This window comes from Syngnathus acus, chromosome 1, assembly GCF_901709675.1.
Source record: "Syngnathus acus chromosome 1, fSynAcu1.2, whole genome shotgun sequence".
Classification (NCBI taxonomy): Eukaryota; Metazoa; Chordata; class Actinopteri; order Syngnathiformes; family Syngnathidae; genus Syngnathus; species Syngnathus acus.
The window spans coordinates 17300275-17372363 of NC_051087.1; the positions used below are offsets into that span (position 1 = coordinate 17300275).

The following is a 72089-nucleotide window of genomic DNA, read 5'->3' on the forward strand; positions in this document are numbered from 1 at the left end:
ATATTTTAAATTGTATTATTTCATATATTCATTTAAATTTAAAATATATTGTATTTTTTAGTTACAGTCAATAAATAATGTGAACATGTATCATAACCTGAAAATCCAAGTGAACGTGTTGTGAAATATTATATTTGTTCTGCCCTTTGTAATAAGTTTAAGTAGAAACACATGTTTACATGTAGTGCTTTACCTCCCTCTAATGGTTGCAGTGGGAAGTTGTTTTTGAGAGCAAACAGGACGGCAGCAAGCAATGTCGACTCGTGTGCAGGTGTTAAGAACTGATGTTTAAACCTTTTATGTTGTGCCTTGGACAAGATTTGTCCGTGAGTATTATTCGAATTTTGAAAGACTATTTTATTTTGGTTATATGTGATGTTTAATGCAAACCTATTCACTGTAAATGTGATGTAGCTTGTATGTGTTTAGCTAACGCACAATTTTACTTGTATTTTCTCCTAGTTTTACGACGGTCTTAAGAGGGCAATGGTTTGAGGCCATTCTACAAATAAATCAGCTAAAAGAAACCAAGTTTGATTATTTGGAGCGTCGTTAACTCGCTGTCTAGCTGGTGAAAAACTAGATGCTTCAGAGTGAGGACAGCACAATATTTAATTTAAATTTAAAATTAGTTACAGTCAATAAATAATGTGAACATGTATCATAACATGAAAATCTAAGTGAAAGTGTTGTGAAAGAGGATGCTTGTGCACCGGGATTTTTTTTTTACAAATTGTTTTCAAAACAATACTTTTTCCAACGTCTTGAAATTGAGTCTGTTGCGCTTTTTGGACACAATTTCTCCAGCCGTTGAAAACACCCGCTCACACGGCACAGATGAGGCTGGAGTGCAGAGAAATTGCAACGCAAGCCGGAAGAGGTTTGGGTAATAGGTCTTTTGATTGTCCCAGTATGTGACTTGGGGCTGCTCCATAATTCTTGATAACTTCAAGGATGAACCGCAAAAGATCAGATATTGTTTTGGCAGATTCATCCCGTTAACAATGCGCTTCCTTTAACAGAGGTTTGGCGCGCTTCCTTGACAGGCGATACTGCTGTTGTTTCGGTCACGTGACTTTCTTGAAGCGATACGCGCACCGACACGAGGCTTCGCTCTATGAGCTCCACACATGCGCCGACGCATCGGTGTTGTTCGACCCATCACTAGCTAAGACCCTCTGCACTGATTAACCAGTTGCTGAGGTGACCACCAAACCTGTCCACTCTCACCCCCACCCTGTTTTCTCTCAATAAATATTCCCTTGCAAGAGGCCTAAGTGAGACTTCTTTCAAGTGCCTCTCTACCAGACAGGGTGCTGATGGCTTATCTGCTTGTAAGCGTAAAATGGCCAAACTGTCTCAAGTGTGGTTCTTGCAAAGAAGTTAGAGCGAGCAACACTCTAACATACCACTTGTGTTTTGTGTTGGGCAAAAGTCACAGTAAAATATGAAATGTGTTGAGAAACCATTCGAAAACACAAAGCATCAATCTGTTGTAGGAAACAAATGAAAATAGGCAGTCATTATAACCTTTCAACAAATACAAGTATCAGGCTGGTGGTTGGACCAAAGGTGACGGCGGCTCAAGTAAGTGGACAGCTGAGGAGACTCCGCCCCAGAAAGGCTGCAGGTCCAGACGGGCTCATTCGTCATCTGCTGAAGGCCTGCACTTTGGAGCTGGGTGACCCACCCACAGCTTATCTTCAATGTGAGACTGGAAAAGGGTGTGGTGCCTCAGCTGTGGAAGACGTTGTGCATGAAATTTCCAAAGATTTCCAAAGAAATCACGACCTGTGGAGCTGAATGACTTCAGGGATGAGAACGGCAAATGAAAAAAAACACTGAAAAGTAGCCGGGGTCTGGGGGCCGAATGGGGAGGGCACAGGCCCCCCCAATGGGGGCCGCAGAGGGCCAGAGGCCACAGGCCCCCATTGGGGGCCGCAGGGGGCCAGGGGCCACAGGCCCCTATTGGGGGCCACATGACCCACAGGCCCCCCAATGGCCGCAGGGGGGCAGGGGCAACGCCCCAGAGGCGGCTCAGGGGCAAAACCCCCTGGAAACTCCTGGATTTTGGCAGTATAGCAACCCCAAAACCATTAATTTCATCACTCAATTTCAAGTTTTGTTAAAAACATATTCCTGCTTGGTGGGCTACCAAGGTGAATATAATACATCAAAATGGCACAATCAATTCTGGAGTTTTTCCTTTTGATGAAAACAGTTAATTTTTTGCAACATCTATCTATCTATCTATCTATCTATCTATCTATCTATCTATCTATCTATCTATCTATCTATCTATCTATCTATCTATCTATCTATCTATCTATCTATCTATCTATCTATCTATCTTTGAAGATTTATTCTTTAACGATATCATGACAATAGCCTAACATTAGCTTACATGTAACATGTTATATAATATATAATACATCAAAATGGCACAATCAATTCTGGAGTTTTTCCTTTTGATGAAAACAGTAAATTTTTTGCAACATCTATCTATCTATCTATCTATCTATCTATCTATCTATCTATCTATCTATCTATCTATCTATCTATCTATCTATCTATCTATCTATCTATCTATCTATCTATCTATCTATCTATCTTTGAAGATTTATTCTTTAACGATATGACAATAGCCTAACATTAGCTTACATGTAACATCATGTTACCCACATGCTTGTAAAAGTAAAAACGTACCTTTGTGTTTTTTTGTTTTGATGTGCTCCTTAATGTTCGAAGCGCCGCGACCTCCATAGCTTATCACATCTTGACAAAGAATGCACAAAACCTTCCCCGGGACATCTAATTTACGGATATGTTCCTTCAGGCAGGTGGTTACGGACTCTGTTCCGAGTTGTAAGATGACGCTGCTATCAAGCCATGCCCATCTGAACCAGTTCCTGATCCCGTTCGATTTGTCTATTTCCCTGGCACGATCCTTGTCTTTTTTCTCTAAAACCTTCGCCATGCTGGCTAAAACTTTTGCTAATTAGGCAAATGAGTAGGCGAATGATGTGACGAAAGTAGCGCCAAAATGCTGCCGAAAATAAGGCGGCTGTTGTCGCAATACTGCTGCCAGCCACTCCCCCCATATAAAAATAAAATTTCTCAACGGATCTACACGATTCACAAAAATGATACTCCCGCTGGGAAAAAACACGGAAATCCGTGGATCCGCGGGAGATTCTCATCCCTGATGACTTCAGACCAGTCACGCTGACTTCACACGTGATTGCTGCTTCATCACCTCAGGCTTCAGGATGGGCATGCTCTTGACCCTCTACAATTTGCGTAGAGCCTGTATCCAGTGCCTGAAGCAATCAAAGGAGTCTGTGTGGAGGTGGTGCAGACCTGTAAATCTCTTGGAGTGTCTTGACTGGTCTGCTCACGTCGATGCTTTGTGCAAAAAAGGACAATGCTGACTGTACTTCCTCAGGCGGTTGGCATCCTTCAACATCTGCAATGTGATGCTGCGGGTGTTTTATCAATCTGTTGTGGCGAGCACCTTCTTCTTTGCAGTGGCATGCTGGGGGCACAGCATAAAGAGGGATGCCTCTCACTGGTGAGGAAGGCAGGTTATGTTCTGGGTGCAGAGCTGCCTGATCTGACGTCTGTGGCAGATGTGTAGGCCAGGCTGCTGTCCATCAAGAACAAGGGGTGTCCAAACCTTTTGCAAGGAGGGCCAGATATGATAAAGTGAAGGGGCCCGGGGGCCAATAGTTTTTTCGGACATTTTTTAACGACAAAAATTTAATGCAAATACACACTGTTATAATGCAATTTTCATTGTCACAATTATCTTTATTTTTCAAATGACAAGATAACCACCACAAGATAGCCAATATAAAGCACTCAGGGAGATGTGAACAACTCTAAAAACACAAATTCTGCCTTTCATTCATATCTGAAGAGTCAGATAACATTGAACAAATTGTATGAAATATCTTAAATTTACTTGTGTTTAAAATTATTTTTGCTTCACGAACATTCTAAACAGGAGTTATAAGTAATGCAAAGTTGTCTGTTATTATTAAAACTAAAACAAGTGAATTTTGCTTTTGTCATTTACAATATCTTTCAGAAAGCAATAGTTTGTGTCAGGTCTACAGGTTCATAAAATCAACAGTATTAACATGGCCACTTCGTAGCTTGCTTTAGTAATATTTACTTTTGACTCACAGCCCCATGTGAAGAATCGCTGTTGTGATGCCAGTTCAGCTTGGAGCTGTTTCACTTTATCAGCATGGTCACTCCCTGTTAGCTTGTCGTATGTGTTAGCATGTTTAGTCTAGTCGTGTCTTTTTAGGTTGAAATCCTTAAACAAGGCAACCGTCTCTTTACAAATTAGACAAACACAATTGCCTTGATTTTCAATGAAGAAGTATTGTAATTCCCATCTCTCTTGAAAGCGACGGCCCTCAATGTCAACGTTCCTCGTTTTTTTGCAGTCGGCATGGCAGAAATGAGTGGAGAGGGGTTCGTGGTACGGATGCAGACTGATATTATTAAAGTTGTACTGCCACCTTTTGGTAAAAGGCGGGATTATAGTTTCAAGTTTCATGATATTGTTATTCATTTTAACAGTGCATGCGGGCCATAAATACATTATAAGACCGAAGCTGCGGGCCGTATAAAATCTGACCAGGGGCCGGATTTGGCCTCGTCCACCCACTGTACAGCACCATAACCGAGTGAAGGATTAGCTTTCAGGACAGGCTGTTGACACCATCTTGCTTCACGAAAAAGCTGAGGGGATCATTTCTCCCCCATGCCATGAACTCGACGCAGGGAGTAGGGGTGTGTTTATGGTCATGATATTTGGTTGTCAAATAAATAATGTTTGTTTTTCTTCATTTATATATTGACACTTTCATCTGCTGCTTATTGTTTATTTGGTCACATCTACTGCACATCTATTCTACCCTCCTGTGTCGTGACCAATGTTCCCTCTAAGCTGCGCGCGTGCGCAATCGCGCACTGCCCGCACGTTCTCAGCGCACAAGAAATCTATCCAGTGCATAAACAGATGGCGTAATGCTGACCTCGACTCAGGACGTCGTGAGTCGGTGGGGAGAATACTTCGAAGACCTCCATTCCACCTACACGCCTTCCATTGTGGAAGCAGGGCCTGGAGACTCTGGGGTCGAAGTCACTGAGGTCGTTAAAAAACTCGGGGTGGATGAGATCCGCCCGGAGTTCTTAAAGGCTCTGGATGTTGTGGGGCTGTCATGGCTGACACGCCTCTACAACATTGCGTGGACATCGGGGACGGTGCCTCTGGATTGGCAGACTGGGGTGGTTGTTCCCCTCTTTAAGCAGGGGGACTGGATGGTGTGTTCCAATTACACTCCTCAGCCTCCCTGGTAAGGTCTATTCAAGGGTGCTGGAGAGGAGGGTCCGTCGGGAGGAGCAGTGTGGCTTTTGTCCTGGCCGTGGAACAGTGGACCATCTCTACACCCTCGGCAGGATCCTCGAGGGGGCATGGGAGCTCGCTCAACCAGTCCACATGTGATTTCCTTATCATTCAAACAAGTGTTTATTAGCCAGGGAAGCACATAGGCGCGTGCCCTTCCAACAGCTACACCACTTCCTCATAGCTTATTTAGTCACTTTTCAACCATCTTCCGATTGCTTCAAGCAAAAGTTTGAAAAGCTTGAGAAAATGTTAACTTTATGGTATGACGCCAAATGTATTCGAGAATCCATATGTCGTAAAGCAGGGGTCTCCAAACTACGGCCCGCGGGCCAACTGCGGCCCGCGGTCCAGTTTTTATTCGGATCGAGGACAGTAATGCCATGGTCAGTACACCATTTACTGTTGGCTTTGGCACTGTGGGCAGGTGCCACATCATGCTGGAAAATGAAATCATCATCTCCATAGAAATTTACAGCAGACGGAAGCATGTAGTGCTCTAAAATCTCTTGGTACACATCTGCATTTACTCTGGACTTGATGAAACACAGTGGACCAACACCAGCAGCTGACATGGCTCCCCAAATCATCACTGACTGTGGTAACTTTACACTGGATTTCAAGCAACTTGGATTTTGCTTCTCTGCAGCCTTTCTCCAGACTCTGGCGCCTTGACTTCTAAATGAAATACAAAACTCGCTTTTGTCTGAAAAGAGGACTTTGGACCACTCTGCAACTGTCCAGTGCTTCTTTTCCATAGCCCAAGTCAGACGCTTCTTCTGTTGTCTTGAGTTCAGAAGTGGCTTGACCATGGGAATACGGCTATTGTAGGCCATTTCCCGGACACGTTTGTGAACAGTGGCCTGGACTCCAGCTTCAGTCCACTATCTTTGAAGCTCCCCAAAATTCTGGAAGCGACTCTTCTTTACAATGCTGTTAAGGCTGTGGTCATCTCTCTTGGTTGTGCAGCGTTTCCTGCCACATTTCCCCCTTCCAACAGACTTTTTGTGGATGTACTTTGAAACTGCACTCTGTGAACAGCTTGCTCTTTGAGAAATTTCTTTTTGTGTCTTACCCTCCTGATGGAGGGTGTCGATGATGGTCCTCTGGACAGCAGTCAGATCAGCAGCCTTCCCCATGCTTGTGATTGAGTTTACTGAACTAAGCTGAGTGATTTTCAAGGCTCAGGAAACCCTTGTGTTAGGGTTGATAGATTGGTTTGATCCTATGCTTATGTTGGAATGTAACCTGTAATAATTAACTAAACGTATCCTGTCTTAACAAAGTAGTAGAACAAAGTGCTAAGATCCTTTGAACTGTTTGACCAGCTGCAGAGGAAGCAATCAAAGTTGTTGTGTTTACACAACATCGTAAAATACCCCCTGCTATGATTTGACCAGAGGCCAGGGGTTTCACCCCAATCCTGTCCACTCTTACCCCCACCCTGTTTCTTTCAATAAAAATGCTCTTGCAAGAGGCCTGAGTCAGACCTCATTCGATCATCGCTGTATGCACAGCGACGAATGACTGTCCACTTTCAAGTGCTTAAAAGGGCATACTGTCTCCCGTGTGGTTCTTCCAAAATAAGTTAGAGTGAGCACCACTCTAACATTTTGGTGCCGTGACCCGGATCCCTCACATTCCCACTGCTGATCGACGGAAGACGATGTGCTGCATTGTCGACAAGCCAGTGTCCATTAGGAGGACCTGGAAAAGAAAGACCCGGGAAGAAAATTATTCGCTGGGTCAGCATCTTAGGTCTGCCTTCGTCTAACAACAGTGGATTGACGGGATCCGGCAGTGCAACGAACCAGGGGACAAGTACTGACCATGGCATTACTGTCCTCGATCCGAATAAAAACTGGACCGCGGGCCGCAGTTGGTTCTGGACTTGATGACTGCAGCACAAGGTGGTGTGTGCCACATTATTGGGACTTCCTGTTGCACTAGCATCGACGACGCCATGAACTCACTGAAGAATTTACAGCAGGCCATGTCGGGGGACAAGATCCCACATCAATGAGATTTCTTTTTTTCTTTTCATGTGTATTCTCCGGGGCCTGGTGGCAACTGCTGTTGAAACTTGTGACTCCTATGCTTGTTGTGCTGGTATTGTTGTGCTCATTTACGACCTGTGTTATCTCATGTTTGAAGTCAGCTGTATCAAGATCTGTGTCTTCTACCATAGCTGAAGTGCGAATACAACATCTCGGGCATGTCGAATGTGATGATTTTAATGCGCTGCGGACAGAAGATTGCGATAATGCTGATTAGCTGATCGTTTTTCACAGAAACTTGATGATTTGACCGTCGAAAATGCCTCACAAGTGATGAATACAATGATGTTTCTGTGTTTTTATTTTTCAATCTTCATTATATTTTCTTGCTTATGTTTGTTAATCGGGGTGACATAATCATATGATAAACAGGAGGGATATGTTAGGGTTGATAGATTGGTTTGATCCTATGCTTATGTTGGAATTGTCAATCGTGCACTTATCTGATGTAAGTGACCGGCTCTCCGTTTAAAGGGTACAATTCTGTACTTTAGCCCCTCTGCAGTCACGCAGTCTGTAGGGGACACGAGAATTGATTTAAGCCTGTACGGAAAGAAGATTCGTTCCGAGTCTAAACGCTGTTCAGGTAACTAATCTATTGTTAGATTAATTCCGTCATTTCCGGACGCCAGTCCCGCTGAAATCAAAGAAACCCGAGGGTTGAGTAACTACTTTGTCGAGACCCAGGATCTCCTCGATCGCAGCCATTTCAGCGGCTCTCCTTTCCTATTAAGATTGTTGCTTTTGTTATCCGCTCGGAATAGTTTAGCTGTCTTTGTTAAGACCGCAGGAATTCGTTTATTTTCACTAGCGTACAATCACACTAGCTGAGCTTAAGTTAACGGTTTCGAACCAGATTCTGACACTCCCTGATATCAAGGATTAAAGCTGTCTTCATTTAAAAAAGAACTGAACAGTTTAAAGTATGACTATGATAGAGAAACAAAAGAGATTTAAGGCATAAAAGATCAAAATAATCATTAATGGAAATTAAATGATTTTAAAGTAGAAATATAATGAATAAGCAAGAAAGAGAATTACAAGTTTCAATTGTTCGAACAACTAACAATAATTTCCACTCCATTCTCAATAGAGCAAAAATTATTCAGTCTCGAAGTTCTCTCGATTGAAAACTCAAAAATATAGTAAAACAAGGTAAGAGGCTCGAGGTCTAAAATGCTGTTTGGTGGAAAAGTCGAGTGATCAGTTCTCCTTGTTCCAAAATCCGAATTCTGTTTAAAAGAACAGGCTGGCCTAAAGAATGGAGATGACGACGCCCTAAAAATGGCTCCTCTCGTCTGCACCGAGGTTTTCATCTCCTATCCTGTCTTTGAGCTTAAAATTTGACTAAGTCCAATTTGAGGATAGTATAAATTCATCTTAACGGACCTAGGGTTAATGTCATAAAGAATGAAATCTATCTTTGTCTAATCGGCGTTCTCGACCCACGGCAGTAGCCACAGGGCCGCAACCCCTGTGGGGAGTCCGCTCCCTCGTGCTCGTCGGAACCAACGACTTTCGCCATGCTAGCCCCGTGGTGACCATCTGCACGTGGTCATCTGCATCTGCACCCGACTGGGTGCCCAGGACGCTGCTCACACGTTTGCCTGCTTTGTGATGTTTTCACCGATTCACGACCACGGTCCATTGGGCGCCGTTGAGGCTATTTTGTGTGTTTTGGGGTGTTCTCTTGTATTGAGGGGTGCTGGTTGGCCGCTGTTACTTTTTTTCCTTTGTCTTTTAGCTTTGATTTGCTTTGATGGCTTTTATCTTGAGCACTTTCTGGCTTTCTTTGTGGCGCCGTTGTGTGGCAGCCTTATGAGAGCCTATTGAGTTGCGCTCATGCCATCTGTGTGTCTTTTGTATACCCACTCTGTGGTATGGATACTGCTGGGGCCTGAATTTCCCCACCCCTGGGGATCAATAAATATTCAATCAATCAATCAATCAATCAATCAATCAATCAATACCCCTAATGGGGAAAGGCCACCGGCCGAGAGACAGCGATGCTCTTTGTCTGAACAAACCTTTTATACCAGTCCAGTTCGTGAATACTCTGCCTGCTTGGTCACGTACCAGTTTTTTTCCATGATGTCATACATTGGCCTCAGATGACCCAAATGCTTCCAAAATAGACTGCACCTGCATCTCGGCCGGTCTCAACCGGATTCATCCAGATGAGGTGACCATGTTCTCACGGAAGTAACAATTTTCTCAGGGATGCTTCATCCTGTTTCCCACTGCCAAAACTTGTCAACTGTCCATCAACGTGACATTTGCAAATGTTTTTTCTCTGACTTGTGTTCCGTCAAACAGCATTCTGTGTATGCCTCAACTGGAAAAACGTGACCGAGGTCACGCTCCTGTGTGGGATCTCAGTCTTCCGCCACTTAGTATCACCATTAACCCTTTTCGCCTCCTTGTCTTCGCTCACATTTATACATTCATGTGTAAATGGAACATCAATATTACATACATGTTTGATACTGATCAAACATCGTGACAAGAATAACACATACTTTCACAATAGTCAATTTAACACATAATCATAACTATGATCGTGGATTCTCTTAAAGTTAAAGTTAAAGTTAAAAGTTAAAGTCCCAATGATCGTCACACACACACCTGGGTGTGGTGAAATTTGTCCTCTGCATTTAACCCATCCCCGTGTGATTTTAATCCATCCCCTGGGGGAGAGGGGAGCAGTGAGCAGCAGCGGTGCCGCACTCGGGAATCAGTTGGTGATCTAACCCCCCAATTCCAACCCTTAATGCTGAGTGCCAAGCAGGGAGGCAATGGGTCCCATTTTTTATAGTCTTTGGTATGACCCGGCCGGGGTTTTGAACCCACAACCTTCCAGTCTCAGGGCGGACACTCTACCACTAGGCCACTGAGCTTAGTTAGCAGGTTAAAACACTCAAGCATCTTCAAAATGTATTTTGACAAGCTGGTGACCTCTAGGTCAAGCTCAAGCGTGGGATTGCAGTCTTCCACCCATGGTATCACTGTCAGCCCCTTGTCCTTACTCAACTCTTAATACATTCATGTGTAAATGAAACATCAGTGCTATGATGCTGCTCAAGTTGCTACTAACTATACAGTATTGCAAAGCAGAATAAAATAAAGTATATTGCAGCTTACTCTAACTGTGATTAACATCTCTCATTCTCATTAGCTAACGATGAGCATGGGCTTCCCTAGTTAGCAAATTAAAATATTCAAGCAGTTTCAAAGTATATTATAGCAAAACAAAATAATATAACATAATCCAAAATTGTGTGTTGCTGTGCCTCAGAACAAGTCTTCACCTAATCGATGACTTTTTAAACTATTAATTTACTATGTTAGGTCATTCTGACTTTGGCACCATCTTCTGGTGAAATTTGGAACGGGAATGGAGGTTTACTGGTTCAACCAACAAAATCCCCTTAGTCAATTTAACAATAGTTAATTTTGAAGAACTAACTTTTAAGTAACCCCTACTCAGGCCCCCTTCTTCAGGTCTTCCATGTCAATCTTTGAAATTTCCATCCATCCATCCATCCATCCATCCATCCATCCATCCATCTTCTTCCGCTTATCCGGGGTCGGGTCGCGGGGGCAGCAGCTTCAGGAGGGACTCCCAGACTTCCCTCTCCCCAGCCACTTCATCTAGCTCATCCCGGGGGATCCCAAGGCGTTCCCAGGCCAGCCGAGAGACATAGTCTCTCCAGCGCGTCCTGGGTCGTCCCCGGGGTCTCCTACCGGTGGGACATGCCCGGAACACCTCCCCAGGGAGGCGTCCAGGAGGCATCCTGATGAGATGCCCGAGCCACCTCATCTGGCTCCTCTCAACGTGGAGGAGTAGCGACTCTACTCCGAGTCTCTCCCGGATGACCGAACTTCTCACCCTATCTCTAAGGGAGAGCCCGGACATCCTGCGGAGAAAACTCATTTCGGCCGCTTGTATCCGGGATCTCGTTCTTTCGGTCACGACCCATAGCTCGTGACCATAGGTGAGGGTAGGAGCGTAAATCGACCGGTAAATTGAGAGCTTTGCCTTTTGGCTCAGCTCTCTCTTTACCACGACGGACCGGTACAGAGTCCGCATTACTGCCGAAGCTGCACCGATCCGCTTGTCGATCTCGCGCTCCATCCTCCCCTCACTCGTGAACAAGACCCCAAGATACTTAAACTCCTCCACTTGGGGCAGGATCTCATCCCCGATCCGGAGAGGGCATCCCACCCTTTTCCGATCGAGGACCATGGACTCGGATTTGGAGGTGCTGACCCTCATCCCGACCGCTTCACACTCGGCTGCGAACCGCTCCAGTGAGAGCTGGAGATCACGGCCTGAAGAAGCCAACAGCACAACGTCGTCTGCAAAAAGCAGAGACGCGATGCTGAGGTCCCCAAACCGGACACCCTCAACGCCTCGGCTGCACCTAGAAATTCTGTCCATAAAAATTATGAACAGAATCGGTGACAAAGGGCAGCCTTGGCGGAGTCCAACCCTCACCGGGAACGAATCCGACTTACTGCCGGAAATGCGGACCAAACTCTGGCAACGGTGATACAGGGACCGAACCGCCCTTATCAGTTGGCTCGGTACCCCGTACTCCCGAAGCACCCCCCACAGAACCTCCCGAGGGACACGGTCGAACACCTTCTCCAAGTCCACAAAACACATGTGGACTGGTTGGGCGAACTCCCATGCACCCTCGAGGATCCTGTTGAGGGTGAAGAGCTGGTCCACTGTTCCACGGCCAGGACGAAAGCCACACTGTTCCTCCTGAATCCGAGGTTCGACCTCCCGACGGACCCTCCTCTCCAGCACCCCTGAATAGACCTTACCAGGGAGGCTGAGGAGTGTAATTCCCCTGTAATTGGAACACACCCTCCGGTCCCCCTTCTTAAAGAGGGGAACCACCACCCCAGTCTGCCAATCCAGAGGCACTGTCCCCGATGTCCACGCGATGCTGTAGAGACGTGTCAGCCATGACAGCCCCACAACATCCAGAGCCCTTAAGAAATCCGGGCGGATCTCATCCACCCCCGGGGCCTTGCCACCGAGGAGTTTTTTAACTATCTCAGTGACTTCAACCCCAGAGATTGGAGAGTCCGCCTCAGAGTCCCCAGGCCCTGCTTCCACAATGGAAGGCGTGTCGGTGGAATTGAGGAGGTCTTCGAAGTATTCTCCCCACCGACACACGACGTCCCGAGTCGAGGTCAGCAGCACGCCATCTCCACTGTAAACAGTGTTGACGTTGCACTGCTTTCCCCTCCCGAGACGCCGGATGGTGGACCAGAATTTCCTCGAAGCCGTCTGGAAGTCATTCTCCATGGCCTCGCCAAACTCCTCCCACGCCCGGGTTTTTTCCTCAGCAACCGCCGAAGCCGCGTTCCGCTTGGCCACCCGGTACCTGTCAGCTGCCTCCGGAGTCCCGCAGGCCAAAACGGCCCGATAGGACTCCTTCTTCAGCTTGACGGCATCCCTTACCGCCGGTGTCCACCAGCGGGTTCGGGGATTGCCGCCACGACAGGCACCAATGACCTTACGGCCACAGCTCCGGTCGGCCGCCTCAACAATGGAGGCGCGGAACAAGGTCCACTCGGACTCAATGTCCCCCGCCTCCCCCGGGACGTGGGAAAAGCTCTGCCGGAGGTGGGAGTTGAAGCTCTTCCTGACAGGGGATTCCGCCAGACGTTCCCAGCAGACCCTCACAGAACGTTTGGGTCTGCCAGGTCGGACCGGCATCTTCCCCCACCATCGGAGCCAACCCACCACCAGGTGGTGATCAGTTGACAGCTCCGCCCCTCTCTTCGCCCGAGTGTCCAAAACATGCGGCCGCAAATCCGATGACACGACTACAAAGTCGATCATCGAACTGCGGCCTAGGGTGTCCTGGTGCCAAGTGCACACATGGACACCCTTATGTTTGAACATGGTGTTCATTATAGAAAATCCGTGTCGAGCACAGAAGTCCAATAATAGAACACCGCTCGGGTTCAGATCGGGGGGGCCGTTCCTCCCAATCACGCCCTTCCAGGTCTCACTGTCATTGCCCACGTGAGCATTGAAGTCACCCAGTAGAACGATGGAGTCCCCAGAAGGAGCGCCCTCCAGCACTTCCTCCAGGGACTCCAAAAAGGGTGGGTACTCTGAGCTGCCGTTTGGTGCATAGACGCAAACAACAGTCAGGACCCGTCCCCCCATCTTTGAAATTTGGAATTTCATATTAGCCAATTCGTCGGGGCCAAATCCAGTACACACTCACGCACCATCTTTTACCATCCCATCCACCATGTAACTCGACAGAATGTAACCTGTAATAATTAACCAAACGCATCCTGTCTTAACAAAGTAGTAGAACAAAGTGCTAAGATCCTTTGAACTGATTGACCAGCTGCAGAGGAAGCAATCAAAGTTGTTCTGTTTACACAACATCGTAAAATACCCCCTGCTATGATTTGACCAGAGGTCAGGGGTTTCACCCCGTTCCTGTCCACTCTCACCCCCACCCTGTTTCTCTCAATAAAAATGCTCTCGCAAAAGGCCTGAGTCAGGCCTCATTCGATCATCGCTGTATGCACAGCGACGAATGACTCTCCACTTGCAAGTGCTTAAAAGGGCATACTGTCTCCCGTGTGGTTCTTGCAAAATAAGTTAGTGAGCACCACTCCATATATATATATATATTAGGGGTGTAAATCGCGGGTTTTGTCACGATACGATATCATATCGATACAAAGGACCACGATACGATTATTGCCGATATCTTAAAGCCTGCTGTGATTCATTCACGATACATCACGATATAGTGCTCCACGATCGATATTTTTATTTTTATTTTTTTTTTTAAATAAAAAATATAGAACAATATCCTGATTCATACGCAAAATCAACAAGGTACTGCAAACTCTTTATTTAGGAAATTACAAGAGTATTGTAGTATACGAAGTGCTTATTTTAACACTGAACTTTATCAAATTCCTATATTTCTTCTCATATAAGTAAAGAAAAATGAATATTCTTTCTTTTTTTGTAATACCATTAACTTTAAAGTGCATTACTGAACTATTTATTTACAATAATTTTAATTGTCCGTTGAGCCATCTTTTCTTTGGAATCCAAAGTGCTTCCAAACGAATGACTTGAAGCCCAAAGGGGAGCGAATTTCCTCGTCTTCTTGGACACTAGCCATAGCACCAGCCCAGGAGCCGCGTAGTTGTCGGCTCCCCTTTCACTTGCCTGCTCTGCTCACAACACAGCACGCCGCGTACTGCTCCCGGAAAGAGGAAGCAAGCAACAATGAACTGGATTTCAAAATAAAGTCGCGTCTAATGTCCGAGGTCAAACACGCGCGTCACTCGTCCAGCTTACTTTCACTTTCGTGGATTGAAGTCGGGCGCCGGCGCTCGGCCGGGTGGCTGTCCAGGGACGGTGGATGGGGCTCGGACAATGCTTTTACGCACGCCCGGGCCTACTCTACCGAGCTGTCTTTCAGCTCCGTGGATGGAAGTCGAGGGCCGGCGCTCAGCCGGGTGGCTGTCCGAGGACGGTGGATGGGCCTCGGTCATGGCTTTTACGCACGCCCGGTCTTATTCTATGGAGCTCTGTTTCACTTCCGTGGCTGGAAGTCCACGCCGCCACACGCCTGTAAGTTTGTTTTGTTAAATAAAGAGCCGTTTACCAAACCCACGTCTTTCCTTGAACTTTGTTAACGCGACAATATAGTTATATAGTAGATCTGTGGAATAACGACGAGGCTGACGTCAGGGCGCACGCGCGGCGATGTTGACAAAGGACGAGGAATTTGATCGATGGATTTAATGATTTAGAGTGCACAGATGGTTTGATAACATTATTGCTTGTATAATAGTTATTTGATATATAATTTATATATCGTTATATGGGCCTGTGGAATATTTTTAAGTGCAAAAGCCGTCAGCGGCGCGCACGCATTGTTGACAAAGGACGATTGATGGATTTAATGAATTGGAGTGACGCAGATGGTTTCGCGCTGCTGTCGTCACTTGAAATTCAAATTACAGTAATCCCTTGCTACATTGCGGTTCGTTTATCGCGGTTTCATTTTTTTTTTTTTTTTTTTTTGAAATTGTTTGGAAAAAAAAACCACATATAAGTCGCTCCTGAGTATAAGTCGCCCCCCCACCCAAACTATGAAAAAAACCGCGACTTATAGTCCGAAAATTACGGTATATATGTATACTATATATATATATATATATATATATATATATATATATATACCGTAATTTTCGGACTATAAATCGCTCCGGAGTACAAGTCGCATCAGCCATAAAATGCCCAAAAATGTGAATAAAAACATATATAAGTCGCTCCGGAGTATAAGTCGCATTTTGGGGGGCAATTTATTCGACAAAATCCAACACCAAGAACAGTCATGAACGAGCAACAACAGGCTAAACGATAGGTATGCTAACGTGACATAAACACAAACGAAGAGCTGAGAATGGCCCTGACGTAAAATTCAGAGTTATTCAAAAAACTATTACATAAATAAAACGTTAATAAAACCATCTGTGTCACTCCAATTCATTAAATCCATCGATCGTCCTTTGTCAACAATGCGTGCGCGCCGCTGACGGCTTTTGCACTTAAAAATATTCCACAGGCCCATATAACGATATATAAATTATATATCAAATAACTATTATACAAGCAATGTTGACAAAGGACGAGGAATTTGATCGATGGATTTAATGATTTAGAGTGCACAGATGGTTTGATAACATTATTGCTTGTATAATAGTTATTTGATATATAATTTATATATCGTTATATGGGCCTGTGGAATATTTTTAAGTGCAAAAGCCGTCAGCGGCGCGCACGCATTGTTGACAAAGGACGATTGATGGATTTAATGAATTGGAGTGACGCAGATGGTTTCGCGCTGCTGTCGTCACTTGAAATTCAAATTACAGTAATCCCTTGCTACATTGCGGTTCGTTTATCGCGGTTTCATTTTTTTTTTTTTTTTTTTTTTGAAATTGTTTGGAAAAAAAAACCACATATAAGTCGCTCCTGAGTATAAGTCGCCCCCCCACCCAAACTATGAAAAAAACCGCGACTTATAGTCCGAAAATTACGGTATATATGTATACTATATATATATATATATATATATATATATATATACCGTAATTTTCGGACTATAAATCGCTCCGGAGTACAAGTCGCATCAGCCATAAAATGCCCAAAAATGTGAATAAAAACATATATAAGTCGCTCCGGAGTATAAGTCGCATTTTGGGGGGCAATTTATTCGACAAAATCCAACACCAAGAACAGTCATGAACGAGCAACTACAGGCTAAACGATAGGTATGCTAACGTGACATAAACACAAACGAAGAGCTGAGAATGGCCCTGACGTAAAATTCAGAGTTATTCAAAAAACTATTACATAAATAAAACGTTAATAAAACCATCTGTGTCACTCCAATTCATTAAATCCATCGATCGTCCTTTGTCAACAATGCGTGCGCGCCGCTGACGGCGCTTGCACTTCAAAATATTCCACAGGCCCATATAACGATATATAAATTATATATCAAATAACTATTATATAAGCAATAATGTTCTCAAACCATCTGTGTCACTCCAAATCATTAAATCCATCGATCGTCCTTTGTCAACAATGGGTGCGCGCAGCTGACGGCGCTTGCACTTCAAAATATTCCACAGGCCCATATACTACTACTAGGCCTTTTCATTCCTTTCGGAACATAGGCCATCGATGAAGAGTTTCCACCCTCATCTGTCTTGTGCCATTTTCTCCAGCTGTTTCCACGTCAGTCCCATCTTCTTGACGTCCAGCTCTGTGCTCCTTCTCCAGTTGTTTTTGGGTCTCCCTCTGCTTCTTTTGCCTTGTGGGTTCCATGTTAACGCCTGTTTGGTTATAGCCATGTTGTTTTTTCTCAGGGTATGTCCTATCCAGCTCCACTTCCTCCTTCAAAACCTGTATTTAGATTAAAAGATTAAAGTCCCAATGATTGTCACACACACATCTGGGTGTGGTGAAATTTGTCCTCTGCATTTAACCCATCCCCATGTGATTTTAATCCATCCCCTGGGGGAGAGGGGAGCAGTGAGCAGCAGCGATGCCGCGCTCGGGAATCATTTGGTGATCTAACCCCCCAATTCCAACCCTTAATGCTGAGTGCCAAGCAGGGAGGCAATGGGTCCCATTTTTATAGTCTTTGGTATGACCCGGCCGGGGTTTGAACCCACAACCTTCCAGTCTCCGGGCGGACACTCTACCACTAGGCCAGCGGTGGCCAACCCGCGGCTCGCGAGCCGCATGCGGCTCTTTGGCTAGTTTCATGCGGCTCTTTTACGTTCATATCAACATTTGTGTTTATTTTTCGTGCGTATTTGCTTCGCTTGAGTTCAATATGGTATTTTGGTCAAACGCGCATGCGCGTGAGGTGAAATCCCGCAAAGGAGGAGGGACAAACAGAGCGATTGGTTTTGCTGGCTTTTTAATGGATGGCGACTGTGACTACGGGGGCCCATTAGGTCCAGAAAAGCTGACAAGACACTTGCCAAAATGGCAAGGAAAGAATGCACAGCTAAACGAATATATGACGATGAACACAGGACGTTTTTAACAGAGTTAAAGTTGTTTTTTGTTGAACGCTATGGCAAGCCATTCTGCCTCTGCTTGGAACATTGCACGGGCTAAAAAGCCAAACAATGAAGTGGAGTTCGTTGAAATATGCCTCAGTGACGTTATTGAAATCTTGTCTCCTGAAAACGACAAACTAAAACGAATGGTCTGTCCCGCCACACATAGTAAGTGAAAAAACTTATGTTTTTGTTTGTGGAATTTGTTGAACTGAGAGTTTGTCTGTGTGAGACAATGCACACAATGTTCATTGTTGAAAATGTGGTCTTTGGTCTGTGGTTTTAGTACTGTAGGAGTCAATTTGTCATTATCATGTTGGTGCGTGACATAATAATGTCACACAATAAATTTGGCTGAGCAGAGGGGTGTGTGTGTGTGTGTGTGTGTGTGTGTGTGTGTGTGTGTGTGTGTGTGTGTGTGTGCGTGTGCGTGCGCGTGTGTGTGTGTGGGGGGGGTGTTCATGTGTGCTCATGTGTATGATGTGGCTCTTTGCGATGACACAGTAAAAAATGTGGCTCTTAGTCTCTGACTGGTTGGCCACCCCTGCACTAGGCCACTGAGCTGGTATCTCTATTGTTTCTTGTTTGGTGCGGTCCCATAGGCTGATGTTGCTGATGCGGTTGGGCCAGAAGATCCTGAGGATGCGTCTTAGGCAGTGGTTTGTGAAGGTTTGCAGTTTAGCGGTGGTGTGTTTTGTGGTCCTCCATGTTTCTGATCCATATAGCAGCACTGTTTTGACGTTGGAGTTGAAGATTTTGAGTTTAGTATTGAGTGAAATGGTTTTGGTTTTCCAGATCTTATCTAATATGTTGAATGCTGTTCTTGCTTTCCCTATTCTTGCTTTCACATCTTCCTCCGTTCCACCGTCCACTGCAATTACACTTCCTAGGTATGTGAATTTGTGTACCTCTTCCAGTGGGCAGCCCCTGAGGTTGATGGGGTTTGTGTTTTTGCTGTTTACTCGCATTACTTTGGTTTTTGCTCCGTTTATTTTTAGTCCCAGTCCTGCTGCTGTTTTTTCGAGTAGTTGAGTTTTCTCCTGTATTTGTTGGTGACTGTGTGAAAGTAGAGCAATATCGTCAGCAAAGTCCAGGTCTTCTAGTTGTTCTGTCAGAGTCCATTGGATGCCTGTCTTTTTATTGTGGGTAGTTTGTTTCATGATCCAGTCAATGCATAGGAGGAATAGAAAGGGGGAAAGCAGACATCCCTGTTTCACCCCAGTGAGCACGGTGAACGTTTTCTGTGTTGATCCCTGGTGCAGCACTTGACACTGCATGTCCTGATATAAGCTTTTGATGATGTTGATGAACTTATGGGGTATTCCGTAATGTGCCATTAAGCTCCATAATAGCTTCCGGTCTACGCTGTCAAAGGCCTTTTCGAAGTCTATGAAATTTACGTAAGCCGGGTTGTTCCATTCTTTCGATTGTTCTATAATGATCCTAAGGGTAGCAATTTCGTCAATGCATGATCTTCCATTTCTGAAACCAGCTTGATTTTCTCTGAGCTCCTCATCAACCCCTTTCCGTAGTCTTTCTAAGATGATGCGGCTTAGCACTTTGCTTGGTGCTGATAGCATCATGATGCCTCTGTAGTTGTTGCAATCTGTAAGGTCTCCTTTTTGGGGGATGACAGCAATAAGTCCATCTTTCCAGTCTGCTGGTATGTTTTCTCCCTCTTCCCATATTTTCCTGATGAGTGTGTGGAGCATAGTGGTTGTAGTTTCAACATCCGCCTGTAGGGCCTCTGCTGGGATTTCATCTGGCCCTGCGGCTTTGCCACGTCGGAGCATCATGATCGCCCTCTTTACCTCAGATCTTGTTGGGGGGGCGCAATTGATTTTGAGTTGATGTGCTGCTGGTGGGATCTCTATTACTTGGTCGGGCGGTGGTTTATTCAACAGCTCGCTGAAATGCTCTGTCCACCTTTGTTGTTGTTCCTCCTTTGTGGTGAGGCGACGTCCCTCTTTATTCCGGATTTGTGTGTTGTTCTGTCTGAACTTCCCCGCTAGTTTCCTGGTGGTCATGTAGAGTTCCTTGAGATTGTTTTGTGCTGCTGCTTCCTGTGCTTCTTTAGCCAGTGCCTCAATGAAATTTTTCTTGTCCCGTTTGGCACTTTTCCTTACTTCCTTGTTTGCTTCCTCGTAGTCCTTGTGGGCTGCGGCCTTTCTCGCTCGTGTCTTGCATTTGTTTAGTGTGTCCTTTTTGGCCCTCCTTTCTTCTATTTTTTTCCAGGTTTCTGTTGACAGCCAAGGTTTATGGTTTGTTGTCTTTTTCCCTAAAACTTCCAGACAGGTCTCCTTCCATACACTTTTCAGGCTGTTCCAGTACTCCTTCACTGGTTGTTCTTGCAGGGCTTGAAACCTGTTCTGAAGGGTGATTTTATACAGCTCAGTTGTTCCAATGTCCTGGAAGAGCTGGATGTTGTACTTTGTTCTGTTCCCAGCAGGGGTATTGCGGCGCTTTAGCTTGAGTTGGAGTTTTGCAGCCAGTAGGTGGTGGTCTGATCCAGCGTCTGCCCCCCTCTTTACTCTCACATCCAGGAGAGACCGTCTGAACTTCCGGTTGATGCATATGTGGTCAATCTGATTTTCGGTAGTGTGGTCGGGAGATATCCAGGTGGCTTTATGAATGTGTTTATGGGGGAATATGGTGCCTCCTATGACCAGGTTGGTGTCAGCACATATGTCTGAAAATCTTTCCCCATTTTCGTTCATGGTGCCAAGTCCATGTCTTCCCATGGCCAGTTCGTATCCATTGTTGTTGTTTCCCACCTTGGCATTCATGTCGCCCATGAGTAAGGTTAGGTGATTTTCCTTCCTGGACTGGAGTAGATGTTGTAGTTGGTTATAGAAATTATCCTTCATTTCCTCCTCTGCATTGTTGGTAGGTGCATAGCACTGTATGATTTGAAGGTTGATTCTTTTATGGGTAGTTTGAAATCTTGCAGTGATAATTCTTGAGCTGATGGGCTCCCAACTGATGAGGGCCTGTTGTGCTTCCTTGGAGAGCATGAGTGCCACTCCTTCTGTGTGTGGTGCTGCTTCCTCTGCATGTCCAGAGTAGAGAATGCACTCACCACTGGCTAGTTTGACTTCACCTGTCTGGGTCCATCTGGTTTCGCACAGGCCAAGAATGGAAACCTTGTATCTTCTCATCTCTCCAGCAATGACTGTTGTTTTCCCTGCTGCGAACATGGTCCTGATGTTCCAGGTTGCGATGTTGGTCGGTCTCCTAGGGGATAGCAGATTCCACCGCACCCTCTCCAATTGGTTTTCAGCATGCGGCTTCATTTCCTCTTCAGCTTGTATGCTTGAAGAGTCTACATCTCCTAGGTTGTGGGGTTTCTTTTTCTTCATCAATGTTTCTGTAATCGTTTTTAAATCCACTACACGGGTGATTGGCCCATGAGCTTTACCATTGCCCTATTTGCCAGCTTGACATGTTACCACCTCTCACGACGGGGACGTTAGGGTTGAATTTTGAGAGGTACAGGCCCATATAACGATATATAAATTAGATATCAAATAACTATTACGTATATAAGCAATAGTATTATCAAGCCATCTGTGTACTCTATATCATTAAATCCATCAATCAAATTCCTCGTCCTTCGTCAACAACGCCGCGCGTGCGCCCTGACGTCAGCCTCGTCATTATTCCACAGATCTACTATATAACTATATTGTAGTGTTAACAAAGTTCAAGGAAAGACGTGGGTTTGGTAAACGGCTCTTTATGTAACAAAACAAACTTCCAGGCGTGTGGCGGCGTGGACTTCCAGCCACGGAAGTGGAAGAGAGCTCGGTAGAGTAGGACCGGGCGTGCGTAAAAGCCATGACCGAGCCCCATCCACCGTCCCCGGACAGCCACCCAGTCGAGCGCCGGCCCCCGACTTCAATCCACGGAGGTGAAAGAGAGCTCCGGAGAGTAGGACCGGGTGTGGGTAAAAGCCATAATAGTTTTTCAAACCTTCTGTGTCACTCCAAATCCTTAAATCCTTCAAACTCTTCGTCCGCCGTGTCACTTAGAAACAAAGCCGCTAATGATGCCGGTAGTACGTGGGGCCCTTCGTCATCTTCGTCATCCCGTGATCAATCTTTGTCCTTTATGTAAACAACCGCCGCGCCACGCCGCGCTGCTGACGTCACTTGAAATTCAAATTACAGTAATCCCTTGCTACATCGCGGTTCGTTTATCGCGGTTTCACTTTTTTTTTTTTGGAAAATGTTTGAAAAAAAACACATAAGTCGCTCCTTATTATAAGTCGCCCCCCCACCCGAACTATGATAAAAACCGCGACTTATAGTCCGAAAATTACGGTATATATTATATATATATATATATATATATATATATATATATATGCAGTGCCTTGCGAAAGTATTCGGCCCCCTTGAACCTTTCAACATTTCGCGACATTTCAGGCTTCAAACATAAAGATATAAAAGTTTAATTTTTTGTCAAGAATCAACAACAAGTGGGACACAATCGTGAAGTGGAACAAAATTTATTGGATAATTTAAACTTTTTTAACAAATAAAAAACTGAAAAGTGGGGCGTGCAATATTATTCGGCCCCCTTGCGCTAATACTTTGTAGCGCCACCTTTTGCTGCAATTACAGCTGCAAGTCGCTTGGGGTATGTCTCTATCAGTTTTGCACATCGAGTGACTGGAATTCTAGCCCATTCTTCCTTGCAAAACAGCTCGAGCTCAGTGAGGTTGGATGGAGAGCGTTTGTGAACAGCAGTCTTCAGCTCTTTCCACAGATTCTCGATTGGATTCAGGTCTGGACTTTGACTTGGCCATTCCAACACCTGGATACGTCTATTTGTGAACCATTCCATTGTAGATTTGGCTTTATGTTTTGGATCATTGTCCTGTTGGAAGATAAATCTCCGTCCCAGTCTCAGGTCTTTTGCAGACTCCAACAGGTTTTCTTCCAGAATGGTCCTGTATTTGGCTCCATCCATCTTCCCATCAATTTTAGCCATCTTCCCTGTCCCTGCGGAAGAAAAGCAGGCCCAAACCATGATGCTGCCACCACCATGTTTGACAGTGGGGATGGTGTGTTCAGGGTGATGAGCTGTGTTGCTTTTACGCCAAACATATCGTTTTGCATTGTGGCCAAAAAGTTCGATTTTGGTTTCATCTGACCAGAGCACCTTCTTCCACGTTTGGTGTGTCTCCCAGGTGGCTTGTGGCAAACTTTAAACGAGACTTTTTATGGATATCTTTGAGAAATGGCTTTCTTCTTGCCACTCTTCCATAAAGGCCAGATTTGTGCAGTGCACGACTGATTGTTGTCCTATGGACAGACTCTCCCACCTCAGCTGTAGTTATCCGCAGTTCATCCAGAGTGATCATGTTGTGTGATTTATGTTCTGATTAGGGGGGCCATTCCTCCCAATGACGCCCTTCCAGGTCTCACTCTCATTGCCCACGTGAGCAGTGAAGTCACCCAGCAGAACGATGGAGTCCCCAGAAGGATCGCTCTCCAGCACTTCCTCCAAGGACAAGTACTTTGGTGCGTTTGGTGCATAGACACAAACAGTCAGGACCCGTCACCCCCAACCGAAGGCGGAGGGAGGCTACCTTCTTGTTCACCGGGGTGAACCCCAATGTTTAGGCACCAAGCCGGGGGGCAATAAGTATGCCCACACCTGCTCGGCCCCTGTCACCGTGGGCAACTCCAGATGGAAGAGAGTCCAGCCCCTCTCAAGAGGGCTTGTACCAGAACCCAAACTGTGTGTGGAGGCAAGTCCAACTCGTGAACAAGACCCCAAGATACTTGAACTCCTCCACTTGGGGCAGGATCTCATCCCCAATCCGGAGAGGGCATTCCACCTTTTTCCGACTGAGGACCATGGACTCAGATTTGGAGGTGCTGACCCTTATCCCGACCGCTTCACACTCGGCTGCAAACCGCTCCAGTGAGAGCTGGAGATCATGGCTTGAAGAAGCCAACAGTATCACGTCGTCTGCAAAAAGCAGAGATGCAATGCTGAGGTCCCTAAACCGGACACCTTCAAGGCCTCGGCTGCGCCTACAAATTATGTCCATAAAAGTGCTGAACAGAATCGGTGACAAATGGCAGCCTTGGCAGAGTCCACCCTCACTGGGAACGAATCTGACTTATTGCCGGAAATGTGGACCAAACTCTGGCATCGATGATACAGGGACCGAACTGCCCTATCAGTTGGTTTGGCACCCCGTACTCCCGAAGCACCCTCCACAGAACTTCCAAAGGGACGCAGTCAAGCGCCTTCTCCAACTTCACAAAACACATGTAGACTGGATGAGCGAACTCCCATGCACCCTCGAGGATCCTGTATAGAGCTGGTCCACTGTTCCATGGCCAGGACAAAAAACACACTGCTCCTCCTGAATCCGAGATTCGACCTCCCGACGGACCCTCCTCTCCAGCACCCCTGAATAGACCTTACCAGGGAGGCTGAGGAGTGTGATTCCCCTGTCTCTTTAGGTTGAAATGCTTAAACAAGGCAACCCTAACCCTAACCGTCTCTTTACAAATTAGACAAACACAATTGCCTTGATTTTCAGTGAAGAAGTATTGTAATTCCCATCTCTCTTGAAAGCGATGGCCCTCAATGTTAACTTTCCTCATTTTCTTTGCAGTCGGCAAGGCAGAAAAGAGCAGAGAGGGATTCGCGGCACGGATGCAGACTGATATTATTAAAGTGGTGCTGTCACCTTTTGCTAAAAAGAGGAATTATAGTTTCAAGTTTCATGATTTTTTTTATTCAGTTTAACAGTGCAGGCGGGCCATAAATAATACATTATAAGACCGAAGCTGCGGGCCGTATGAAATTTGCCCCCGGGCCGGACTTTGGACATGCCTGCCCTACACCATCAGCCACTCCCCTGCTGTCAGCTTTTGATAACAGTGACGTACTGGCGGCCGTGGTGCGTTTACGGACTGACGGAAATCCCAACATTTATAGTGGATATTTATAGAGCTAGTCTAAAACAGTAAACACAGCCATGTTCATTCTTTTGGCTTTTAATGACAGAAACTTTCAACAGTTTATTCCTTACACTGTCTATAATTATCACTTTTATTAGAAAAAAGAAATACAATCTAAATAAAAATATTGACTTACTTTTTATTTAATTATTCAACTATTCAACTTGTTATGGCGGATTTCTTCTGTTTTTCATTTGTTTCCCCTGAGAAACAAGAAACACAGATCTTAAAAAATACCCTCCTCCGAAGATTTAATAGTGATCTCACTTTGCTTTAATACAGTTCTCAACTTTGTCTTGAACTTATTTCTCTTTTTTGTCTCAATAAAAAGAATTGAGAGTTCCTAAAATATTCACGTTCCAGGCTAGTTTGTATCATAAATGCACGAACCAGGTTTTTTTTTCTCTTGTTAGTTTTCTCATCTTATTTTAATAAATATTGATAGATAATTTACAAGTATGAGTCCTTTAAGCCTTGTTTCTAGTGTGTTTAGCGGGCTTTTATTTTGAAGTCTGAGAAGAGAAAACCTGGCACACTTGAGCAAAAATGGACTGCCCTTTAAAAAAAAACGTTCATTGGCCGCAGTTCACAAAATCATTCACGAAGCAAAAATGCGCTACGCTCAATTACGTTCGTCCAAAATATGAACAAGTTCATGAACTTCCGTTCGTTGAACGCGTTAGACTGTATACTGTACAGCAGGGCTGTGGACTCGGTCAGATTTTTTGCACCGAGTCCGAGTCCGGCCTCTTGACCACGTGTCCGAGTCCGAGTCCGGCTGTCCATTTTTTTCTGTTAATTCATGTGACTGCTTAGTCTTTATTCAAGGCTAATTTAGATCAAAATCTAAATAATTACAACAGTTTTGTGATGGCTTTGTCTTTATTAAACATATAAACGAATACAATAAACAGATACTTTCAAGTTTTAATCACCATACACATTTATCGAAACGCAAATAATTAGTGACGACCCCACAACTATCGAAACACATCAATGATATAAGCTGGGTGACATAATCGTCCTTGACATTGGTACATAATGTAAACATTAGCCTAAGTGCAACTCAACGTGGCCGCATTGATCGTAACTTACGCTCCGTTTCCCCCCCAAATCTAGAGGCAAAACTTTGTTCTCTCGCTACTCCCGGGTTCTTCCATCTTGGCTGCGCGCGGGGCATTGTGGGTCTTGTACGTGCACGCACGCAGGCAGGCAGGCGCGGGCGCGCACGCAACAACTAAATTTGTCTTCATAACAAGCAAGCAGGGCTGTGGACAGTATTCCTACGCGCATTCTCAGCAGCATGATGAAAATAAAATTCAATAACGTCACTGAGGCATATTTTAACGAACTCCACTTCATTGTATGGCTTTTTAGCCCGTGCAATGTTCCAAGCCAGTTGAAACAATGCAAGTGTGACAGTCTCTGAGTGCTTCGTAATTTTTTTGAAAAACTGTACCTATTTTTCTGCCTGACTTTTCAAAGTCTCCAAACTTGTGCTTGCGAAATTCAGTCCCTTTTGCAAAGTCCTTATCGATATTGGCATGAAGTGAGCTGAAGTGGTGCTGACCATTTGAAGCTTTTAAATGCGCCAATGACGTCCGACATATCAGGCAGAATGGCTTGCCATAGCGTTCAACAAAAAAACAACTTTAACTCTGTTAAAAACATCCTGTGTTCATCGTCATATATTCGCTTAGCTGTGCATTTTTTCCTTGCCATTTTGGCAAGCGTCTTGTCAGCTTTTCTGGACCTAATGGGCCCCCGTAGTCACAGTCGCCATTCATTAAAAATCCAGCAAAACCAATCGCTCTGTTTGTCCCTCCTCCTTTGCGGGATTTCCCCTCACGCGCATGCGCGTTTGACCAAAAACCATATTGAACTCAAGCGAAGCAAATACGCACGAAAAATAAACACAAATGTTGATATGAACGTATTTTTTTTATTGTCGGACTCGGTGGACTCGGCCAAAATCAGCACCGAGTCCGAGTCCGGCAAAAAATGACCGGGTCCGGCCGAGTCCGAGTCCCCGAGTCCGAGTCCGCAGCCCTGCTGTACAGGCATGTATAGTCTGCACTCTTCTGGAATGAATAGCTTCCATGACCAGCAATAATTAGATATGTACTGTTGGATTTTGGTCCACAATTTAGGGAGCGCGCTATCTGCGCCTCACGGCAAAAGCCATTGCCAATCACCTGTTATCCAATTCACTCACTGCGTGCTCGTTTAATTTCTTCAGATTTAGGAAAATGCAAAGACACTGAAGCAGAAATTAGACTTACACAGGTTGGTTGAGTTCAATCATAATTCTTGTTAAGAAAGCTCTGTTTTCAGGAAAGTACAATACAGCGCTGGGCCCTTCAAGAGCAGAAAGTCTCCATTCAGAAAAAGGCAACGTTCAAGGTTCTTTGGTCTGCTTATATTCAGTTGCTCATGCCGGTGTGGGGCGCGTTTGATGGGTGATGAGTCGTTGGGGTGGGGCGAGTTCGCAGTAGAGTTTGATTCCATCGGAGTGGGTGCTGGTATGGACGATTCGGTGTGTGTGTGGGGGCTGCCGTCTTCCATCCTGTCTTTCGGCCTTGGGGATCATCTTTGGCCGAGTCCTTGGCTGTCTCCTTCTGGCACCAGCTGGTTTTATCTCCAAGTGACCTTCCTGTAAACATTCTGCTCCATTCCTTGCACATATACTGTCGTACCTCATTCTTTCACTTTTGTCATTTTGTACGAATTTATGTGAGCTTTTTGGCTGTAACATCATTAATCCATGTCTTTGCTCACATCATTATATTCTTAGTTTAATCATGTTTCCCACCATATCTTTTCTGTTAGGCAAAACATTTCCCTCTGTGCAGAGCGTTCAGTAGTAATCGAAAAGCTGGCGTCCCGCATTAGGCGACATATGACGTTTAGTCAAAACACAAGATATAATCAAGTACTGAACGGTCAAGACGACTCTGGCCGTGTCCATGATTTAGAGAACAAACATCAGGCATGCATTACACAGTTCCTTAAGGGTCATTAAGCTATTTAAGCAACATATCAAAAGACATTTATGTTGCAGTGCACAGAAATACATATTGAATCATGAAGTTGTAGCAACCTCTGTTATTATCTTATATCAAAGAATGTGTAGTTATGTCTGCTTTATTTGTTGATTCCATGAATATACTTGTCTGCTTATATACTTTATCCAAAGAGATGTGAGCGTATCTGTTATTGTGGCTAGGCGGGTTTTGTGTCTTTTGACCCTATTCCTTCAGTACAATGTTAAGTTCATCTAAAATGAAGGAAAAAATGAAATAAAAAAAAAAAGGTGTCAATAGGTTGCATGACCTGGAAGCTGTTGAGAAAAAAAATGCTCAAATTTACAGAAATAAAATAATTAAAAAATAGTGGGGTGTTAAAATACAAAAGAGGTGGAGTATGTCAACCAGCCAACTCGGCAATATGTTCCAGCAGTGATTTGGGGTCAATGGGTCACATGACCTGGAAGCTATAGAGAGAAAAATGCACAGGAAATAAAATAATTAAAGTTCAGTTACTAGGCCAACTTATTTACCTTGTGTTAATGTTGGCCCGTAATTAGCTCGTAGAATGCTCATATCTGAAGCTAGTTTCATAGACAAACATTTGCCATTTGCTAGTGCAACTACCGTATTTATTCTAATTATCGCCCGTATTCTAATAATCGCCCAGTGTGTGTTAGCAATGACATAAATAAAAAACATTGATTCCTCTAATTATCGCCCATGCTGCTAAAAATTCCCCCCAAAACTTACGTTTTCCTCCGCGACCGCATGCCGACGTCATTGCGCAAGTTTAAATATGACTGATTTGACAGCACGTCGAATGTCCCTTCTAAATTGTTTTTCTCCATAAACTATGATACAATTACACTCGTCACTCCGCGACAATATCCTCACACAATTACGTTATCGGGGCGTGCTCTCGAACAAGACGATCGCGATAACATGACGTGCGCAACATGTGATGTGCGACGGTAACGTGTCGCATCGATGGAGCGTCAATTGACGCACCCCGCTGTTAGCTGTAGATCAGAACAGCCGCTGTTCTAGTGTTAAGAACACCAGTGAGATGCAGGTATTGCATACTACATAAGGAAATATACATATTATCGCCCATTTCAATGCCCCTTGGCGATCGGACAAAAAGTGTTCTCTATTAATCATCGCCCTGGGCGATAATTAGAATAAATACGGTATATTTTGTGACAACTGTTTTTTGTGTCAAGCATAGAATTTGGGACACTTACCAAGGAGCTAATCGTTCCTCCTTCCTTGAAAGTCAGATTGAGGTAATTTATGACATTTATTACATTAATATTTATTATTATTTATTAAATTATTCCTTACATTATTATGATATTTACATGAATCATATTTAGCATGTAATGGCCTGTTTATTTAAATTTATAGTAATTTATGGAGGGATGTTTTGTATGAGTTATATTGTGGTATATCAATTGCAATTGCATTTACATTTACTGTTCTAAAAAAAAAGGGGGGGGGAGGGGGCGCTCTGAAGTAGCGTCACCCACGGATGAATTCAGTGAAGAACCGCCATGACAAAACCACATTAGACAGAAAGTCATGTAGGATCGAAGCGAGTAAAATCAAGATATAGGTGTATGGATAATGCACATCAATTCTGTCACTAGCCTATTTCTGCCCACCACTTGCATTTTTAGAGTACACACCGCCTTGCACAGTGCACACAGTGCACACGCAAAGTCATCTGATTTGCTCCTTGATTAAGTAACATTTGTCCGAATTTTTGGCACGAGTGCTATCGGATCATCACTGGAGCTTTATGGTCCGATTTACATACCCAGTGCAGCCGATACTCACCAGAATAATTTACTGAAATTATATACATTTTTACACTGTATTAAGTCCATTTCAGTCTGTTAATGTTAACTGTTTCAAACAAACATTAATAGATGTGATGCTCAGCCTAATATTTAAATAATTAACCCGTGCCATTTTCCCAAGATCAGTTCATGGAAAGCTGTGATGAATGCAGTGATGTCATATTTGACCACTTTTAACTGAGTTTTTCTAACTTTAATATGCTAAAGTTACCAATACTATATGTTTATGTATATGTGGCCTCATTGAAAAAAGTTTGGACACCCCTGATATAGGCACCATGATCTAGCACTCATTTGGTTTTAAAAAGTATGATTTTGCATGTTTGTCTGTGAGTGTGCTGCGATTGACTGGCGATCAGTTCAGGCTGTACCCCACCTATTGCCAAAGTCTCCAGCACGCCCACGACACTTGTGAGGATTAGCGGTTCGGATAATGGATGGATGGACAGATATATCAATATCTACATAAATTTTTTTTTTTACCCATCTTGGCAAGTGTTTCTGGCTATGTGTGAAATCGTGTAAAACCATCTGTTTTTGGGCAACAAAAAATGACACCTTTGTTAAGCCTTTAACATTGCATTGTCAAAGACAACAAGCCATTTTCAACACTTTAGATTAATCACTAGTTTGAATAAATAACAGATTTTTTTTTAATATACGTAAGTTTTAATATATATCTCCCTGTTGGTATCCAAACGTGGGGTCAGTAAAAGGAGGGAGGGGGGTTAATGCAACCACTCATCGTCCTTCATCTGATGGCTCTAAAATTAGATTTTATGCAGCTAGTAATATCTCCAAATTATATTGTGCAGGAACCCGAGCTCCCAGATTTTATGAGATCAAATGTCTGAACTTCAGTCAGTTCATAAAGCACTGTGAATGATGACGTTATTTGTCTCATTGACCGCTATGGTGGCAATGCCGTTACAGAAACTATGTATATTATCCAAATGGAAAATGTGGAGCCCCTTAGAGTTTATATCCTTGGGTGGAAAATATTTAGGGAGCAAAATCCCATAAGATCACACTGTATCACGCATTATTATGCGTAAATGCATAAAACAACATTCCATGGAAAGTTAAATCATTTGGAAAGCACACATTTGTGTAATGATTACATAGAATGTCCATACATTTTTGAACTGCTTTGTCCTCACAAGTGTCGCGGGCGCACTGTAACCTACCCCAGCAGTCTTTGGGCGATAGGCCTGTTGGATTACTCAATAGCGCCAGTCCCACTCCGCGGCACAAAACTAATACGAATTGTCTATGCCCAACTTACTCAACATGTGATAGATTTTTGTTTAAGGAAGGTATTCACACTGACACAAAAAGCATACTCACACAAGGTGGATTCAATTTTCTCCGGTTCTTGTTGCAACATTTTGGGTTAAGGAAGGGTATAGCACTGGACCGCTTTCTATGACCCACAAAACTCACACCTGCGGTAGAGATGCACCGATCCGATATCTGGATCGGATATCGGCCCCGATATCAACAAAATAGATGGATCGGGTATCGGAAAATGCAGCCGATCTGTGAGACGATCCTTTCCTTAATCTATTGGGACGCGGGCTACGTCATACGTCAGCAGCACGTGTGCCGCATGCCACGAGAGTTTTCTAAACAAACGCAAACATGGAGCGAACGAAAGAGTCAGCTGTGTGGAGGTACTTTAAATTGAACACGCCAACTAGCTCGACGGCAGTTTGTAATGTCTGCAAAGCTAATGTTGCCAGGGGTGGTGGTAGTACTGCCAGTTATAGTACTACCAATTTAATTAAGCATCTCCAGAAACACCACGCAACGGAGCACCAGGAGTTCCAGCAGTTGAGCAGATCAAAGGGAGCGTGAGGTGGACCTACACAGCAGTTAACGTGAGCAGATGCACTGCAAAGACGGGAGAAATTCCCAGGCAATAGCGCAAAAGCTATGAGAATTACTGAGAAAGTGCTGGAATTCATGGTTTTGGATGGACAACCGATGAGTGTTGTTGAAAACGAAGGCTTCCGACGTTTACTTGAGCACCTGGAGCCACGGTACAATTTGCCATCAAGTATTTTTCTGAGACCGCACTGTCAGAAATGTATGAGAAAGTGTGCGAACACTTGTCACAAGAATTAAGAGATGTAGATGCCATGAGCTTCACAACTGATATCTGGAGCTCGGAGGTGTGCCCCATGTCTATGTTGAGTTTAACTGTGCACTGGTTAGACAGGAATCACACCCCTCGCAGTGCCGTGCTGCAAGCTAAAAGCTTCCCCGGAGCACACAACGGTGACACAATTTCGACTGCCATTAAGGCAATGCTTGATAAGTGGAATATTCCGCTCAACAAAGTGCATGTCATTCTCAGGGACAATGCCAGCAATATGAAAAAGGCCATGGAAAAGATGGGAGTGTGCAGCTTGGGCTGTTTTGCTCACACACTACAGCTCGTTGTTAACGAGGGGCTACTGTCTCAGCGAAGTGTGAGCGATGCGATTGCAAACGGCCGACAGATTGTGAAACATTTCAAACATTCTCCACTTGCTTATTCACGGCTATATGATGTCCAACTCCAGATGCAAATGCAACCTAAACGCTTACAAGACGTCAGAACAAGATGGAACAGCACCTACTTCATGATACAGAGTCTGCTGGATCAGAAGCGCGTACTAGGTGCCTATGTTGTGGATTATGATCTGCCCACAACACTGACTGCTAACCAGTGGGCCTTGCTGGAGAAAACTAGCACTGTTTTGGAACCATTTGAAGAGCTGACCAGGAAAATAAGCTCATCCACCGCCTCCACTGCTGATGTCATTCCAGCCATCACTGTCCTCAAGCGCATCCTGACCAAGGAAGACGAGGCAGATGCTGGCATTAAAACGATGAAAAAGACCCTGCTCCAAGCTGTCAAACAACGTTTTGACTCAGTAGAAGATGAGCCTCTGTACGCCCTGGCCACTTTGTTGGACCCAAGATATAAGGACAGGTAAGATATTTTAAGCTAACATACTCGACAGGCCGTGAGCTATTAGCTGTGATATAATCACAACATATCACGGTCTGAAGTGAGCTATTGCTTTTATATAACAGATACCAAGTATGGCAATATGAAAGTTATAGACACCTAAGCTGTTCTATGTCTGTTTCAGATACTTTACAAGTGAGACCTCTACCAAGCATGCAAAAGATGCACTGTTGAAGAAGCTTGAAGACAGGGGCTTGACCAGCACAGCAGGAGCAGCGGAGGCTTCACAGCGACCAGAGAAGGCCCCTCGGATGGAGACTGCAGCAGAAGCAGTAGCAGCTCCAAGCAAGAGCAGTTTCATGGAAGCATTTGAGCAAATTCCGGTAGGAGAGTGAGGATGCAGGTGCAGCAAGCAGCTCAAGCCCTGCAGTTCAACTGAATGAATATTTAGCTGAGAAAACCATCACTGCATCAGACAGCCCATACAATTACTGGGAAGCCAACAAACATCGGCTACCTGATAAAGTTAAAGTTAAAGTCCCAATGATTGTCACACACACATCTGGGTGTGGTGAAATTTGTCCTCTGCATTTAACCCATCCCCATGTGATTTTAATCCATCCCCTGGGGGAGAGGGGAGCAGTGAGCAGCAGCGGTGCCGCGCTCGGGAATCATTTGGCGATCTAACCCCCCAATTCCAACCCTTAATGCTGAGTGCCAAGCAGGGAGGCAATGGGTCCCATTTTTATAGTCTTTGGTATGACCCGGCCGGGGTTTGAACCCACAACCTTCCAGTCTCAGGGCGGACACTCTACCACTAGGCCACTGAGCTGATCTTGCTGCTACTGCCAAAAAGTATCTCTGTGCCCCCTGCACCAGTGTGGAAAGTGAGCGATTGTTCAGCACAGTTTCCAACACTGTGAATGACAAGCGAAACAGACTGACTGCAGACAGAGCAGAAATGCTTGTCTTCTTGACAAAGAATTTGTCATTGCTGCTTAAGTGAGCATTAATGAGGGGGTGAGACTGCACAAGTTTCAGAGCACCAGGCCATGAATGGTGCGATTGCACTATGTAGAGACATGTTTACATTGCTTGATTATTGTATTTGACCAAGTCACTTGTTTATTCTCTTGTCCTGATGCTATATTTTATTTTTAATTCCACTCTGCACTTTCAGTATTTAGAAATAATTTTGAATGTTTTTTTTGTGTGTTTGGGTCATACCAAAGACTATAAAAATGGGACCCATTGCCTCCCTGCTTGGCACTCAGCATTAAGGGTTGGAATTGGAGGGTTAGATCACCAAATGATTCCCTAGCGCGGCACCGCTGCTGCTCACTGCTCCCCTCTCCCCAGGGGATGGATCAAAATCACACGGGGATGGGTTAAATGCAGAGGACAAATTTCACCACACCCAGATGTGTGTGACGATCATTGGGACTTTAACTTTAACTTAACTTAACTTAAGCAGAGCTTGTTTTCAGGGAGCACTTCTCATTGCTGCTTAAATGAGCATTTAGAGCAAAGAACTGTGTAGTCATGCCTGATGCCATTGCCTTTAGTCTTTTCTGTTCCACATGTAGAGGTATGTAGCTTGTTAAGTCAACCATAATATCGGATCGGTATCGGGTATCGACCGATATGCAAAGCCACGGCATCGGTATCGAAACTGAAAAAGTCGGATCGGTGCATCTCTAACCTGCGGACGGGCAGAGTGAGAATGGTGGTGTCTAACTTCTTAAGTCCTCATGTTTATATAGTTCAGGGGTGTCAAACTCATTTTTTTCGCGGGCCGCAATGTCGTCATAGCTTCTTTCGGAGGGCCATTATGACTGTCAACCCAAATAAATGTATGAGCACCTCATATTGTATACAGTAAAAGCTACAAAACAAACTGACAAATATGTAACTCGTTTTCAAATCAGACGAGTAAAAACTGGTCAAATATTTAAAAAAAAAGATATTAAAAGTGAAGGCGATTTGCAATTCTAGTAATGACACGAATTTGATGCACAATTTGTCTTTGCGGGCCACTTAAAATGATGTGGCGGGCCGTATCTGGTCCCCGGGCCTTGGGTTTGACACCTGTGATATAGTTGTTTGACAAGGGTACAATTCTACAGAGTATGTGGGTTGTGGCTTCTTTATCAGCATCCTTGGGCCTTACCCCTGTCTGGTCCTTCAGTCACAAGGGCTAACCCTAACCCTATGTCACCATGGAGTTGTTCTTCCCCCCCGTCAGATTTCCTGCACACACGTAACTCCCACTGCCTATCCACATTCTTGGCCTATGTTTAATCTCCAGTTATCTAACTGAACAGAATGTTTACTGAAGTTACTATTGGTCCAATGGGAGCAGCAGATAACCATTGGTCATCTGCGATTGGTCTTGACTAACTTTACGGCTGAGGCAATCGGTTTAGCACATAAGCCAAGCAGAGGGGTTTGCTTTCTGCTAGGTGTTGTCAGACGAGAGTATCTCAAATGTTGAAAGCAAAAAATGTTGTTCAAAACTTTGAAGCTCATCAACTTCAAATTCCTCTGTTCCCTGTTTGCATGTGAAAGCAGGGATAAGGGGTACCGTATTTATTCTAATTATCGCCCAGGGCAATAATTAGAGAAGGTTTATGTCCAATGGGCAATTAATAGAGAACACTTTTTGTCCGATCGCCAAGGGGCACTGAAATGGGCGATAATATGTATATTTTCCTAATGTAGTATGCAATACCTGCATCTCACTGGTGTTCTTAACACTAGAACAGTGGCTGTTTTGATCTACCTCTAACAGCGGGGTGGGTCAATTGACGCTCCATCGATGCGACACGTTACCGTCGCACATCACATGTTGCGCACGTCATGTTATCGCGATCGTCTTGTTCGAGCGCACGCCCCGATAACGGAATTGTGTGAGGATATTGTAGCGGAGTGACAAGTGTAATTGTATCATTGTTTATGGGGAAAACCAATTTAAAAGGGAGTATTCGGGCTCCAGAGCTTTGGAATGCCCTACCAATGGATATTAGAACTGCTACCTCAGTAGAAACATTTAAGACATGTTTAAAGACACATTTCTATGATATGGCCTTTAATTAACCTGTAGTGGCCGATTCGGCTGGAGTTTGTTTATTTATGTCATCGCTAACACACACTGGGCGATTATTAGAATATGGGCGATAATTAGAATAAATACGGTAATTTGTCTAATCGTCTGACTTGTTTAGAAATTGCTTAAAAAAAAAACAAGCGCTTGACCAGCTAAAGGACAGATTTGATCTTGAAGTGGCCAAAGACTCAGACTCGGATGATGTCCTCAGAGAACAGATTTGAAATTTGCTCTGCCTGTGTACAAGTCTTGCCGTGTACCCCAAAGTACATGTATGACATGTTACTGCCACATGAACCATTTCGCACTTTGAGGATCTCAGGGACTGGCCTCCTCGTGCCCAGAGTCAGGACTAAACATAGAAAGTCAGGATTTCAGTTTCTATGCAGCTCAGACCTGGAACAATCTTCCTGAAGAAGTGAACCAGGCTCCCAATCTGACAGTGTTTAAAACCAAACTTAAAACAGTTCTGTTTAACCGTGCATATGACTGAAAGGGATCATTTAAAGCAAGGGTAAACTGAGAATGGTTAATATTCTTCACTAACCAACCCAATTTATTTTTTTTATCAGGAAAATGAAAAAAGTTAGTATTTTCTATTTTATCCATTCATTATGGAGAAATAATGAAATCCCGAATGCCTTTACAAATGCCCACATTTAATGATGAATAGGGCCAAACTCTCTCTGTGTTGGTTGATGATTTCACAAACGCAAGAAATCACAATTTCCCAATTGGAAATTATTGCAAAAACTATAGTTTCAAAATGTATAAAAACAGCTGTCAATTGGCACCAAAATTAACATGGACACCTCTACTTATGACTACCAGCTCAGTGGCCTAGTGGTAGAGTGTTCGCCCTGAGACTGGAAGGTTGTGGGTTCAAACCTCGGCCGGGTCATACCTAAGACTATAAAAACGGGACCCATTGCCTCCCTGCTTGGCACTCAGCATTAAGGGTTGGAATTGGGGGGTTAGATCCCCAAATGATTCCCGAGCGCAGCACCGCTGCTGCTCACTGCTCTCCTCTCCCCCAGGGGATGGATCAAAATCACACGGGGATGGGTTAAATGCAGAGGACAAATTTCACCACACCCAGATGTGTGTGTGACGATCATTGGGACTTTAACTTAACCTTAACTTTAACATATTAAAAGGATTAACTTCTCCGTGGCTGATTTAAGAGAAACGAGCAGCCTTTTTGCAGCTGAAGTGCCGTCACATGTCTATTTCCTTTCACCTGTCACCAACATACGCAAACACGACGCATTCTGAGAGGCTTTATGTAAGTTGAATTGTTCATATGTCGCAGAAGCAACTTGCTACAAAAGGCCCAATCATGGGGAATGAAAGCAAACCTTAGGGGGAAGCAGTGACGTACGGATCCAAACTTCAAAGCTGGCTGTCATGTCCTCTACCTCAGCGAAAGTACCGTATTTTTTGGACTAAAAGTCGCTCCGGAGTACAAGTCGCATCAGCCATAAAATTGATTGATTGATTGATTGATAGAAAATGTACAATAAAGGGGAAAAAACATATATAAGTCGCACCGGAGTTTAAGTCGCATTTTGGGGTAAATTTATTTGACAAAATCCAACACCAAGTACAGACATGAACCAGCAAAAACAGGCTAAACGATACGGTGTGCTAACGTGACATGAACACAAACGAGGAGCTGAAAACGGGTCTGACGTAACATTAACAAATAACTATTAACAAAATACTATTCAAATAACTATAACATATCAAACCATCTGTGTCACTCCAAATCATTGAATCCATCGATCAAATTCTTCGTCCTCTCTGTAAACAACGCCGCGTGTGCGGCGTGCCGCTGACGTCGGACTCGTCGTCAGACTCGTCGTCAGTTGCAGTTCAAATAATTCCACAGGCCCATATAACGATATATAAACTATATATCAAATAACTATGATATAAACAACAATTTTATCAAACCATCTGTGTCACTCCAAATCAATTAATCTATCGATCGAATTCGTCGTCCTATTTGTAAAGAACGCCGCATGAGCAGCGCGCCGCTGACGTCGGACTCGTCGTCGGGCTCGTCGTCAGTACAGTTCAAATTATTCCACAATATAAACAACAATTTTATCATACCATCTGTGTCACTCCAAATCATTGAATCCATCGATCGAATTCTTCCTCTTTTATGTAAACAACGGCGCATGTGCGGCGCACCGCTGAAAGTCGGACTCGTCGTCAGTTGCAGTTCAAATAATTCCACAGGCCCATATAACGATATATGAACTATATATGAAATAACTATAATATAAACAACAATTTTATCAAACCATCTGTATCACTCCAAATCATTATACCATCGATCGAATTCTTCGTCCTTCATGTAAACAGCGGCGCGTCGGACTCGTCGTCAGTTGCAGTTCAAATTATTTCACAGGCCCATATAACAATATATAAACTATATATCAAATAACAATAATATAAACAACAATTTTATCGAACCATCCGTGTCACTCCAAATCATTATATCCATCGGAATCTTCGTCTTGTGTCACTTAAAAAAAAAAAAAAACTGCTGTTGACTCGGGATCTACGTGCGCTGCGGACGTCAGCCTCGTCGTCAGCCTCGTCGTCAGCCTCGTCGTCAGCCTCGTCGTTAGTTGCGGCTCCAATTATTCCACAGATCTACGTATATAACTATATTGTAGCGTTACCAAAGTATCAGGCAAGATGTGGGTTTTGTAACCGGCTCTTTATTTCCCAAAACCAGAGCTCAACATAGTATGAGCCAACAGTGCTATAAGCAAGCGCCCTGGATAGCTCTTCCCGTAACCCCCCCCCCCTCTCCGCTACCTTCACGGCCTTGCTAGACAATCAGAAACTACTGAAGTCTAACAACATAGACGTTGCTACTCTAAATAAACTATATATCAAACAACTATAACATAATTAACAAGTTTATCGAACCATCTGTGTCACTCCAAATCATAAAATCTCCTGACTCCGGAAGTCAGTGAATGGAACTCATTGTCAGTGAGGCTCCAATTATTCCACAGCCATAGTGCGCCCTCATGCGGTTTAAAGTGAAAATAACGTGTGACGTGATCAACTATACTAGTAAGTCAGTAATGTGTTAATGATCAAGTAAGAATTTGTGAATAATTACACATATAAGTCGCTCCTGAGTATAAGTCGCCCCCACACCCAAACTATGAAAAAAAAACCACGACTTATAGTCCGAAAAAGACGGTATTTTAGAAGACGTAGGAAGTGGGCCAGTGTAAATGCCCAACTCAAAGATCATGAGTGTCTGCTCCTCGACTCAATCGCACCTCGGATTTTCTCTTGCTCGGTTTATGTGCAGCCACTGGATCTGCCCTGTCTTCCTCTTCAGTCGACAAACCACACTCACACTGCTTAAAGCAGGAAACCCATGGAGAAAGTGTCTATACATCCAGCCTCCCAAAGCGGGTTGCGCTTTGTCGGTTTGGTCTGTAGCCCCTCTGGTTGCTCACAGATGTAAGGAATATTGTCATGAGTCTCCATCACACTGTGCTTTATGGAAGACATTGAGGGAATTTCAGCCTGCGATTTGACAGAGGATTTAACTGAAACTGAAGCAAAAACATCTGTGTATGTGCGTGTGTGTGTGCGTTGGGTGGGTGTGGAAGGAGTTCAACCAGGCCAAGAAGAACAGCTTTGGGACGTCTTTGAGGAAATTCTGGAACACTGTATGGTGTCTCAGGAGGGCTAAGCCGTGAATCGTTAAACTGTGTGGAGATGGGGGTACTGCTAACCTCAACTCAGCTCTGGATGTTGTGGGGCTGTCCTGGCTTCTACAACATCACATGGACGTAGGGGACAGTGCCTCTTGATTGACAGACGGGGACCGGGGTGGTGGTCCTCCTTTTCAGGAAAGATTCAAGATTCAAGAGTTTTTCAAGATTCAAGAGTTTTTATTCGCCATGTTTGAGCGTGCCAAACAAGGAATTTGACCAGAGGGGACAAGGGGACCAGAGGGTATGTTCGTCAGCAAAGGGTTAAATTTCCTTTTCAGGAAGGATGACCGCAGGTTGTGTTTCTTCTCCAGAGGACTTGCATCCCTCAGCCTCTCTGATAAGGCCTATTCAGGGGTGCTGGAAAAGGTTCCAGGAGGTCAAATCTCAGATTCAGGAGGAGCAATGTGGTTTTCGTCCTGGCCATGGAACACTGTTCTGGACCAACTGGACCACACACACAGAAACACAAGTGTTAGCAAAAGGACTCAACTACGCAATAACACCTGACATCCCGCCTTCCAAAATTAACAGCAACAGGAACACGGCTCTTAGTGAACTGTACCAGGCTGTCAGTGAACAACAGACGGCGCACCCTGACGGTTTCACCATCTTCGCTGGGGATTTTAACCATGCAGACCTAAAGACTGTTTTTCCAAAGCTACACCAGCATGTTGATTTTCCAACACGAGGAGACAGCGTCCTGGACCTGGTCTACACTACACATAAAGGAGCTTTCAAAGCCACCCCACTCCCCCGCATTGGACTTTCTGACCATATCACTGTTATGCTAATGCCCGCATACAGACAAAAAGTGAAAGCATACAGGCTGGTTCGCAAGCAAGTAAAAGTGTGGCCTGAGGGAGCCTTTGATGCTCTTCGAGACTGCTTTGACACAACAGACTGGGAAATGTTTAAGCAGGCAGCCACTTACAACAATCAGACAGACATAGAGGAGTATACAGACACTGTAAACTCTTACATCACAAAGTGCATTGATGATGTGACCCACACAAAATACATCATCACTCGGGCTAACTGGAAGCCATGGCTGACAGGGGATGTCCTCAGGCTGCTGAGGGCCAGACAAAGCCTACAGAGCTGGGGATGAACCTGGCATGAGAACAGCGAGGGCCAACCAGTCCCGTAGCATCAAGGAAGCGAAAAAGGCATTCACTTGCAAGATAACCACCCACCTCAAAGACAGCAGGAACGCACGAAGCCTATCGCAGGGCATTCAGGCCATCACGGACTACAAGCCCGCGCTGCAGAACTGTGAGAGCAATATCCCTCTGCTCAACGATCTGAACCACTTCTTTGCTCGCTTTGACGCTCAGAACAGCACTGGCCCGCTGAAGACCCCTCCCCCTCCACACGAGCAGCCCCTGTGCCTCTCTGCCGATAGCATGAGGAGGACACTTGCTGCTATCAACACCCGTAAGGCAGCAGGCCCAGACAACATCCCAGGTCGAGCGCTGAAGGACTGCGCTGAGGAGCTTAAGGGTGTCTTCACAAACATCTTTAACACTTCCCTGAAGCAAGCCATCGTCCCATCATGTTTCAAGGCTGCCACCATCATACCTGTGCCAAAGAAAACTGCTCCATACTGCTTCAATGACTACCGCCACGTGGCACTGACACCCATCATCATGAAGTGCTTTGAGCGGCTTGTCATGACACACATCAGATCCATTCTGCCCCCCACCCTTGACCCCTTCCAGTTTGCATACCGAGCCAAACGGTCCTCTGAGGATGCAATCTGCTCTGCCCTCCACTCAGCCCTCACCCACCTGGAAAAAAGAGACTCGTATGTGAGATTGCTGTTTGTAGACTTCAGTTCTGCATTCAACACCATTGTACCACAACGACTCATCTGCAAACTCGACAAACTGGGACTGTACCTACCTCTGCAACTGGCTACTGGACTTCCTCTGTCAGAGGCCTCAAGTAGTACGTGTTGGCGACAATATCTCAAGCAGCATCACGCTGAGCACGGGGGTCCCCCAAGGCTGCATGCTCAGTCCGCTGCTCTTCACCCTGCTGACACATGACTGCACTCCAACCTACAGCAACAACCGCATAGTGAAATTTGCTGACGACACGACTCTGGTGGGTCTCGTCACCAAGGGTGACGAGACTCAATACAGGTTGGAAGTCGACCTTCTGACCACGTGGTGCAGGGACAACAACCTCCTGCTGAACGTCAGCAAGACCAAGGAGATTGTTGTTGACTTGTGGAAGGGTCACACCCAACACCTGCCACTGACCATCGACGGTGCTGTGGTGGAGAGAATGAGCAGTACCAGATTCCTGGGGGTGCACATCAGTGAAGACCTCTCTTGGACCACCAACACTGCATCACTGGCGAAGAAAGCTCAGCGCCGCCTGTACTTCCTGCGGAAACTCAGGCGAGCAAGTGCTCCACCAGCCATCATGACCACATTCTACCGAGGCACCATTGACAGCATCCTCTCCAGCTGTATCGCTGTGTGGGGTGGAAGCTGCACTGACTACAACAGTAAGGCCCTGCAGCGCATAGTGAACACAGCTGGAAGGATTATTGGCGCTTCACTCCCCTCCCTGAAGGACATTTACACCTCCCACCTCACCCGCAAGGCGACCACAATTGTGAGTGATGTGAGCCACCCCGCTCACACTTTGTTTGATCTACTGCCCTCTGGGAAGAGGTACAGAAGCCTGCGCTCCCGCACCACCAGACTCACCAACAGCTTCATACTCCAGGCTGTTAGGATCCTGAACTCTCTCCCCACTCTCCCCCCTCCACCCTCGGCTGCATAACGTCCTGGCCTTTTGGGCCACGATGGCTGCCTTGCACTACTCCAATTGCACTACTCCACTTGTACTTTTGCGCTATTATACTGACTGCCTGCTGTATGCACAATTGCACCATTTCAACCAAGTTGGTCTTATTTATTCATTGTATGTGCCTTCTTATTTTTACTTTTTATATTGTTTACTTGAATGTTTTGTTTGTCTGTGGACCAATTGGGTGTAATATGTCTTGTCTCCACCGTGGGATAGTAGGAAATGCAATTTCGATCTCTTTGTATGTCTTGACATGTAAAGAAATTGACAATAAAGCAGACTTTGACTTTGACATAATACCATACAACGACTTCATTTTAGCCACGGAATTAGCTTGTCTTTCCATACACGATCAGTGAAAGAAATCAGTATTACAAAACAAGGTAGCAGGCATTCTCGAAACCACAGACTTACCACCCAGTAACTTCACCAAGGAGGAAAGGAGAGCCATAGGTAAACAGGACAACATCATTATACTACCACGGTTTTTGCTATGGGCAATATATATATATAACAACCCATAGCTCGTGACCGTAGGTTAGGGTAGGAGCATAGATTGACCGGTAAATCGAGAGCTTTGCCTTTTGGCTCAGCTCTCTCTTAACCACGACGGACCGGTACAGAGTCAGCATTACTGCCGACGCTGCACCGATCCGCCTGTCGATCTCACGCTCCATCCTGCCCTCACTCGTGAACAAGACCCCAAGATACTTGAACTCCTCCACTTGGGGCAGGATCTCATCCCCGATCCGGAGAGTGCATTCCACCCTTTTCCGACCGAGGACCATGGACTCGGATTTGGAGGTGCTGACCCTCATCCTGACCGCTTCACACTCGGCTGCGAACCGCTCCAGTGAGAGCTGGAGATAACGGCCTGAAGAAGCCAACAGCACCACGTCGTCTGCAAAAAGCAGAGACGCGATGCTGAGGTCCCCAAACCGGAGCCCCTCAACGCCTCGGCTGCGCCTAGAAATTCTGTCCATAAAAATTATGAACAGAATCGGTGGCAAAAGGCAGCCTTGGCGGAGTCCAACCCTCACTGGGAACGAATCCGACTTACTGCCGGAAATGCGGACCAAACTCTGGCATCGGTGATACAGGGACCGAATCGCCCTTATCAGTTGGCTCGGCGCCCCGTACTCCAGAAGCACCCTCCACAGAACCTCCCGAGGGACACGGTCGAACGCCTTCTCCAAGTCCACAAAACACATGTGGACTGGTTGGGCGAACTCCCATGCCCCCTCGAGGATCCTGCCGAGGGTGTAGAGCTGGTCCACTGTTCCACGGCCAGGACGAAAGCCACACTGCTCCTCCTGAATCCGAGGTTTGACCTCCCGACGGACCCTCCTCTCCAGCATCCCTGAATAGATCCTACCAGGGAGGCTGAGGAGTGTGATTCCCCTGTAATTGGAACACACCCATCGGTCCCCCTTCTTAAGGAGGGGAATCACCACCCCGGTCTGCCAAACCAGAGGCACCGTCCCCGATGTCCACGCAATGTTGTAGAGGCGTGTCAGCCATGACAGCCCCACAACATCTAGAGTTCTTTAAGAACTCTGGGCGGATCTCATCCACCCCCGGGGCCTTGCCACCAAGGAGTTTTTTAACTACCTCAGTGACTTCGACCCCAGAGATTGGAGAGTCCGCCTCAGAGTCTCCAGGCCCTGCTTCCACAATGGAAGGCGTGTAGGTGGAATTGAGGAGGTCTTCGAAGTATTCTCCCCACCGACTCCCGACGTCCCGAGTCGAGGTCAGCAGCACGCCATCCCAACTGTAAACAGTGTAAACTGCTTCCCCCTCCTGAGACGCCGGATGGTGGACCAGAATTTCCTCGAAGCCGTCCGGAAGTCATTCTTCATGGCCTCGCCAATCTCCTCCCAAGCCCGGGTTTTTGCCTCAGAAACCGCAGAAGCTGCGTTCCGCTTGGCCATCCGGTACCTGTCAGCTGCCTCTAGTGTCCCGCAGGCCAAAACGGCCTGATAGGACTCCTTCTTCAGCTTGACGGCATCCCTTACCGCCGGTGTCCACTAGCGGGTTCGGGGATTGCCGCCACGACAGACACCAACAACCTTACGGCCACAGCTCCGGTCGGCTGCCTCAACAATGGAGGCGCGGAACATGGTCCACTCGGACTCAATGTCCCCCGCCTCCCCCGGGACGTGGGAAAAGTTCTGCCGTAGGTGGGAGTTGAAGCTCTTCCTGACAGGGGATTCTTCCAGACGTTCCCAGCAGACCCTCACAGAACGTTTGGGTCTGCCAGGTCGAACCGGCATCTTCCCCCACCATCGGAGCCAACCCACCACCAGGTGGTGATCAGTTGACAGCTCCGCCCCTGTCTTCACCCGAGTGTCCAAAACATGCGGCCGCAAATCCGATGACACGACTACAAAGTCGATCATCGAACTGCAGCCTAGGGTGTCCTGGTGCCAAGTGCACACATGGACACCCTTATTTTTGAACATGGTGTTCATTATAGAAAATCCGTGTCGAGCACAGAAGTCCAACAAGAGAACACCGCTCGGGTTCAGATCGGGGGGGCCGTTCCTCCCAATCACGCCCTTCCAGGTCTCACTGTCATTGCCCACGTGAGCATTGAAGTCACCCAGTAGAACGATGGAGTCCCCAGAAGGAGCGCTCTCCAGCCCTTCCTCCAGACCCCAAGAAGGGTGGGTACTCTGAGCTGCTGTTTGGTGCATAGACACAAATAAACAGTCAGGACCCGTCCCCCCACCCGAAGGCGGAGGGAGGCTACCCTCTCGTTCACCAGGGTGAACCCCAATGTGCAGGCGCCCAGCCGGGGGGCAATAAGTATGCCCACACCTGCTCGACGCCTCTCACCGTGGGCAACTCCAGAGTGGAAGAGAGTCCAGCCCCTCTCGAGAGGGCTTGTACCAGAGCCCAAACTATGTGTGGAGGCAAGTCCGACTATGTCTCGTCGGAACTTTTCTGCCTCACACACCAGCTCGGGCTCCTTTCCAGCCAGAGAGGTGACATTCCATGTCCCAAGAACCAGCCTCTGCAGCCGGGGATCGGACCGCCGTCCAGCTCACTTTGCACCTGACCCCTTTGGCCCCTCCTACAGGTGGTGAGCCCATGGGAAGGGGGACCAGCGTTTTCTTTTCGGGCTGTGCCCGGCCGGGCCCCATGGGCGAAGGCCACCAAAACAAAGTCCATTTGTGTTTTTCGTCATAAGGGGCTTAGGTGAGCCGTGCTTTGTCTGGCCCCTCACCTAGGACCCTTTTGCCATGGGTGACCCTACCAGGGGCATGAAGCCCCAGACAACATGGCTCCTAGGATCATAGGGGCACGCAAAGCCCTCCACCACGATTTGGGCACGCAGGGGGGAAAGGGGTGGCGCTGCAATGGTTGGTTCGCCCAGGGCGCAAAAGTTGCCAGGACCGCCTCTGTACTACCAGCAGACAATTGCCACACCACAGTAGTTATGGATAGGGATGGTTACAACAAGAAAATGGACAACCTGTTTAAGGACCACAACGCATACAACATACTGAAAAAAAAACCAACAGAACAACCAATCATTACTCAACCCACAGCCACCATCGTCCCTCGGATATATGGCATGCCGAAAATACACAAATCCGATACACGACTCTGCCCCATTGTCGACAGCAAAGGATTCATCACATACAACCTCTCCGAATCCCTTGCAGAAATCATAAAAGCCCTTCGCGGACTCACTGAACAGCACTGCATAAACTCACAATAACTAACAAAGGACTTACAACAAATCAAAATAAGACAGGACAAAATAGTCATAGTTCTCAAAACCCCCAGTAGAAGCCACACTCAACATCGTACACAGTAGACACAATTCACTCTGGAAACGAACCAAACTCACAGTTGAAGACATCATGTCACTACTCAGATTCATCGCCACATCCACTTATTTTCAATATAACAACACCATATACAAACAGACTGAAGGAATGAGTAGGGTTTTTTTCTTGGAGCATTTGGAACAACAAGCCATAGCCACAGCACCAGAAGACTGCAGCATATAATTTTGGAAAAGATACGTCGGCGACATTCTAGAAAAAATATAAAACGGATACACACAACAGCTCACAGACTACCTCAACACCATAGATCAGTCCAGTGGTCCCCAACCTTTTTAGCACCACGGATCGGATTACTGTCAGACAATATTTTCATGGACTGGTGTTTGATGACGTTACGATTTTTGTGACTAAAACTTCTAAAAACAATTCAAGAAAATCAAAATCAAATGTCGAAAGCATCTGTAAATCAAATCATTACAGACTGCACATTGTTTATGGACGTTTTCTTCGCAAAAATCGTCCATGTTTCAATGACAATTCCATTTCCGCAAAACAGACCAACCACAATCCTAAACGTCATCGTACTGTCTTTGCAGCCAATCATATCGCAGAACAACGGAAGTGCGTTACAACATAAACACCACCGTCCCAAGACACTCTTCAACCCTGAGTTCCATAGGGGAATTTTGTATGCAAACACCACAGTATAATATAATAATAAACGTGAATCCACTGTCTAGTCGATCTAACTTTACTTGCAGCATCCTCATAACATTGTACTTACAACATAAAATGAGTCTGCGGCCCGAGGGTTGGGGACCACTGCCATAGACCACACAGGCAGCATCAAATTCACACATGAGGAAGAAAAAAACCAATGAACTAGGCTTTTTGGCCCTAGAAATTCACCACAGACAGACAGCAGTATCATACTTTAAATACACAGGAAACCCACCTACGCGGATCAATACCTTTTATGGACATCAGAGCACCCCAAATAACACAAACTGTCACTAGCAGTGACGTGCGGTGAGGTTCATGACTGAGAAGGCACTGATAAAAACACTCAATAAAGCACATGGAATCAAAAACTTGTTTTCGATCGTGCATACCACTCCGTTCCGAAGTCCCGTTGTCCGAATCAAACCTTTTAACTCCGGAGTTGCTCTTCCTTTACTGATGACCTCCTGCATTGCCTGTCAACATAGGCAGCCGTGTGATTACGCAATCCTCAGAGGAGGCTAGACAGGAAGTTGGCTCCTCCGAGCGAATCGTCTTCGGTTTTAAAATAACTATAAAAATTCAGCGAGTTTGGCTCAAAATGATACAAAACTATTGAAATTAGAAGGAAAATGACTTTATAATAAAAACAACTGAATTTCTTTCGCCTTTTCATGATGGCAGGGGAGGCGTAGCCTCCCTTGTCTCCTCTGACCGCATGTCTCTGGTCACTAGTCAGAACACTGTACAAACGAGCCATCATAGTCACAGACAAACAGGACAGGGAAGAGGAGAAGACACACGTACACAACGCACTCAGAACCTGCCAATATCCAAAGAACAGGCACACTATAAACACAACAGAAGATCAGAAACACACTCAACAAAAACAAACCGGCCATCATAACACTGCCATATACCAGAGTCACCAAACGCATCCAAAAAGGCATGAAGAAATACTACAACATCAATACAACGATCAAACCACACACACAACTTAAACCGCTCTTGACCCAAGAACAAGATAAAACCAAAACACAAATGCAACATAATATATGAAATACCATGCCTATTATGCAACAACACATACCCATGACGTCTTGTTGCAGGTGGGTAGTCAGAATATGGTATTGGTGATGACAAGGTCATGCGCAGCACAAGACTTGAGCCGCAGTAAACGGTTGCTGTTGCATTTGCCAATGCCATGCTTCCCAATGATTCCTTCCCAGGTCTGATGGTCCGTCCCCACTCTGGCGTTGAGGTCCCTGAGAACCAATAGCTTCTCTGATTGTGGGACTGCTGCAATGAGAGCATCTAGTTCAGCCACTCTGTCCGGCTTATGCTTGTTACTGCAGTTACTGAGAGCTAGGAAAATCCACGTAAAATCAAAATTTAGGGGTAATTCAGTCCAACTGCAGGTGAGTGAGAGCTCAGTATTAAACAACACTGCACATTGGCACTCAGGGGAAATGTGGTGAACTTCAGGCAAAACCTTTATCACTTTTGTCCATACTGCACCGCCATAATCAACGAAAACATACCCGTCTAATGGGTCTTTAAGCTCTCTGATCTGTGATTGACCCCCAAAATTGTGATTGCGTAGAGCCTAAAAAATAGACTATTAACAGGCAATATATTCTTTAACGTTCTTTTTCAGGCTGGCTGTAATGTGTGTTACAGGCCTGTTTTTCATTCCAGTTGCTGGTCTCACTGGGTTCCACATTGTTCTTGTGGGAAGAGGCAGAACTACCAATGAGCAGGTAGAACATATTTTACCATTAAATTCTTTTTTGTCTCCCTCTCATGCTGTTCACCTCACATCACTAGTCACTGTGGATAAGGACTGAGCTAACCTCAAATAACAGCTTCCCACCAATAATTTCAACCCAAAGTGATTATTATTGTCTATAACAGACTAAAACAGGGGTCACATACGTAAACGATGCCCACAGGAAGTCTAACCATTTTGTGCCCCTATTCTTGAAAAAAAAGTGGGCTGCATCTAACCTGGAGATGGGGCTCGAAGGCAAGCGTCTGGTGACCGGGCCTTCGCCCATGGGGCCTGGCCGGGCAAAGTCCGAATAGAAAACGTGGGTCCCCCTTCCCATGGGCTCACCACCTGTGGGAGGGGCCAAAGGGGTCGGGTGCTAAGTGAGCTGGGCGGTGGCCAAAGGTGGGGACCTTGGCGGTCCGATCCCCGGCTGCAGAAGCTGGCTTTTGGGACATGGAATGTCACCTCTCTGGCAGGGAAGGAGCCCGAGCTGGTGTGCGAGGCAGAAAAGTTCCGACTAGACATTGTCAGATTTGCCTCCACACACAGTTTGGGTTTTGGTACAAGCCCTCTTGAGAGGGGCTGGACTCTCTTCCGCTCTGGAGTTGCCCACGGTGAGAGGCGTCGAGCAGGTGTGGGCATACTTAAAGCCCCCCGGCTGCGGGTGGGGGGACGGGTCCTGACTGTTGTTTGTGTCTATGCACCAAACGTCAGCTCAAAGTACCCACCCTTCAGTGACGTGCGGTGAGATTCATGACTGGGGAGGCACTGAAGTCACCCCCCCGGTAAAATTTGTCCGACACCTAACCGTGTCACAAAAAAGGTTGGGGAACGCTGCTCTAGAGTAGCTTATTTATTCTTTAATTTGAACTATTTTAATTAAAATCCCATATCAGCAGTCTTCACACATAAAAACACTCAATAAAGCACATGGAATTAAAAACTTGTTTTCGATTGTGCGTACCACTCCGTTTGAAAAGAGACTCCGAAGTCCTGTTGTCCGAATCAAACCTTTTAACTCCGGAGTTGGTCTTCCTTTACTGATGACCTTCTGCTTCGACCGAAAATCCATAGTTGAAAATCGTTTGAGTTTGCGTATGTAATCCTCCATTGTAAAACGAAATGTAAAAACAAAAAAAACCGAATGTAAAACAAAATGAATGGACGACTGCTCCTCAGTTGTTCACTGTAAATTTGAACTGGAGATAACTTATTCTACAGGTGGGCGCATGAAGCATCCCGGGATCACTAGTGCTCCCTGCCATAAGGCTGGAGAACTTTTTTTCGTTGCCGCCGTTGGGTCTCTTTTCAAAGCCGTTTTGTTCATCTAAAGAAACACGACATTACAGACAGATGACAAAAAACACTAGATATTATATACATCAGCTTAACTACGGAAATTTGTAAATATGTATAGCCACAGTGTTTGAACACTTAAACAGTGACATAGAGACAGACAGCAGTTCAGTTCTGCATAGCCTGTCAGCATCGGCAGCCGTGGGATTACGCAATCCTCAGAGGAGGCAAGGCAGGAAATTGCCTCCTCCGAGCGACTCGTCTTCGGTTTTAACATAACGATAAAAATTCAGCGATTTTGGTTCAAAATGATACAAAACTACTGAAATTAAAAGGAAAATGACTTTATAATAAAAACAATTGAATTTCTTTTTTCCCCTTTTCATGATGGCAGGGGAGGCACGGCCTCCTCTGACCGCACGTCCCTGGGGGGAAGACTGCAAATTGTTGAGACAACCCGAGGCCCGATGTGGTATTGTGTTCTGAAGAGGCAAAGATCAACCTCATACAACTCAGAGAGCAAGTGTCCCGTGCAGGAATGGAACAGGGCGACCAAATGCAGCTTGGACCAGGGTTCATTGAGGGACAAGGGTGTTGGAGGAGAGGATAAACGGAACAAACAAGCAGGAACAAGCAGGAAAACTAGACATAAAAACAACAAACGTTACAACACGATGCTGCTATGAATCGCACCGGAGTACTTCGCGTTCAGCGAAGTATAAAAACTTTGGGTTTTTTTGTCCTTTATCTTAAGATGAAATACCCACACTTTCAAAACAATCAAATACAATTTCTAGGAGGATATCTTCAGAATCTGACCTCTATAAAAGGCCAAAAATAAGGCCTAACTAAAAAGAAAATTCAAAATGCCAGTGCCAGTATCCCAATGTTCCGGAAAACAAGTCGCAGCAGCCATAAAATGCATGATAAAGAAGAAAAAAAACATATATAAGTCGCACCGGAGTACAAGTCGTGTTTTTGGGAGAAATGTATTTGAGGAAATCCAACACCAAGAACAGACATCAACAGGCAACAGGCTAAACGATACGGCATGCTAACCTTACATAAACACAAACGAAGAACTATGACATATGTAACACATTTATCAAACCATCCGTGTAACTCCAAATCATTCAATCCATCGAAATCTTCGTCCTTTGTGTAAACAACGCCGCTGCTGACTCCGGAAGTGCATGCGGCGCTGACTCGTCGTTAAGTTGCAGTTCCAATTATTCTAAAGGCCTATAGCACTATATAAAAACTATAAGTATATCAAATAACTATAACATAAATAACAATTTTATCGAACCATTTGTGTCACTTCAAACCATTAAATCCATCAAAATCTTCATCCTGTGTCACTCAAAAAAAAAAAAACACCACTGCTGACTCTGGAAGTACATGCGGCGCTGACGTCGGACTCATCGGCAGTTGCGGCTCCTGTTATTCCACAGTCCTATATAGTAACTATATATAAACTATATATCAAATAATTATCCATCATAATCTTCGTCCTCTGTGTCAATTTCTGTCCTCTGTGTTATAAAAAAAACTCCTGACTCCGGAAGTCATTGAATGGATTCAGACTCATTGTCAGTTGCAGTTCCAATTATTCCACAGGCCTAGTGCATGTAACATGTGAAGTGATCAACTATACTCGTACGTAAGTCGGTAAGTAAGTAAGTGAGTAAGTAAGTAAGTAAGTATGTAAGTAAGTAAGTACCGTAATTTTCGGACTATAAGTCGCGTTTTTTTTTATAGTTTGGGTGGGGGGACGACTTATAATAAGGAGCGACTTATATGTGAATTTTTTCAAAAATCAAAAAAAAAAAAAAAAAGTGAAACCGCGATAAACGAACCGCGATGTAGCAAGGGATTACTGTAATTTGAATTTCAAGTGACGTCAGCAGCGCGGCGCGGCGGTTGTTTACAAAAAGGACAAAGATTGATCACGGGATGACGAAGATGACGAAGGGCCCCACGTACTACCGGCATCATTAGCGGCTTTGTTTCTAAGTGACACGGAGGACGAAGAGTTTGAAGGATTTAAGGATTTGGAGTGACACAGAAGGTTTGAAAAACTATTATGGCTTTTACGCACGCCCGGTCCTACTCTACAGAGCTCTCTTTCACCTCCGTGGATTGAAGTCGGGGGCCGGCGCTCGGCCGGGTGGCTGTCCAGGGACGGTGGATGGGGCTCGGTCATGGCTTTTGCGCACGCCCGGTCCTATTCTATGGATCTCTCTTCCACCTCCGTGGCTGGAAGTCCACGCCGCCACACTCCTGGAAGTTTGTTTTGTTAAATAAAGAGCCGTTTACCAAACCCACGTCTTTCCTTGTACTTTGTTAACGCTACAATATAGTTACGTATATACTAGATCTGTGGAATAATGACGAGGCTGACGTCAGGGCGCACGCGCGGCGTTGTTGACAAAGGACGAGGAATTTGATCGATGGATTTAATGATTTAGAGTGCACAGATTGTTTGATAATATTATTGCTTATATAATAGTTATTTGAAATATAATTTATATATCGTTATATGGGCCTGTGGAATATTTTGAAGTGCAAGCGCCGTCAGCGGCGCGCACCCATTGTTGACAAAGGACGATCGATGGATTTAATGAATTGGAGTGACACAGATGGTTTTATAAACGTGTAATTTATGTAATAGTTTTTTTTAATAACTCTGAATGTTACGTCAGGCCTGTTCTCAGCTCTACGTTTGTGTTTATGTCACGTTAGCATACCTATCGTTTAGCCTGTTGTTGCTCGTTCATGTCTGTTCTGTCATGCTGTCGGGTTTTGTAGGTTGTTTTGTTTTGTCTTGTCCGTCATGTTCTACCTTCCTGTTTTATTTTGTACATCACGTTCCAGATTACTGGTCCTTCCGCTGCACGGTCGCCCACTTGACCTCCCCGTTGGTTAACCACGTACACCTGTCATTCGCCCTGATTGTCGGCACCTGTGTCCTTCCCCTTCTGTGTGTGTATTTAGCCTGCGTCTTCCCCTTGTCCTGTGCCAGTGCGTCTTGCAAGCCATGACTACCAGCGACTCCATAGCCACAGATATAGCCCTTGATTGCCTTGCTCACAGAGACCTTTTTGTCCACGCTTTGTGGGTTGTGCGTGAGACCTTGCCTTCGTTTTTCCCTCAGTTTGAGGCGCCTTTGTTTTTGCCTTTTTTCCCTCAGTGTGAGGCGCCTTTGTTTTTGGAGCGGTCATCCGCAGAAGAAATAAAACACCTTGAACTGTCGAACTCTGCATTCGAGTCCTCTCCCTGCCTGAGCCTGACAGTACGCACTGGCCAGACACGGACTCGGCAGAGTCGGAACAGCTGGCTGCCGCAGTGCGCTCCCAGGCATCGACGCTGGCCCAACACCAGCAGCAGGTCAGTGCCCTGGGAGTGGATGTCCACGAGATCCGGGCAACCCAAGAAGAATTCAGAGCGGCGGTGGCCGCCCAGGTGGAATCGCTGGGCCGACAGATGCAGGGCATTGTCACGCTGCTGACCGCTGGACCAACAGCGACCCCCAGTCCGCCAGTGCCCCCCCCGACCGAGCGGCCGATTCCCGCGCCCATGACAATGGGAGTCAGGCTGGCTCCCCCGGAACGATACGCTGGGGAACCCGGGGGCAGCAAGGCATTCGTCACCGGGTGTGAAATGCAATTCGAGCGGTCTCCAGGCGATTTCCCCACCGAGCGCTCCCGGGTGGCCTACATGATCTCTTACCTGACAGGAAGAGCCCGGGCGTGGGCAATGGCAGAATGGGCCCGGGATTCCGTCACCTGCCGATCTCTCGCCGCGTTCGTCGAAGCCCTGCGCATGGTGTTCGATCCTGTCTCCTCGGACCGTGAAAAAGCGCGGGAGCTGAGCCAGCTGTCCCAGGGGCGTGAGCCAGTCAGCGACTACGCGATCCGCTTCCGCACTCTGGCCACAGAATGCGGGTGGAACCAGATGGCCCTGTATGATATCTTCCTCAAGGGCCTTTCTGGAACCATCCAGGACCAGCTCGTTCCCCTCGATCTCCCCGCTGACCTCGACGCGCTCATCGCGCTGGCTGTCCGCACCGACAATCGCCTGCAGGAAAGAAAGAGGCAGCGCGCAAGCCGGAGCGCGTCCGTCTTCCCCCCCGCGGCCGGGTTGGCATCGCCGCACCTCGAGATCCCGCACCAACCATCGAACACGGCACTGCTACCGCCCGGGGCGGAACCCATGCAACTCGGCAAAGCCAAGTTGAGCGCCGAGGAGAAGCAGCGCCGACGCCAGGAAGGTCGTTGCTATTACTGCGGCGCTCTGGGACATATCGTCGGCTCCTGCCCCGAGAAACGGACCATGAAGGTGAGCGCCTTCTCCGGTAGCCAGCGGAAGGCTCGGACCCTACCCATCGGCACGCTTACATGCCTTGGGAAAATCACCAAGCTCGGGGTGCTAATTGACTCCGGGGCAGATGAGAGTATGATTGACTGGACTTTTGCTCGGAGGCTGGGAATAAGAACCGAACCGCTAGCCACGATCGTGAAAGCCGAGGCGCTCAATGGTCAGGCGCTTTTTGAGATAACCCATGTAACCGAACCTCTCTCACTATCTTTCGGGATTCATCACGAGAAAGTCAGACTGCATGTGATAACCTCCCCCAAGAATCCAATTATACTCGGGTACCCGTGGCTGTCGCGCCACAATCCAACCATGGACTGGGCGTCCGGGGAGATAAGGGGATGGGGACCCCGTTGCCAAGAGTCATGTGTCGCACCTAACCCCCCGATCAGCCTTAACCGTAGCTCTGACTCCGAAACCCCTGATCTCACCGGTGTACCAGTATGTTACCACCAACTCGCGGATGCATTTAGCAAAGCCAAGGCTAGCTCGCTACCGCCCCACCGTCCGTACGACTGCGCTATAGAGCTTCTGCCTGGGGCTACTATACCCAAGGGGAGGCTTTATTCCCTCTCGGAACCCGAAAAACAAGCTCTGAACGAGTACATAGACGCGTCGCTTAAGGCGGGACTGATCAGACCCTCATCCTCCCCTGCAGGGGCCGGGTTTTTCTTTGTGGGCAAAAAGGATGGTACCCTACGCCCCTGCATAGACTATAGCCCTCTCAACCAGATCACTATTAAAAATCGATACCCTCTTCCACTCATGGCGACGGTCTTCGATCAGTTGCAGCAAGCTCGGGTCTTTACCAAACTGGATTTGCGTAACGCTTACCACCTCGTGCGCATCCGGGAGGGAGACGAATGGAAGACGGGATTCAACACCCCTCGAGGACACTTTGAGTACCTGGTGATGCCATTTGGTCTCACCAATGCCCCCGCGGTATTTCAAGCAATGATTAACGATGTTCTGGGAGACTTTATAGATCGTTTTGTTTATGTCTATTTGGATGACATTCTTATCTATTCACCTGATACGGAGACCCATGAGAACCATGTTAGGTCGGTCCTGCAACGCCTCCTGGACCATCACCTTTACGTGAAGGCGGAGAAGAGCGAGTTCCACGTCGACACTATTTCCTTCCTTGGCTTCATCATACACCCCGGTAAGGTCCAAATGGACCCAGCAAAAGTAAGCGCCGTGACCCAATGGCCCGGACCCGATAACCGCAAAAAGGTGCAGCAATTTCTAGGCTTTGCTAATTTCTACAGACGTTTCATCCGAGGTTTCAGTGCCACAGCGGCCCCGCTGCATGCTCTGACTTCTCCAGCCGCCCCCTTCTGTTGGACGGCGGAAGCAGAGGCTGCCTTCCAGGAACTAAAGAGGCGATTCAGCACCGCCCCGATCCTCACACTGCCCGACCCCTCTCGTCAGTTCGTGGTGGAGGTTGACGCCTCCAGTCGAGGAATCGGCGCCGTCCTGTCCCAAAGGTCACCAGAGGACAACAAGCTTCATCCGTGCGCTTACCTGTCCCGGCGGATGACCCCCGCCGAACAGAACTACGACGTAGGTGATCGAGAGTTGTTGGCGGTGAAGCAGGCGCTCGAGGAGTGGAGACACTGGCTGGAGGGAGCCCAACAACCCTTCTTAGTATGGACGGATCATAAGAACTTGCAGTACCTCAAGAACGCAAAACGGCTGAACTCACGCCAGGCTCGTTGGTCGCTCTTTTTTAACCGTTTCAATTTCACCCTGTCCTACAGACCGGGAGCAAAGAACGTCAAACCTGATGCACTGTCCCGCGTCTACAGTCCGGATCCGGAGGCCAAGGAGCCCGAACCCATTCTCCGTCCTCACTGTGTGGTGGGGGCCGTTACCTGGCCCGTAGAAGACCAAGTAAAGCAGGCCAACGGCGACGCACCACCCCCTGGCAACTGCCCGACGAATCGACTTTTTGTGCCGCCCAAGCTGCGTTCCCGAGTCGTCCACTGGGGACACACCTCCCGGCTCGCCTGTCATCCCGGCGTTCGACGAACCCTGTACGTTGTGCAGCAGCGATTCTGGTGGCCCTCCATGGCGGCCGACGTCAGGGAGTACGTGGCAGCCTGCTCCGTCTGTGCGCGCAACAAGAACACCCCCGGCACCCGGGTGGGGTTGCTGCAACCCCTCCCCATTCCCTCCCGTCCCTGGGCCGACCTCTCTGTAGATTTTGTCACGGGGCTTCCCGTTTCCAAGGGGAAGACCACGATACTCACTGTGGTGGACCGGTTCTCCAAAATGGCCCATTTCATTGCCCTGCCCAAATTACCCTCAGCAAAGCGAACAGCCGAAGTCCTCATGGACCATGTTTTTAGAGTACACGGATTCCCGCGGACTGTCACGTCGGATAGGGGGCCCCAATTCGTGTCTCGCTTCTGGAAGGAGTTCTGCAGACACATAGGGGCCACCGTGTGCCTCACTTCGGGCTATCACCCGGAGGCGAACGGCCAGGCGGAGCGCGTCAATCAACAGCTGGAAACAGGCCTCCGCTGCCTGGTGGCCCAGAACCCCTCCTCCTGGAGTAAGAACCTGATCTGGGTGGAATACGCCCATAACTCCCTCCCTACCACTGCTACGGGAATGTCCCCTTTCATGTGCGTCTTTGGCTATCAGCCCCCGGTCTTCCCTGACAATGAGCCAGAGGTGTCGGTAACCTCGGCGCGCGCCGTGGTGAGACGATGCCGTCGCATCTGGGCGGCGGCGCGTGCCACGCTGGTCCGCCAGGGGGACCGAGTGAAGAGGATGGCCGACCGGAGTCGACGGCCGGCGCCCGCCTACCAGCGGGGCCAACGGGTCTGGCTGTCTGCTCGGGATCTTCCGCTCCAAGTGGACTCCAGAAAGCTGGCCCCCCGTTTTGTGGGGCCTTTTCCCATCTCCAAGGTCGTGAATCCGGCCGCTGTACGGCTTCGCCTGCCCCGGTCCCTCGCTGTGCATCCCACCTTCCACGTCGGGAAGATCAAGCCGGTCAGGGAGAGTGAGATGGTGCCGGCTCCCGAGCCGCCTCCGTCTCCGCGGACTGTGGGGGGTGGGCCTGCGTACACAGTCAGGGAACTACTGGACGTGCGCAGGAAGGGTCGGGGCTGGCAGTTCCTGGTCGACTGGGAGGGTTATGGGCCAGAGGAGCGGCAATGGGTGCCGCGCAGTTTTATCTTGGATCCCGGTCTGCTGGACGACTTCTACGCTGCTCACCCAGATGCTCCTGGTCCGTCTGGGATCCGGCCCTAGAGGGGGGGGTTGTGTCATGCTGTCGGGTTTTGTAGGTTGTTTTGTTTTGTCTTGTCCGTCATGTTCTACCTTCCTGTTTTATTTTGTACATCACGTTCCAGATTACTGGTCCTTCCGCTGCACGGTCGCCCACTTGACCTCCCCGTTGGTTAACCACGTACACCTGTCATTCGCCCTGATTGTCGGCATCTGTGTCCTTCCCCTTCTGTGTGTGTATTTAGCCTGCGTCTTCCCCTTGTCCTGTGCCAGTGCGTCTTGCAAGCCATGACCACCAGCGACTCCATAGCCACAGATATAGCCCTTGATTGCCTTGCTCACAGAGACCTTTTTGTCCACGCTTTGTGGGTTGTGCGTGAGACCTTGCCTTCGTTTTTCCCTCAGTTTGAGGCGCCTTTGTTTTTGCCTTTTTTCCCTCAGTGTGAGGCGCCTTTGTTTTTGGAGCGGTCATCCGCAGAAGAAATAAAACACCTTGAACTGTCGAACTCTGCATTCGAGTCCTCTCCCTGCCTGAGCCTGACATGTTCTTGGTTTTTGGATTTTGTCGAATAAATTCCCCCCCAAAATGCGACTTATACTCCGGAGTGACATATATGGTTTTTTTCACGTTATTGTGCATTTTATGGCTAATGCGACCTATATTCCGGAGCGAGTTTTAGTCCGAAAATTACGGTAAGTAAGTAAGTAATGTGTTAATGATCAAGTAATAATGTGTTAATAATTTTACATATAATTCGCTCCTGATTATAAACCACACCCACGGCCAAACTATGAAAACAACTGTGACTTGTAGTCCGGAAAATACGGTACTCACAGCTGTAATCGTAAAATTATATTTGATTTTGTAAAAGACGGCAGTTTCAATATGTTTTGCATCATGGGTAAAAGATGTGTGTTTTAAGGTTTTTTTGAAAGCTGATGCATCAGTTTTTGTGCATGTGCATGGTCTGACAAAGTTCAAAATTTGATTGCTGAGTATGCAAAAATTCAAGTCCAAGATATCAATCAATTACAAATTTGTGCATATGCAAGGGTAGTGAATATAGTCCACAGTGTGTGTATGTATACGTGTGGGTGTGTTTGTGTGTGCGCGTGTACGCGTGTGTGCGTGCATTGGGACAATGAGAGCATTATAACGAGAAAGAAAGTGGAAATATGATGCTGATGATAATAGCAGATTAGTGTCGGTGGTGAGTGGGCCTTCGACAAAAAGTGGGTGGGGTAGACAAAAAGTGGGTGGGGTTAGATTAAAAGAGAGAGGGAACTGCTTTCTAAGGCATGTACGCTTGAAGTATCAAAGTATATGGAGTCAGAAGAAAAATCATCACATAAATTTAATTTGTACTTTATTCCAGGAATTTCTCTTTGGAAATAAGCAGCTTGCAATTCTGAAGACATACAGCCCTTCTCCTTTTGGATATCACTGCTGGTGTCAATGGTCAGAATTGAAAATGTGTGTTTTTAAACTGAAGTTAATTTGGTCACTTTGGGACCAAAAGCTTCAACTGCTAAATTAATTTTTGCTGTTACAGTTAGAATCCAGCTAAATCTTCACTTTTAATTGAATAGACACTGCATCATTGTCATTTATGTTTTGTTTGTTGACTGGCATGTGGTCTTGCATAACTAACTTCTTTACCTATGAAACCACTAAATCAGTGGTTGTCAAGAGCTGGACAATCGGCATTATGAACCGAGCTGTCCAACTCCTCATCTTCACTTACTTTATTGGGTGAGTATGAATCTATTGCTCAACAACATAACTAAACTGTAACTGCACTATAGTTTTACTAAATACGGTACATAACAAAATTGTGTTAGAAATCTTGTAACTGTATTTTGAGCATTGAGCCAAAATATGACAACTATTAATTTATATATGTACTCTGCATGATCAATTAAGAGCATGGACTGACCCCTCGGGGTGCTCCAACACCAGCCCTTTTGTCCAGAATAAAAAACGTGCAAAACATTAACCAGTTAACAGTTGTTTACTTAAGATAAATTATAATATTGCTTGGTGCATAAGAAAAAAACATTTGACCAAATAGAATGGCCTTACCTATTTCCCTTCTCTAAATTAGACGTTTTTCAACCAACATGCACACAATGCATTAAGCCTCTATCATAATCTAGTTGCGTGTGTCAAAATCAATGGATAATCAGCGCTTCAACAAGGGTGACCGCCTGGTTAACCCCAAATGGGGTTTAAAGGGCATGTTCCTGGGAGATAAGGTGGGACACCGCTCAGCACGACGACGATGCGGTGTTCAAGGCTCAAAATATATTTTTGTCTTTGCCGAGCAGTTTTGCAAATCAACAACTTTATTTGAGGTGCTACTTTCTGACTTTTTAAAATATTATTATTTATTTGATTATTTTCTGTAGGTTGATTCTAGGGAACTGACATAAGGGTTTTATTAAACAATGAGAATATCCAACTGAGCAAGCCGTTGTATAAACAGTTGGTTTTACGTAATGGGAGGACATAGAAAAGATATCACGTTTGGACTGCAATTCAGAATTTCGTAATTTTGTCATTTCAACATTGGGTTTTGACAAAATTTAAGCCTCATTTACTTATACATTATTATTTAAAACATTGTCTCAATTACTGGTCCTATGAACATACATGTGTGTAAATGTTTAGTACAGACCTACAAAAAAGCATTTGAATGAATGTCATTTTCAACCCTACTGAGACTCAATCACAAGACACACATGTACAAAGTCCATATTGTCACCCAGTGAGCTATCCAGGCAACACAATAATAGTGCGTGCTCAGTGCTAAGTGGGTCACATCGCAGATGGGGGGACCCGCAATCTATTTTCACTCTCTTCCCTCTCACCACATGCTTCCCCACTGACCCTCCTTCCTTTTTATATATGTTGAAGACAATCATAGAAAGAGTGGAAATCTAGAGTATTTCAAAATACCTTTGACCTAATCCGGATGAGTAAAATTCCTTTAAATGCAGCTCTATGTGAGCAAATTTTGTGGGAACAGTCAGAAGAGTCATCTTTAGCTCTCTTCAGTCCTTTTAAAGTAAAGAGAACGGGGGCAAGACATTTTGAAAAGGGTGCGCTGAAGAAAAGTGGGCGGGCCAATTTTTGCCTGAGGAAAAATCATTTTACACTGATCACTCGTTTATCACGGGAGATGCATTTCAGAATCACCCACAATGAACAAAGATCCACAAAGTAGAAACGGTATATGTATTATTTAGAACAGTGGTTCTTAACCTGGGTTTGATCAAACCCTAGGGGTTCGGTGAGTCGGTCTCAGGGGTTCGGCAGAGCCTCCACTGTGGAGGTCCGAACATATCCGATTTATTGTGTAAATTTATGATGATGCATATCTGAAATGGTCTCGCAAAGGCAACCGCAGAAGTCACACTGATTTGCAGATGTGTAATTTGTTGTGAGTTCATGCATTGTGTGTGTTTTGTTCTTTGAACAAGGTGATGTTCTTCCCCGTTCATTTTGTGCACCAGTAAAAAACCTCGATTTTGTCACGCGCTGACGCCACCTGCCATTCGACCATGCCCCTCCAATCTACAAAATTGCCGTCACCTGTCGCTGGTTCATTGGGAGCGCTATATCAGCGTGGCCAGCGCTAACCCGCTTGTCAGCCTGTTTCGTGATGCCACTTAGATCACCAGTCCTTGTAAGCCTGACTCCCCTTGCCATTTTGGTACGCCCTTTGATCCGTCTGTCTCGGCCATCTGTTTGTGCTGCTGATCACTCTTCTCCTAGGAGTTTTGCAGCCCGCAGCCAACCCGCTCCCGTGAGAAGCCCAGCAGAGCGCTATTCTACCAGGTTCGCCCTTCAGCCACTCTCGCTTGACGACAACACCCCAGTCCAATCGCCGCTCTAGCGCCCCACCGTTCCCTTGTGTCGTTCAGCATTTGGCTGTACTGTCTGTTCCATTACAGTACAGGCTGACCAGTGCTATAATAATAATAGTAATAATAATAATTCATCAAAGTTGTATAGCGCTTTTCAAAAACCCAAAGACGCTTACAGGGAACAAGGCAAAGACATACAGGAGGGGAGGGGGACAGGGAAGAGACAATGGGATAAAAGTAAGAAGAGGAAACCAGTTATGGGTAGGGGAGGTCATAGGCTTGAGAGAAGAGGTAAGTTTTTAGACGGGACTTAAATATGGGGAGTGTGGGTGAGTCACAGACAGACTGAGGGAGAGAGTTCCAGAGTCGTGATGGTGATGTGCAGGAGAAGGCTCTGTTGCCGAAGGATTTGAGTTTAGATTTTGGGACTGTCAGATGTGAAGTATTGGAGGGGACAGTAGGGGACAAGGAGGTCGGATAGGTAAATGGGAGCCAGGTGGTGAAGGGCTTTGAAGGTGAGGAGGAGTATCTTGAAGATGATACGCTCCTTAATGGGGAGCCAGTGAAGAGAGTGGAGAACAGGAGTAATGTGTTCACGGGACTGGGTGTGGGTAAGGAGGTGGGCAGCAGAGTTTTGGACTAGTTGAAGTCTATGGAGTGAGTGAGCAGTGATTCCAGTGAGAAGGGAGTTGCAGTAGTCAAGCCGGGATGAGATGAAGGCGTGGATGAGGAATTCAGCGGCAGGGAGAGAGAGGCAGTGCCGGATTTTGGCGATGCGTCGGAGGTGGAAGTAGGAGGTCTTAACAACTGAGCTAACATGAGGGTCGAAGGACAGTGTAGGGTCGAAAATAACGCCAAGGTTGCATGCCAGAGGGGAGGGAGTGATGCTTGAGGAGTCAATTGTGAGTGTGATGGGTCCAGTTTTATTAAGGGAGGATTTAGTGCCTATGAGGAGGAGCTCTGTTTTGTCACTGTTGAGTTTGAGAAAGTTGTGGGTCAGCCATGTTTTTATTGTAGAGATGCAGGTTTCAAAGTGGGTGAGGGGAGGGTTTTGGGTTGGTGTGGTGTGTATATAGATCTGGGTGTCATCAGCGTAGCAGTGGAAGTCCAGATTGAGTTTGTGGATGACATTACCAAGGGGAAAGAGGTAACAGATGAATAGGAGGGGGCCAAGAACTGAGCCTTGGGGGACCCCCTGTGTAACTGGGAGAGGATGGATGTTTGGCTGGAGAGAGAGATGAACTGGTTTCTGTTGGCGAGACAGGTGGTGAGCCAGTCGAGTGCAGTGCCCTCAACACCTAGTTGGCGCAGCCTTTGAAGGAGGATAGAATGGTTCACAGTGTCAAAGGCTGCGCTAAGGTCGGGTAGTAATAGGATGTTGAGGGCACCAGAGTCTGCAGAAATGAGGAGATCCTTGGTGACTTTAACAAGAGCTGTTTCAGTGCTGTGAAGTGGGCGGAATCCAGACTGGAAGGGTTCATAGAGGTTGTTGGACTGGAGATGGGTGTGGAGTTGGGCGGAGACAATGCGTTCAAGGGTTTTGGAATGGAATGAAAGGTTGGAGATGGGACGGTAGTTGGAGAGGTTGACTGGGTCCAAGGTGGGCTTTATGAGGACGGGGGTGATGGCTGCAAGCTTATAGACAGTGGGAAAGTGGCCAAGAGACAGAGACTGATTAAAAAGGGTGGTTAGGTGAGGGAGGAGGACAGGGAGACAGGCCTTAGTTAAGGTCGTTGGAAGGGGGTCGAGAGAGCAGGTGGTTGTCTTGGATGCGGTGATGATGTCTAGGATGGTGGAGGAGTCGACAAGGGAGAAGGCAGTGAGAGAGGGGAAGGGCGGGAGGTCAGGAAGGGGGGGCAGGAGAGCAGGGGAGGTGGGGGAGGAGGAGTTATTGATGGTGTCGGTCAGAGAACTGTTGATTTGGGCGATTTTGTTGTTAAAGTTGACAAGGAAGGAGTTACAGAGGGCGGGTGAGGAGGGTGGCTTGGTGGCCGGTGGCTGGAGCAATTTGTTGACGGTGGAGAACAGTATGCGGGGGTTCCGGTTGGTGTTATTAATGAGAGATGAGAAGTAAGCAGATTTGGCAGCAAGAAGAGCATCACGGTAGGAGGAGATGTGTTGTTTGAAAGTTTCAGCATGGACAGTGAGGTGGATTCTTTTGTGGAGGCGTTCGAGTTGACAGCCAGTTTGTTTCATGGAGCGGAGTTCCGGGGTGTACCAAGGGGCAGAGTTAGTGAATGTAACAGAGGAAGGTTTCCAGGGGGCTAGGGAATCAAGGGAGTCAGAAAGGATGTTGTTGAGCATGGTGGCGAGGTCATCAGGGGAGAGGGAAGTGGGGTCGGAGGGAAGGGCAGAGGATAAGAGCTGAGAAAGCGTGATTGGGTTTACAGTCTTGATGTTGCGGTAGGAGATGGTGCGTTTTGTGGAATTATGAGGCGAGGGTAGAGGGGCGGAGAAGAGGATGCAGAGATGATCTGACAGTGGAAAGGCGAGAGGACGGGGGTTGGATGTGAGTGGAAAGGAGGAGCATACTTAATCCAGGGTGTGGCCTTTGGCGTGGGTGGGGAAGTTGATGTGCTGGGTGAGATGGAAGCAGTCAAGAAGGGAGATGAAGTCGGACGTCAGTGGAGCAGTTGGCTGGTCAATGTGGATGTTGAAGTCACCGATGAGTAGGAGTTCAGAGAGTTCAGAAAGAAAAGACAGATGTGACTTTGGGGGGCGGTAGATGAGAACAGCAGTAGGGAGGGAAAAAGCGAGATATTCAAAGGATGAAATAGATGGGAGGTTGAGGTCCAATTCAGTGATGGCTAGGGACTGCTTATGAAGGACAGCAATGCCACCTGCTCACCCAGAGAGGCGGGGTTTGGCGATGTAGCTGTAGTTGGACGGAGTGGCTTGGTTGAGAGTAAAAAAATCCAGGGGCTGTTGCCATGTTTCACAGAGAAGGAGCAGATCCAAGTTATTGTCCAATAGTAGTTAAAAAATAACTGGTGATTTGTTGGAGAGGGAGCGACAGTTCAGCAGCGCGAGGGAGATGGATGAAGGAGCGGACATTGTTGAGGTTGGCAGTACGGGAGGTGGGGGTGACGGGGGGCGAAAGGTAGTCCAGAAAGAAGGGATGGGTGAGCCATCAGGGAAATGTCGGTTAAAAGATAGTTCAGAGCTACGGTGGATCCCAGCCTTGCTGGCAGCTGAGGCAGCAGCACCAGGGAGACGTTTATTGTAGTTGAGGTGATGAAGATCAGCAGCAGTGTAGACAATTGGGCGAGAAGTTGGTGGAATAGAAGCCCGGAGTAGCAGAAGTGATAGTTCATGGAAGAGATGAGATGTGACAGCAGCTGGTAATAATCCAAATAAAATGCTAGAAGTGGCTAGTAGCTGGTTAGCTAGAAGTTGGTAGGCAGTGAAATGCATGGAAGCAGCAGTGGACCGAGTAGTGATGTTGGTGGGGTGGGTGGTGGTGTTGGTCGATCCCGACTGTACCCGCACGAACGGCAAGCCCCAGTGTGTCATGGCGGCACACAGCCGAGCCGCGACCGGCGAGCTCACAGCGAGCGGGTGCTCCCCCCGAGGACTCCGGCCGAGTGGCCAGAAAGTTGGGTTAAAGCTGTTTGCCGAGCCAAGAGTGAGCAGCTACAGGCTCAGAGCCGGGAGGTAGGAGGGTCCGGTGGTGGTTTGGCTAGCTGGCTAGCGTAGCTCGTAGTCCGAGGGAGCGGGAACAGAGAGGTGCGAGCAGAGCTGCAGATACGCAGTGGGCAGGTGAAAAGGCAAGAAAAATAAAAGAAAAAACGGGCACCCTTAAAACACTATGCAACCAGCGAGCGACCAGACGGCATTGTGCCAACTGGAGCAGACCAAGACCGCAAACAGCAGTTTGTCAGCTGACATCCGGACGCTGATTGAAATGGGTCAACAACAGCAGCAACAGCTGCAGCTACAGCAGCAGAAGATCGATCATCAGCAACGGGAGATGACCCAAGCCCTTCGGGGACTGTCGGTAACCACTTGTCCCAGACGCGCTTCTCCGGCTGCTGCCGCACCCACCGCTACACCCACGCCCCGCCCGTCTGCTGAGGCCAGGAGGCTCATGGACGTTCCAGAACCGCGTCTCGGCAATATTGAAAAATTCAACAGAGATCCCAAGCTTATCAGGGTATTTGTGACCAACTGCCGCATTATGTTCGGTCTCCAGCCCGTTACGTTCGCGACCGAACCAACCAAGGTGGAGTTTGTCCTGACCAACCTCACAGGCGAAGCACGGTTGTGGAGAATGGCCGAATATGAGAGGATGGCTCCTGCGTGTGATTCGTACGACGCCCTCGCGGACGAACTTCTATGATTATTTGACCTGGGTACCGCCACCGAAGACGCCGACGAGGAGCTGGTGATGCTGCGTCAAGGTAGCCGATCGGTGGCGGAGTATGCACCTAAGTTCCAGACATTGGCTGGCAGCAGCAGATGGAAGAACCCCAGCGCTTGTGAGCACCTTCCTCCACGGGCTCGCCGAATATATGAAGGATGAGCTGGTGTCCCACGATCGCCCTCGGATCCTGGAGGATGCGATGGACTGAGTGGCTCGAGTTGGACCGGCGGATCCGAACTCGGCGGCGCGAGCGGGAGCGGAGATTACCTCCTCCATCTGCTCTGGACCCACCGACCACGCCCCCAGCCGAGCCTATGGAGCTGGGACGAGCACGGCTTCCCGCATAGGAGCACCGTTGACGCCTCACACAAGGCTCGTGTCTATACTGTGGGGAGGGAGGTCATCGGGAAGTGACGTGCCTGTTAAAAGACCAGAGCTCACGCTGTTGGAGCCAATTTAGTTTCCTTAGCTTAAATTCTTATTTTTGTTTAAGATTCGCTGGCCTTGGGCCATGGACCTTTATTTGACAAAGCCTTTGGTCACCTGATCAGTCACCTGATCAGGGAAATAAATAGGCTGCTCCCACTTGGTAGTCAGTCTCAGTTAGACAAGGAAGGAAGACAGTAGTGACATAGTTTTTTACCGCTAAAAAGCCCACTTCAAGCTACTTCAAGTCTGCTCCAAGCTTGTAGATTTTGGAACTTGAAACTTGGAATTTAGAAACCACACTTTAGTTTACTTCTTTGAACCCTTTATGTTGAAACCTTAGTTGATTTACAAACAATTTGGATTTGTACCTGTGTGCCACCTGTTTGCCTGCCTGCCATTCCATCTCCCCCCTATCCTTGCTTGGCCTACCACCTTTGCCTGCCTGCCATTGCCTCTCTCCCTCGGCCTGCCTGCCTGCCTGCCATTGCCTCTCTACCTCGGCCTGCAAGCCTGCTTGCCTCCATTTGGACATTCTACCTCCACCTTCAAAAGGGTATGAGCAACAGCTGTACACAGTGTTTTAAGATAAGCGTGTGACAAGAACTATACAACATCTAACCTTTGAAATTTAAACTGAACTGAAACTGACACTCACACACGCGGTGTCGGGGGATCCGCGTGAGCTTGACTGGCACTAGCTCTCCCAGTCCCAGCACATTCACGCTTCAGGCTCGTATCCAGCTTGCAGCGGGCGACCGAAACGTGGCAGCCTTGGTGGATTTCAGGGCGGAGGGAAACATCATGGACATTGGTCTGGCCCGTCAGTGGGGAAACAACTTCCTGCCTCTGAGTCCCTCCATCTCCGGCCGTGCCATTGATGGCCGACTGATCGGCGTGGTGACCTCCATTATGGAACCGGTTAGGTTACGTCTCTGTGGCAATCACTATGAGACCATTCAGTTTTTTCTTCTGTCCCTCCCAGGGCAGCGGCTCGTTCTGGGGCATTCCTGGTTGCGACAGCACAACCCTGTGCTGGACTGAGAGGTGGGAGTCGTTCGGCAGTGGAGCGGACGCTGCCATCGCCTGTGCCTGAAAGCAGCCACCAGCCCGCTCGGAAAATCCTTGTCTAGCTCCAATCCAGATATCTCCAACGTTCCGGCGCTATATCATGAACTCAAGGACGTTTTCAGTAAGACCAAGCCTACTTCCCTTCCTCCACACCGATCCTACAATTGCGCCATCGATCTGTTACCAGGCACCTCCCCTCCCAAGGGTTGCATATACTTCCTGTCCGCTCCTGAGTGCAAGGCCATGGAGGAGTACATCCGGGAGTCCCTGGCTGCCGGCATCATTTGGCCATCCTCCTCGCCCGCTGTCTGTTCCATTACAGATTTAGCAATTTAAACACCATTGTATTGACATTTCCAACACGTAATGCTTCTTGTTGGCTGCGAGGAGTCATGGATGTGGTTTACCTTGTCAAGCAATGCAAAGTGTCCACCTTCAGGGTTAACACACTACACTAATCAGAGGGACATATTGCATAGCGAAACCAAAGTTAGTCACAGTTGTGCATGAATCTCCTGTTGCATAGTAGTCCTATACACAATATTACAGCTTTATAAACCCTCCCCAATACGTTTATGCAACATAAACCTTTCCCATTCCTTTAATAACCATTCCCACACCGTTCTGTGCATGTATTCTACCTTTACAGTAAAAAAAAGAACAAACACGTAATATTGTCACGTTCCTGACACCTCCTGAACTGGATGGTGCTGTTCCCTCACGCGTGGCCGACCTCCCACGCTTGCCCTCAGTCACATCTGCAGTGATGCGGATTGCTCAGAGGCACGCCCCGCGCTATCCACGCTCATTGCCGCTGTCCCGACCCCTGCAAAACAGTGCGTTTTCCCTACATGCGCGGCTGGCTGCTGCGCTTATCCGCAGTGACACACATGAATCAGAAGCTCGCCCCGCGCTATCAGTGTGTATTTAATAGCTTTACTCTCGTCACTTATAAACCGGCGAAATAACGAATCCGCAATAGATGAAGTGTGAAGTGGCGAGGGATCACTGTATAATATCCAATAATGCCTAGCAGAAACAACCTTATGGTATTTAAGTGAAACGGCGCACCCTGCTGTCCTCAAGTGTACACTGACACAGTGGACTGCCTACTACAGTGCATAATTAATTATATTTCGACTGTAGCTGTGCTTGTAATATTATTTTTAATACAAAATTAAGCATTGATTTGCAAAACCTTTTCCTCCATTAAAAATATGCACAATTGTTGTTTAAGGAGGTCAAGTCGCGTGCGGAGTGTTTTCTTAAACATAGATAAGGCCGGAGACAACTTTGTGGTGGCATTGGGGGTGTTCCTGTATGACAACAGGAAAGCATTGAGACGATGGTTGAGTGACTGGGTCCTGGAGGCCGATTTCAGAGCCTGCTTCATAGTTTGTACAAATCTTTCTGCAAGCCCATTAGTAGCAGGATGATACGGTGCAGACTTGATGTGCTGAATGCCGTTTTCATCCATGAACGTTTTGAATTCCTCGGACACTAGCTGTGGGCCATTATCACTGACAAGTTGTTGTGGAAGCCCGAACCTGCTGAAAACTGTTCTGGCCATTTGCTATGAGCATCCACTACAACAGGGGTGTCCAAACTTTTTGCAAAGCGGGCCACATTTTGTTAGATGAAAATACAGTGCCTTGCGAAAGTATTCGGCCCCCTTGAACCTTTCAACATTTCGCCACATTTCAGGCTTCAAACATAAGGCCCCCTTGAACCTTTCAACATTTCGCCACATTTCAGGCTTCAAACATAAAGATATAAAGTTTTAATTTTTTGTCAAGAATCAACAAGTGGGACACAATCGTGAAGTGGAACGAAATTTATTGGATAATTTAAACTTTTTTAACAAATAAAAAACTGAAAAGTGGGGCGTGCAATATTATTCGGCCCCTTTACTTTCAGTGCAGCAAACTCACTCCAGAAGTTCAGTGAGGATCTTTGAATGATCCAATGTTGTCCTAAATGACTGATGATGATAAATAGAATGCACCTGTGTGTAATCAAGTCTCCGTATAAATGCACCTGCTCTTTGATAGTCTCAGGGTTCTGTTTAAAGCGCAGAGAGAACCATGAAGACAAAGGAACACACCAGGCAGGTCCGAGATACTGTTGTGGAGAAGTTTAAAGCCGGATTTGGATACAAAAATATTTCCCAAGCTTTAAACAAGCACTGTGCAAGCAATTATATTGAAATGGAAGGAGTATCAGACCACTGCAAATCTACCAAGACCCGGCCGTCCCTCCAAACTTTCATCTCAAACAAGGAGAAGACTGATCAGAGATGCAGCCAAGAGGCCCATGATCACTCTGGATGAACTGCAGATAACTACAGCTGAGGTGGGAGAGTCTGTCCATAGGACAACAATCAGTCGTGCACTGCACAAATCTGGCCTTTATGGAAGAGTGGCAAGAAGAAAGCCATTTCTCAAAGATATCCATAAAAAGTCTCGTTTAAAGTTGCCACAAGCCACCTGGGAGACACACCGAACATGTGGAAGAAGGTGCTCTGGTCAGATGAAACCAAAATCGAACTTTTTGGCCACAATGCAAAACGATATGTTTGGCGTAAAAGCAACACAGCTCATCACCCTGAACACACCATCCCCACTGTCAAACATGGTGGTGGCAGCATCATGGTTTGGGCCTGCTTTTCTTCCGCAGGGACAGGGAAGATGGCTAAAATTGATGGGAAGATGGATGGAGCCAAATACAGGACCATTCTAGAAGAAAACCTGTTGGAGTCTGCAAAAGACCTGAGACTGGGACGGAGATTTATCTTCCAACAGGACAATGATCCAAAACATAAAGCCAAATCTACAATGGAATGGTTCACAAATAGACCTATCCAGGTGTTAGAATGGCCAAGTCAAAGTCCAGACCTGAATCCAATCGAGAATCTGTGGAAAGAGCTGTAGACTGCTGTTCACAAACGCTCTCCATCCAACTTCACTGAGCTCGAGCTGTTTTGCAAGGAAGCATGGGCAAGAATTCCAGTCTCTCGATGTGCAAAACTGATAGAGACATACCCCAAGCGACTTGCAGCTGTAATTGCAGGAAAAGGTGGCGCTACAAAGTATTAGCGCAAGGGGGCCGAATAATATTGCACGCCCCACTTTTCAGTTTTTTATTTGTTAAAAAAGTTTAAATTATCCAATAAATTTTGTTCCACTTCACGATTGTGTCCCACTTGTTGTTGATTCTTGACAAAAAATTAAACTTTTATATCTTTATGTTTGAAGCCTGAAATGTGGCGAAATGTTGAAAGGTTCAAGGGGGCCGAATACTTTCGCAAGGCACTGTATATAGGGGCCGACCATTCACACCGACATTCCTCGAACCATTACCATTGTAAATTAACTTGTAAATATGTAACTACTATATGCTTTGCTGTCTGCAGATAGATTGATAGTGCAAATGAGAATCTGTTGTCAATTGCACTACCAGAAAAATTAAAGATTAAAATAAAAATAAATTAAATACAAATGAAAAATTTTATGAAAGTTGAATGATTTCTTTTAATTAGATGTATTAAGTTTGTTATATCAATGTTATTGTATTAATAAGAAAGCTGATATTGGTGTTTGTGACTGCAGTAAACAGGCCAGGTTACATCATGTCAGATTTTTAATCCAAATTAAATCATTGTCCAATTTATCCTTTTTATTTCACCTTCATACGCAACAAATTATTTCATAATCACAAAATAAAATCCATAGTCTTTTTGTTGTTTGCGATCACTGTGAGTGGGTGGCATGGGGAAACTACGGCCCGCGGGCCACATCCGGCCCACGGGGCGTTTAATCCGGCCCGCCAAACCTGAATAAATTGTATTAAACTTTTTTTTGTCATTCTCCCTGCAATGACTGCGTTTCCCCAGTAGATGGGGAAACGCCCGCCCGCGCATTTACTCCCGAAAGCAGTGTCAGAAAGCTCGGTGTACACTCACAAGTGTGTGTACGTACTCAGTAATACGGACCCGGCGCACTCCGCGCTCTATTTCTATCAGTGCCGAATTTCGAGTGTGGGCTGTAACGTCAGCATTCTCGTAATTCGCGCTGAGCTTTCAGATACAGTTTTACGCTAAAGCCACCCACAAACCTTCCCCTGGAATCCTTCCATTAAAATGAGTGGCCCAAGGAAAAGAAAGGCGGACACTGAGTGCCGAATGTTTAAAAAAGAGTGGACAATTTGGCTCGACCGACGTGTATGAGTAGATGTTCAGCCCCGTCACAGATCTAGGTTAATGGACACTTCGGCTCTATCCTAAGAATTAACACAAAATAATTTACTCCAGACTATGGTGCACTAACAAAAAAAGGGAGACCAACACTGTTCCCACTGAAAATGAAGGGGAGTTTGTTGTAAAAAAAATGCATTTTGAAAACAATTTGTACAAATAGCAGGGATTGAAACTAGCGACCATTCTCATTTTCAAACAATGCAGGATGCTCAAGGATGTTGATGCACCACCTGTTTGCG

The 72089-nt window shown here is 46.4% G+C and overlaps 1 protein-coding gene and 1 long non-coding RNA gene across 2 annotated transcripts; one reads left to right on the plus strand and one right to left on the minus strand.

Moving 5' to 3' along the window:
• Nucleotides 1-2713: 2713 nt before the first annotated feature.
• LOC119125042 lies at nt 2714-2949 on the minus strand. The gene is made up of 2 exons (XR_005098420.1): nt 2904-2949; nt 2714-2851 (listed from the first exon to the last, which is right to left on the minus strand). It is a non-coding gene; the product is annotated as an uncharacterized LOC119125042 (long non-coding RNA).
• A 29659-nt stretch (nt 2950-32608) lies between these two features.
• Nucleotides 32609-33366, plus strand: LOC119122402 (zinc finger BED domain-containing protein 4-like). Its single transcript, XM_037250770.1, has 2 exons — nt 32609-32992; nt 33156-33366. The coding sequence occupies exons 1-2, from the start codon at nt 32640-32642 to the stop codon at nt 33364-33366; spliced, it is 564 nt and encodes a 187-aa protein (XP_037106665.1). The 5' UTR covers nt 32609-32639.
• Nucleotides 33367-72089: the final 38723 nt, after the last annotated feature.

Coding starts and splice junctions, on each gene's coding strand:
- LOC119122402 (XM_037250770.1), top strand. CDS start 32,640: ATGATACAGAGTCTGCTGGATCAGAAGCGCGTACTAGGTGCCTATGTT. Junction 32,993..33,155: donor GACCCAAGATATAAGGACAG/GTAAGATATTTT, acceptor TGTCTGTTTCAG/ATACTTTACAAGTGAGACCT.